Here is a 72,089-nt window from a genome sequence, read left to right as displayed (position 1 = left end):
AAATTTAGGAATGTTGCCAATTTGAAAGATCGAATAATGGACGTTTGGTGCACGTTACAAGAGTTATTCATACTGGCTAACTATAGAACAAAAATAAGCATATCATTGGCTTTTGGGGAGAATTTGCTATTAAAATGAGGTGTCACATACTATTAACATATGCCAACTTATTGGACCGAAATCCCAGTGTCGACATACACAATTTTATCCACACATAGCTTATGTAATAATAACCATATTAGCATGGGGGCAATTTAAAGTGCATTCTCATAACAAACTTAACCATTTAATTTTGGGTAGAGCGATTATTTGTTAAGATGGATAGTTATGATTGCAGAAATAAAAATAGAGATATCAGATCAGGTAATTACCCAAACTGGTGCTGTGGCCTTACGTCAAAATCAATAACAACTGCCATATTGAATTTAGGAGTTAGGTTATGAGTTAAATGAATTTGGTAATGAAGTCGAATAATAGAAGTATGTTATCCATTTGTGACCAGCATGTACTCACCCAGATTTTGATCAGTGAAGATTTTGATTACTAAAGATTTTGAGAGGTTGATCCTTCTTGTCTGATGGTCACTTCAAAACTCTCTCGAGTTCACTTCTCTTTTTGTCCATCTACCTTTTCTTCCTAGTTTTTGGTAGCGTCATTTCTTCCGCTTACAATTACATTTTTAGAATTACCTCATAACTTGAAGTACGAAGTGTTTGTTATTGCCTTGACACATTGCTACATGACATAACACTAGGAGCATCATAATCATGCTTATACTAGAAGCATCAAAGGGGTCATTTTGACCCCTACTTAAAAATATACACATTAAAGAGTACTACTCTTTACTTTTTGTATACTTTTGGTTTTATTGTTGGGTTCTTATTAATTATAAATTCAAATTTCATTATTTTCGTTCTTTATTTTACATTTTGTATTGTTCTTAGTGAATAATTTTTATATTATATATTTCTTAATATATAAAGTTATTTAAATTGAAGTTACATAATATAGCAAATATAATTAACACTACTTATTGTTACTGTACATTTTCGTAGTTTTCTTTCAAACATCATACACAATAGGAATTAAAATATAACAGCAAATGAATTACAACACGAACTTCTTTACAAGTAGGCATCTTTTATAACGTTAACATCTACATGCCTATTCATCACATTTTGAACAAAGAACGGACCTTTTGGTGATCTTTGTACAGGATTCACAGACGTGCCTCTTACAGTGGAAACATTCATTTTGTGTCTTTTTTCCATTGTACTCAGCAACTTGACATTTCATCCGCTTGGTTGTTTGAACCAATCCAGGCACACACTCTTCGATACGATTAAAGTCCTCATTTAGTGTCTTCACTTCCGAACGCAGTTCCTCTCCTAATGCCAAAATAAATTGATGGCAAGTGATCTTTTTTCCTCAATACCAGCTTGTACAGGACGCAAGCATTTATAGCTGCCAAATCAAGGATGTTGTAGAAAATCTACACTGGCCATTTTCTACTCGCAGCTTTCACGGAGTACCTTCGTGCCATCTGGTCGATTATATCCAACTTTTTTTTTATTGTAAAATAAAATTGTTTCAGACCTTTCCTTCTTTGGTTGATATCGATGTCAACACGAGAGTGAAGGCTACTCAAAAGAAGGAGTTCTTACAATTTTGTTCTTACAATGATATGCCGTAAGCGTGATATCTTTAGTTTTCAGCACAGGTGTATTGTATAGGTCCTTTCCCCCGACTTTTTAAAAACTGAATCTGGAACTTCTCTCCTGTTCTTACGGATAGTTCCTACCAAACTGATACCGTATTTTTCTTGAGATCACGAGGAGGCATAGGAATGTGAAAAAGTCACATGTGACGTTCAATCCGGACTCTGCGAAAGGTCTCACAAGCTTCTATACAACAAATTCACCAAGCTGTGTGTTTGCTGGTCGTTCACCATCCTTTCCTAAATATGGGAAGCCATTTATTATGTATTTGTGCTCCACTTCCACAAGCATCCAGAATTTTACGCCATATTTTTCTGGTTTATTGCCCATGAACTGTGTGAATTTGCACCACCTCTTCATTGGAAACAGTTGTTCATCAACCGCACAATAAGGTTCTGGATTGTAGCACTTTGGAGAGTTTTCAATAAAAGCTTTCCAAACCGTGGAAATCATACAAAACTTGTCAGATTGATACCTTTCCATCCTAGTACTTTTCATATCAAATCTCACAAACCGCGTGATTTCTCTAAATCTTCTTTTTGACACTGTATCACTGAAAACTCGCGGTCCCTATTTCTTTGACCAAAAACTCTTCATGCTAATCCCCTTCATTCCTAAAGCGCCGCGAAGATATAACAATCCTATGAAGGCATCTAACTCTTGAAGTGAAACTGACCAAGTTGGGTCCTTCAAAACTCTTTGAGCTTCGACTTCCGTACAGTTCTTTATATGTCGCATAACAGTTTCATCTATTATTAGTTTGAAAGAACTAGAAACTGTGTCGTTGACATGCCGAAGAGCATATGGGGTTGGACCTGGAGTTTTACGTAACACGTTATGATGTTTAACCCTTCCGCGAACACTTGCACAGGTTTGTTCAACCCAAACTGTCTGATATCTGTATAATTCAAACTTTTCAGCATCCGTCTCATTTCCCATGTTCCCACTGTCACTAAATTCTTCATTACTCGCAGAAACACTTTCATCATCTGATAATTCATCAATGCTGATATCACCAATGTATTCATCGCCACTTTTATCCTTAAAGTCAGCACCCGAGTTGATTCCATCAATAGTCTATAGTTCTTGTAGTATTTCTTCCGATGAAAGTTTTTTTTCTCAGCACTCATCATGCACCACACTAACAGCAACCAGTTAGAACACACATATAGTGAATTATATCAGCCACAAATGTAATACTAATTAGTATGGTAAAAATATGTGAGCACCATAATCTTTGCTATTGTCGAAAATCAGCGTTGTAGGCATGAGGGTCAAAATGACCCCTTTGAGGCTTCTAGGTAAAATGTAAAATATGCGACGTATATAAATATTCTTAAGTGTCAAAATGTGATGAAGTTAGAGTATTGGTAGAGTGATAAAAAGTTGAGAAATCTAGTTGCCACATTTTCATAACTTTATAAATTATAACAAATTAATTGTCCAGACGGGTCAAAATGACCCCTGTGATGCTTCTAGTGATAAGTTATATTTCCTATTAAAATAATGTTTTATCTAGACATAGTTTTGAATTATTACGAGACTTCCTTAATTTCTTTACACGTGTGAACGACCTAACAGAACCAGATTGGGAATTGAGTTTTATTTGCATTTAAAATATGAAAGTTTACAAAATATTAATGTCAAAATTAATAAAATATTATTTGCCCTTTACCAAATTTCTTCAGTCATACACTATGGTTTTCATTTTTCAAACTTCACTTTAATTCAAAATTGCGGATTTCCAAGATGGCTGCCTTCAAGGATAGTATCGTATAACTTCCCTCTAGGTATAATATGTATTACCGAAACCTTCATCCACTTATTATCAATAATACGCGGGTTAGAAGCGTAGGTAAGGGACTTACGCATATACTAAGTATAAACAATTAATATGCCTGTTACTTTTACCCAAATGGGCGTATCTTAAAACTAACTTCACCATTGTCTTCATGATTAAATTCTAGCTCGAAATTATGTATCATATTACCCTATCCCTTTTTTTAAAAAACTTGACCTTAATTCAAAATGGCGGATTTCAAGATGGCTGCGGTCAAGGTCATACCTACCATACGACTTTCCCTCGAGGCCTTATATGTACCTACATTGTTGTTTTTTCATTAACACTCCGTTTACAAAGGGTAGTAAGGGACTTCTGCAGTAATCTCTATTAACTACATCACAACCTTTAAAAATTATTTTTTAAAAAAATAAAAAACATGCTCCATGACAAAAAATTCTGTCATTACAAGTAATGAATACATGTCCTCTATCAGCAAAAAAAAAAAAAAAAAAAAAAAAAAAAACATTGAAATCGGAGCTGGACAATTGGATGATGTCCCTTGTCAGTGTATTTGTGGGATCCAAAAGTCGACTGACTATCTGTGAAATTGAAAGGAAATTAAAAACTTCTATCAGCTCATGATACCCTAGGGATATAACGTGTATCGGTATAATTCTTACACAGGATTAGATGGACACCCATATCACCATCTGCTAGAACTGGAAAAAGAAGGCGTAAAAATTCAACATTCTGATCAGTATCATTATAGAAAATAATTAATGGGTTTAATTAAGGATATCACTCTGAAATCAACGTAATGTCGTCCCAATGAAAGTCACCTGGACCTCCGATACCCCAAAACGCCACACAACTCCGGTCCCGGGTGAAAGTTTTTTTTCTTTTTCTTTTTAAATACATATTCGGAATCATGCATCACAAATTTGTTATATGCGGTCAAATGGACAATATGGAGGTCTATAGAGATATGTTACAACAACTATGCGATTTTCTTTGTCGTAAACACCTGATATGTGGTCATCTGAACAGTTGCATTTGTATCATGACAATACTCAGTTTCATACCTGAGTAATTGTGTCCGAATTCTTGGTCAAAATTATTCCAGTCATACACTATCCTTCCTTACTCGCCAGCAGTGTTTCTTTCAGAAAAAATATTCCGGGGGGCACACTTAATATTCGGTGGGGCACTGCTGGTACTATTCTATTTATTATAATATTATAAACGTATTATTTTGGTCTTGTCTGGGGGGGGGGGGTAGGTTCTGCCCTCAAATACATGCCTGGAAGAAACACTGCTCGCCAGATGTAGATTTGTGTGACACGTTTCTGTCCCATAAATTAAAATCTGTTTAAATGTAAACGATTTCACACCATACAGAGCAACACGACGAAGGAACTCCGACACCATCCACCCCAAGTGTTCAAGGGCTGCTTCCAGCGACTGCGACAACATTGTATTGGAGTGTAGATGCACTAGGAAAATATTTTTGAAGGTGACATGAACGAACAGGTGGTAAGACGTATCCATGCATTTTACAGCATTAGTCCAGAAGTTAAAAGAACAACCCTTAAACATATCAAGTTAAATAGTTTTGAGGTCATTTGATGCTTGGTTCGTGGAACGCCATTTTAGTGCTTTTCGGCCTTTCATCGTTATATTGTTGTCTTAGAGAATAAGGTTAAAATTGTTCCAGAAAAAGAGCTGATTCCCAAATTAATAAATGAAAGGAAATTTTATTTTAATACTCATATTCCACACTTATGTCTAGGGATGGCCACGAGAGAGTTCGAGAGAGTTTTCTTTGAAACTCGACTCGACTCGAAACAGACATCTTTTAGCTCGACTCGAGAACTCGGCTCGAAAAATTTCCTTCAACTCGACTCGATTTTTGCTCGAGTTTCGAGTCAAGTCGAGTCAAAACGAGCCAATCGAGCTAAATCCTGTATGTAGTTTAAAGTACTCTCTTGAATTATTCCACATAGACAATATAATTATTATCAATGTTAATACTTCTCCTACAAATTATTATTATTATTATTATTATTATTATTATTATTATTATTATTATTATTATTATTATTATTATTATACCGTGTATAAGCATGAAAGATAGGCGGTTTGTATCTGAATACTAAGAACTAATTGATTGCGACCTAAGTAGTCGTGAAGTCTAGGAGGCAAGAACGTTGTTCATGAGATTGGAATTTGAATTCCGGAGGAGCAAGTATTCGGGCTCGAGCCAAAATTTGTTAAAAGTTATAGGGCGCCGACCAAACATATTCAAAACTACTCGGCTCGGGTTTATGGTTGTCAACGGCTGGAGCGGCTTGGCTCACAGCTCATTCTCTATGGAGTAGAACCACGAAGTAGGGATGCGCACGAGTCGAAACATGTCTCGAATTTCGACTCGAATTCGAGTCGATACGATCTTCTTTCTCGACTCGAATTTCTCGACTGAAATAGGTTAACGATTGGGGATTAATTCAAAATTCAACTCCGATACTTTCACTTAAATGGCATAATTAACATTTAATACTAATTCCTAATGTTTTTTTCAGTCGTTTATATATAAAACCTCGAACAGCGTTTTCTCGAGACGAGTCGAAACAATCTTAAATCTTGACTCGTCTCGTGCACATCCGTACCGAGAAGTGAGCCGAGAATCGCAATCGCAATCAAGCCGGCTTAAGCGGATGGCTCATCCCAATTGAGGCGGCTTGAGCCGATGGTTCACCTGAGCGGAACCGAACCAAGTTGATGGCTTACCCTAACCAAGCCCACTGGAGCCAAATGTTCAGTTGAGCCGAGTCGAGCCGAGCCGATGGACTCGTTTCAGCCGAGCCTTCTCGAGCCGAAGGCTCACATCAGCAGAGTAAACCTGGGTCGGTGGCTCATCTCAATCAAGCCGGCTCGAGCTATCTGCTTACTTGAGTCAAGTCGATGGCTCATCGAAAGCGAACCAGCTCAAGCCGTCGGCTAAATTGAGCCGAGTCGATGTCTTATCTCAACCGAGCCGGCTCGAGCTGTTCACTCAATTGAACCAAGTTGAGCCGGTTAACATCACTTCCCGGGATGGGGTTCTACTTGGGCTAAAAACTTCGACCGTCTGAGCCTTGATGGTAAGAACTACACTATTGACTTATATTGATGCTCACCATATTTGAAGCTGTCTCGTTATAAAAATCTATTGTCGTCTCGTTATCGAGTCGAGACGAGATGCAAGCAATGTCCTCTCTCGTGAGCAACACTAAAAGTATTCCGCATTAGTGCTTACATCTCATAGATTTCGCTTTCCAGTCTAATCACTCAATCAGGCCATTATTTCAAAACGAGCTAAAACGAACTGAACGAGCGAGCCATTTATCAAACTCGACTCGACTCGAAACTCGACCTCAAAACAGCGACTCGGCTCGAAACTCGACTCGAGAAAATTACCTTTGGCTCGACTCGTGCCCATCCCTACTTATGTCATTTGGTATTACGAAAACGAAGAAATCAATGATTAAGTAGTTTAAGAAGAAAGGAATGAAAAAGTAACAGAATCATACTGTGAGACGAAACAGAGAAATCTGACGAAACCAACGAACAAGATGTAGTTCTAGTCAAGGCGTGGGTCAAGGGAGCCGATTTCTCTATAAATTTGGTGCGGGGAGGCATTCAGGTGCAGAAGGTATATATAAGAGACTAATTGCATTCAAATTATTACAAATATTGTATATTCATAAATACAATAGGGGGGCCCACGTGAGTTTTGGGGTGGCCGGGCCCCCCGGCCCCCCAGGATCGACGCCCTTGCCTGGGATCGACCTAAAGGCTCTCCTAGCATAGATGAATGCTCTTCCATTGAATCGCCATATTCGTGCTAAATTAGTTAAGATGTTGATTCAAAGCCATTAAGTCCAACTCCCAACTCACCTGTATGAAGTAGAATCTAATTCAGTGAGTGTGAGAACTAAAACTACTCATAGTTGAAGGTGAAGATGTTCATGATATTAAATTCTTCTCCATTTTGTACTTCAGCAATACTTCTATTGTTCTCAGCAATGCTCTTACTACTTTCTTTATTTTTTAAATTGTATGATGCATTTACAATTTAGCTTGAGTGTCCTTAAATTCCACTCTAAAGAACGAAGAGTAAAAACAACCGCGTATAGTGCTTGATTTCTGTTTTCTTTTCTCATCTAAATAATTTAAACTCCAATAGAATTCAGATCATATATTAATACCATTTTTAAAGTTACAAGGAGCTATTCTGTCTGATCTAGGACAATCGCTGTATTACTATGAACGTACACTCTAGCAACGGCGCCGACTTTCCAAAATTTATGTGGGTGTATATGAGTGGCAGGACATGTTAGCCTATATGTTTTCAGGGAAGTCTCGATACTTGATTATTTTTAGTTAAAAATTTTTATGAACAATATCATAAAGGGCTGTGCTGTGATAAAGTAAATATACCGGTACTATAAGAATAAGTTGGGGCTGCCCTAGCTCAGACAGCCGGTGGGTGTAGCCGAGCGGTCTGAGGCGTTAGGCTGATGATCGTGAAGTGAAGCCCATTGGGGGTTCGAGTCCCTCTGAAGAGCAAGGGTGGAATTTTAACTGTCCTCGATGTTTCTGTGTTCGTGTCCTTGTCGTGTCTAGAAGTCCTGAGAAGTGGTTAAAATAGAAAAAAATAGTCAGGAAGTTTTATTTTTTTTTAAAAAAAGTCGGTAATACAGCTGACTTAAACGCAAGAGAAACGGGTTGAAACCCGGGTGCAAACTGAAAATCTTGTGGGTGCCGGAGCCCTGGAGCACCCACGTTGGCGGTGCGCATGCACTCTAGTGATTAATTTATGCTCCCTTCCGTCTGTATGCTTTTCGTACGCACCTTTGGAGCGGTAAAACCGGATTTATCTTTCTATGATTACTTGTTTGGTTCGGATCTCATGGTTAGTTCAGTGGCGTAACTATGTTTTATGGGTCCTCTCGCAAGAGAATATTCAGGGTCTCCCCGCCTTAACAAGATTTTTTTGTGGAATGATAGATAACATAATAAATAACCATTCTTCTGTGTATCTGTGAATAATAGGTAAATGTATACAACTACTAGGCCTAAATATTCATAAATGGAAACCAATTTGTTATACATATAATTTATTCAATAAGCTTTAGAATGAAAGATGGAATTTCCTCTTTACACTCAGGACACCAATCGCCATGAGTAGATGGAATTAACTGAATGGTTGCCTTCTTGCTTTCCTGTTGGCAAAATCCTTTACTAACTCCCGTACATCCATTTTTTCAGCTTTTCTCGCATTTATTGAGAGCAGTGCTAGATTACTTAAGCTATTTTGGCCCATTGTGTTTGTCACAGTTTTTTTTATTATTAATTTCAATTTTGGGAACGACTTCTCTGCAGAACTGACACACAGAGAGCGTCAAAAACTACAAATACGCGGTAATAAGTTCTGAAAAGCTAGACGCCAATGACCTATATTTCACAATTAAAAGCCTTGTAGGTCAAACACATATTTCTGAATACTTATTTCAGATTTCAGCTGTTTCACAAAGCAAATTACGTCCATCTCAAACGAAGAACCAATATCGTAACTGTAAGTTGTTTGAAGTATCTGTGTCCTTCTTAGAATTTCATCATTAGTGAGATGAATTATATCGGCAGGAAACGAAAAGGAAAATTTGGATATTGTAACACACAAAGATATAAAACGACAATGTAATTGTGTATTTAGTATGTCAAATAGTTTAATATAGATGTTAATCTAGAGTTTGATTCACTATCCCCCGAGGTCTTCAAGTATTCGTTGTTGTGAAGCTTATACCCATAATTCCAAGATAACTTGTGCCATAGCTGAGCACAGTATATCCATCTTGCTCACTAAGTCGCTTAATTCATGCTTCTAAAACAGGTACCCAAGAAAGTTGGTGCTGCTGTGGGAAAAAAGAGAAATTCAAAGGGCAGGGGTTCACAGGGATGAAGTCTAATGTTAACGTTCCCGTCAACTGTAAGCTACTACAAAGTTGTGAGGCGTGTTGGACATGTCTAAAGCAGCTCTGTATGAATTACAACTATCAAGTGAACTATCAATTCAAAGTTTTCTATTTTAAAGAAGGTGTTTGCTGTATGAGTTCAAATTGGGTAGCAAAAATGTAGAAACTCTTCAAGAAATATGCTCTGCCTTTGAAGAGGTGTCAGACAGTGAATGAGTGCACAGGTCGAAAGTGGCTGAGCCAATTTGCATCGGGAGATGAGAGCCACCAGGACATAACCTACCCTCGTACTGACCTGGAGGTCCATCCATTATCGATGGAGCCCTACTTAAGGAGACCATAGAAGGTAATCCACGTAGAACGTGCAAGGAGTTTGCACCTTGTACAAGAGTTTGGACTATCGGGAGAAACCATGTTATTGCATCTGCAATCTTGGACAAGCATAGAAGCTCAATAGTGTGTTCTTCACGTTTTCACTGAGGAAAGCAAATTCCAGCGGTTAACCACTTTCTCTTAATTGCTGTCGCGGTACAAATTGACATATGACGAGAAATGGATTATGTACTAACCGCAAAAGAAAACATCATTTGTAGTCCCCTGGTTCTGTGGCATTTGCCTCCAAACAAAATAAATATTCATCAACAAAAGGTACAGTTCTGTGTTTGGTTGACCAGTGCTGGTATTGTGCATTTGAATTGTTAGAAAGTGGCAAAGCAATCACATCTGAGGTGTACTCGTTTCAGTTGCAAGGAACTGCAGCCACACTGCGTCAGAAGAAATCAGCAATAGTGAACAGGAAAGTAGTGATCCTTCATGACAACAACAGACCACATACGGTTAAAGCAATCAAGGAGCAGGTATTCACATTTGAATGGGAACGTTTTATCTTATCCTCTTACTCCTCAAAGGTTGTTCCATCGGAGTATCACAAATTTTTGGCTATGAATAACTATTTCAGTGAACAACAGTTCTGAAACTACACAATGTCACGCAAGCAATAGTACAACTTTCCTACTCTATGGACATGAACTTTTACGAACGCGGATTTATAAGCTTGTAACTCGTTGGAAACTTATAACTAAAGCTGCAGAAGATCATTTTGCTGAATACGATGCATTTGAACAAAATTCCTTGGTCGTTATTTTTCTCTGCAAAAATGGCACTTTTTCAGATATCGAATAGCTTAGCCCATAGCATCCCAAATATTTTCGCGTAATGTATTTTTCCACCTTTGTGGATCATACATCATAACCTAGGTAGTATATATTTTTAGCTATATCATAAGTATATTAGGGCTCGAAATCACAACAGTCAAAGTAGGGAAGGGGGCGGGGCGAGACAGAAATGTTGCAAAAAAATCTTCACAGTAGAATGTTTCGATATTGAGAATTAACGTATCTCAACAATTCATCACTAGTTCACCCATAGTTCACGTGAAATATGCGATAATTATATGTTAGGAACATATGAACTATTGTCATTAATTTGCAAACTTCTGACAATAGTATCACTTTATTCACACCCAAGTAAATTTTTAGAGCGGGAAATTCCTTCAAAAAATGTTAAGTGAGGAGGAACTTCCCCATTCTCCAGGATTTTAACCTGAATAATACAAATGTACCATTCACACACACGCAAAAATTGGTTTAGTGTGCTCCTTCCACAGCTCCATTAAACATACTGGAGCATATATCCAGCCTGGCCAACACATTAATTGGGATATCAGACATCACAATTTATTTTTATTACTTTTAGGGACTAACGTGCCAAACGTCTTTAAATATATAATGTCAGCAGCGAATTTAGGGATCATGCTGCGCTATGCAATTTATGATTTTATGACCTGAGGCCCCTCGCAACACACACACACACACACACACACACACACACATATATATATATATATATATATATAGGCCTATATATATATATATATATATATATATATATATATATATATATATATATATATATATATTCAGTTGGCAACTCCACCAAAAACTTCGGGAGTTGATTCCTCACATCAAAACAAGAAAAACGTTCATATGAACCTGGGGCCAAAGATGCTTCGCTAAAAACAGGATAAAAGAACTTTAGACCGCTATAGCGCCACGAGCGTGAGTGATAGAGCTAAGGCGGCATGGTCCTCTCAAAGAAACAAAACCTGCTCTATGCAAAAATGCTCATGTCACAATCGTGAAATCCATGTGAAACGGACTCCCCACCGGTGCGTAGGGATTCCCGGAGAATATGTCAAGAAGCGAGACGTCAAAATAGGTGTGACTGGATAAGTTTCCCACCTGACAACCATAAATCGTATGTGCCATGTCGAAATCTCAAACAGATACGAAATGGCGGACACCCTCATTTTCGCTATGCGTGGTTGCATAACCACCAGGTGACGAACAATGAAGTGGTGGATATGACGTGGAGGGAAGACACGTCGGAAGATGATTCCACAACTAAAAACAAGGAAATAAGCCCAAATGAACATAGGTAGACAAAGGAGGTACCGGCGTAAAGACGCCGCACACCGTCGGCGAAGTCGAATATGTCCCGAAAGAAGAGAAACATTGACCTCGGTTCAAAACAAAAGAATGAACATCAGATCCAAGGGAAGCGATGGTGCAAGACAAATTTCGCCGACGGAAACTGCGCCAGGGGACTCCACACAGAAAGACGGTGAGTCACCAAAGCAGACATGGTGGGAGCAGTGCAAAGTGACACAGATGTATATATAATGACATGTGACATAGGGCTTACGCACAAACGGTAGGGTGAGAGCTGGAAAATTATGATTTCCCACTGTAGCATCGGAGAACAAGGCAAAGGAACACCGCCGGATATGGTGTATTGGTTCTACAGTATCGCAACAAGCAGGATAGGCGATATTCTTGTTACCGCGGCGATGTGCAACGTGAGCGAGATCTCCCTCAGAGAGTGTTTTCGGTTCCGAAGCGGACGTTGGAACAAAAAGAGGCGAGTCGAGCGAGGAGAGTATTAAGGTGCGTTAAAGATGTCATGACCTGTTCGACATTTTCGGGGGAAGAGCGCACAAGATGACTATTTTAGGACGACAAACAAACATTCCTAGCAGGTTCCTACAGCTGGCTTGGGATTAACTGCGATGCACAAGGAGTCAGTACTGAAGAGATACTGAGTGCACAACCAACAAACAAGACATCGCCGAGAGCAGACCTACCTTGTGTCTCGACGTTCATCCGTGCAGTTGAAGTGTGTATGTGGAAGTGTATGGAAACAGTTTGCAGGCAGCACGGTTATAGAAGAACGATCTCGGAATAGACAACATCGGCATCATACAACGTTTGCAGCGTTGTTTCCTCGTTTGCATGCGACGGGAATATTTCCCCCTCCATGCATGACAAAGAAAGACCACATGGGATCCCAGGCTGCATGCGAAGAACGAATTTTATGGCATGTGAGCAATGACCCAAGTGTAAGTTGCAGGGAGCTTGCCTGTTGGCATAATGTCAGCTCTGAGAGGGTGTTGTTGATCCTGCCTAATTTTTATCTCTACCACTTGCAACGGGCACAGGGTCTATCGCCAGGGAATTTCCGTTCCAGGCTGGACTTTTGTACTCAGATTCTCCATTTGGTGGCAAGAACTGTCGGGTTTCTCTCCTCCACTTCATTCACCGATGAAGTTCAATTTGGATGGGATGGTATCCATAAATACCATAATAGTCATCTGTGGTCTGTGGATAATCCACGTGGAATGATAAAGGCCCTCCACCAACACCAGTTTCGTATCCACGGGTGGGCAGGGCTTTTGGGTGACCATCTCATCCGACCAGTAGCTTTTCCCAAATGATTCACCGGGCCTATCTATCTGGACTTCTTGCGCGAGATACTTCCCACTTTTCTGTAGGATGTGCTGTTGGTCTTACGACTATTTGAACAGGGTATTTCCGGGCAAGTGGATCGGCCGTGGTAGTTTTATTTCATGGCCTGCCCGGTCACCAGACTTAAACTCTCTGGATTTTTGCTTATGGGAGCATCTGAAAACTGTTTTTATGCTACTCCGGTACCTGATGTCCATACGTTGGAACAACGTGTCCGAGACACTTGTGACGCTTTGCGTGCAGAGCCAGAAACGTTTTGACGTGTGCGTCAGTCTGTCCGACGACGTATGAACGACTGTGTTCAGAATAGTTTAAGTCATTTTAAGCATCTGCTTTAATGTTGCTACAGGTACGCCTGTTGTATGACTTCGGTAACCTTTAGTATCATTCATGTGATAGATATTCATCACGGATATAAGTCCGACCTGTAGTGTACCATCTTTGCAAATACAGTCGATGTTCACCTGTATTTATGTGTACTTTTGTCCATGTCCTCCACGTCTCGGTTGCCCACTCGGTTGAGACTATAGCGATTCTCGCCCTGCAATGTCTGCATACTCTGCTTGTTGCGGTACCATTGCACCAACACACCATGTCCGGCGGTGTCCCTTTGCCTTGCTCCTAGACGCTGAAACGGGCAATCCCCATTTTCCAACTCTCATCCCACCGTTCGTACGTAAGTCCTACGTCACACGTCATCGTATATACGTCTGTGTCCCTTTGCGCTACCCTACCATGTCTGCTTTGGTGTATCCCCGTCTTTGTGTGTGGACTCCCGTGGCGCAGTTCCCTCTGCGCCATTCGGTTTGTATTATTGCTTCCCTTGGGTCTGATTTTCATTCTTTTGTTTTGGACCCACATCAATATCTCTTTTCTTTCGGGAGGTATTCTACTTAGCTGACGGTGTGCGATGTTCTTTCGCCCGGTTTCTGTAGTACCACGCCGCCTTTGTCGAGCTATGTTCATATGGGCTTGTTTCCTTGTTTTTAGTTGTAGAATCATCTTCCGACGTGTCTTCCCTCCACGTCATATCCACCACTTCATTGTTCGTCACCTGGTAGTTATGCAACCACACGTAGCGAAAATGAGGGTGTCTGCCATTTCGTATCTGTTTGAGATTTCGACATGGCACACACGATTTATGGTTGGTTGTCAGGTGGGAAACTTATCCATTCACTCCTATTTCGACATCTCTCATCTTGACATATTCTCCGGGAATCCCTACCCACCCTGTGGGGAGTCCGTTTCGCATGGATTTCACGATTGTGACATAAGCATTTTTGCATAGAGCAGGTTTTGTTTCTTTGAAAGGACCATGCCGCCTTAGCTCTATCACTCACGCTCGGGGTGCTATAGCGGTCTAAAGTTCTATAACTCCGGAACTAAGCACTTTTGACCGCAGGTTCATATGAAAGTTTTTCTTATTTTGATGTGAGGAATCACCACCCGAAGTGTTTCGGTGGAGTTCCCAACCACCCTATATATATATATATATATCACCCTATATATATATATATATATATATATATATATATATATATATATATATATAGAGAGAGAGAGAGAGAGAGAGAGAGAGAGAGAGAAAGAGAGTTAATCAAGTTAAAAGATGCTAGTTAAAAGCGCCCTCTTCTCTCGTATCCGTTTGTAAACATCTTCGTTTGTTACTCTCTCTGTCCATTTCATCTTCTTCATCTTCCACGAACACCACACTTGGAAGCTCCCTAAATATTTATTCTCAAACTTCCGTAATGTCCATACAATCTAATACTCCACATATAACCCTTAACAAACTTCTTCCTTAGTCCAATTTTAAGCCTGCTAGTTACGTAAATAAGTAGGCCTATCAATTTCTTCCAGCAAAACGAACAATGTAAATTGTTAATGGCAACCAACGACATACTTCTCAGCGTCGCAAAAGTTCTTTTTTCTTTTCTTTTTTTTTTTTTTAAACTAGCACAGAATTTACTCACAAAATTGTTACTTTGTTTAACTCAATGTAATCTGTCACTTAATATATGTCTTACATTTCAACAATATATTTTTTTCTTTTTAGTTAAGCAGAAGTCATTTCAGAGTTAATTACAATTTTAAGCATGACACTACTAGTCATTAACCACGCTGTAACTGTCATTTTGGTAGTCATAATGAAGATTTTACTGTGGAAATATTATTATTCTGTGACAGGGGGAGTTGGACAGGGATGCTGTCTCGCCTACATTATTTAATATCTATCTAGAAAAAATGGTGAATAAGAGCCTACAAAAGGAAGACGGCCTTTCTGTGGGATGTAGAATCATTACGTGTATACGGTTCGCGAATGATATGGCGCCTGTTGCAGAATCTGAAGAGAAAATCAGTAAGATGTGAGAAAACTTGAGGAAGGGCTATGAAGAATATGGGATGAAAATAAATGTTAGAAAGACAAAGGCTATGGTGACTGGAACGAAGAGGTCGGTATCAAATATAGAAGTAGGAGGTAAGAAAATAGAACAAGTGACTAGTTTTCGAGACCTGGATAGTATTATTAGTAATGATACAAAGTGTGAACATGAAATAGAAAGCAAGATGGGAATGACAAAAGAAGGTTTTAAGATTAAGAAAACTAGTATTCTTTGGGACCTTGAACAAGCAGTTGAGAAAAAGACTCATAATGTGCTTAATGTTGTGTTGTATGGGTTGGAAACATGGACATTACGAAAGTGATGAAAAACGATTGGAAGCTTTGGAAATATGGGTATGGAGAAAAATGGAGAGAATTGGTTGGGTCGAGAGGAAAACTAATGAGAGGGTGTTAAAATGATGGGGACGAAAAGAATCATTTTAAATATTATTAAGAAGATAAAAGAAAAAAAATAGTTGGGACATTGGCTAAGCGGGAACGGTATATGAGAGACGTTTGAGAGGGTATTGTTGCAGGAAAGAGATGGAGAGGGCGAAAAAGACTACAATTAATGGATGATCACCAAGAAATCATACGTGAAGACGAAACTTCTTAGTTGCAGCAAGTATCCTTGCCAATCAATAATGACAGAATATCTATGATAATAATAATGATGATGATGTGACAGGAGCATGGTGGCTGAATAGTAAAACGTTCAGCTCCGGTGCGTGGGATCCCTGGTTCGATCCCAGCTCAAGCCAAATGGATTTTGTAATGGGACAAACAGCATGTTCGTAGGTTTTCTCGGGGTTCTCTCGTTTACTCCCACCTCATTGATTCCACCATTCCATTCATTTTCCATCATCACTTTTAGCCTACCCGGCATAACTTGGGACGTAAAACTCAGAGATTTTTATTCTGTGAAGAATATTAAATACTGGAGTGTCAGATGAGAATCCAACTCTTGATTGTCGGTTCTGCGTCTATCTAAATCTTAGTTTGATTTCTCACAAAATATTACAAGAGATAGATACAAACATGAATTGAAAATAATGGAAAACTGACAATTGAGTGACAAAGATGTTTTGATTTCATTACTTGGTTTCGTAATATGTATCAAGGCTGTCGAAACAAGCAAGGAATCTGGACCTTTCAGAAAAGGTTAATATGTAAAGACACTTACTTTGTGTTCCTCGTGGTGATGGAAGTAAAGCTCGAAGGTTCCGCCTCTTCTTGACTTGTGTATCTTGTAGACGAACGAAAAATTTAAAGCTAAAATGTAGAGTTGAAGTGTGTGAAAAAATAAAGTAGATGGTTCCTTTTACATAAAACAGCGGAATGCTATCCTCATGCCTTTCATAATTCATTGTCTGAAAATTCCAAGTGTATGTTTCATAGAATAAAATAAGTTTTTGGTTTATTTCAATAAATCGAATTAATTAGATTTTGGAAACAACCCTGACTTGATCCATTCAATTCGAACAGTTTTTATTTTGTACTCCAGCCAGCCATAAATTGTTTACATAAATTTTACAAACACTTACTTATTTACAATAATTTCGGGGTTTTAAATTTGGTACACTACAATATTTTAGTATCAGTTTTACCTCAGTAAATGGCACGTTTCTCGTATATTATTTACTTTATGTTCATAAATTAAGTAAATATATCTCCACTTTCTCAAAAATTACGAATGAACGCTTCGATTCACATATATAATTTTGTTGAGTTCAACAAGATTTATAATTGCAATAGTCTCGTTTTTGGATATTTATTTTTCCGTTAAACATTAACAATATTATAGAATTTATGAATAAATTAAATCCACATTAACATTAATTGAGATCGTTAAAATTGGATGGTGAGAAATTTAAAGATGCTGTTGAATACTTCCCTATTTCAAATGTTTTAATAGAACATAATACTAAAGAAATTAGGAATTATGTGAATAATAAAGTTTTATTATCATGTTATACTACTAACATCATATTTTTTTGCTTTAATTTTATAAGTTGAACTCACATTAGGCTCTAACAGAATATCTGAATTTCAGAATAAGTTATTTCCCGAACGAAAAACGAGGTGAAAAGGAAATTTTGTACCAAAACAAAAATGTTTTTGCATCTTTCTCTTGTTTTGTGGTACTTTCTTCTTGCCAGCCAATTTCAATTTAGGCAACCAGTAAAATACACATAACAGAATATATAACTTTCAGGTAGTAGATTAGATGGTTAGCGAATCAACGTGACACTTGTGATATATAACTTGCATAACTTTCACTTGCTGGCAACATTACAATGCCAGTTTGAGATTCGATCAAGATAGCCAATCCTAGAACGAACATAGGATTCATAAGTATTTTATTTTCTTACTTCCTTATTTGAAAAAAAAAACCCTCCATCCTAAAAGAAAGTGAACTTTCTAGTATTTCTAATTGTAGGTGCATCTCTGTTCTCAATTCAAGCGTCCACAACTCCTACCTGTGAAGAAATGAAATTAATGAATCGCTTGAAGAATTCTTAATTAAGTAATATGTAATACATAATTAAATTATAAATATAATGAGAATCTATAATAAATTATATTGCAACTTGAATTTGAATTTGATAATTTCAGCTCACTGTTGTCCTATGAATAACAATCTAATAAACTTTATGGCCTATGAAACACGGAGGTTCAATACCACGTTCACAAAAGCTCTTTATTGACCTCTGTTTTTAGCTAACTGGACCCAGTTTCTATTTTCTATACTTATTTCTGCGAGATTCATCTTAATATTGTCCTGCTATCTGAGTCTAGATCTTCCTAATGGTCTTTTTCCAATTGGATTCTCAATTAAAACTTTGAAAGTGTTCCTACTTTCTTCCATTCTGGTTACATGGCCTGTCCACCTGTGTCTCCTAGACTTGATAACCCTAACAATGTTTTGTAAAAGTATAAATATTGCAACTCCTCGTTCTGAAGTTTCCTCTATTCCTCATTCGCTTTTCCCTTCGGTCCGAATATTTGTCTCAGGATGTTATTCTCAAATACTTTCAGTCTGCGTTCTTCACATTGAGTAAGCAACCACACAACACAACAGGCATGATTATTGTTTCATATATTTTAAGTTTCAAATTCTTCAAAAGAATTTCTAACTACTTTCGATCTACATTTAATTTCTTCGTGAATATTGTTTTAGTCTATTAATATTGAGCCTAGATATTTGAAGGTATCTACTTTGTTGGAAGTATTATTTGATATTTTGACGCATCCATAATTTGCAAGGTTACAATCTCGGCGAACTTCCATGTATTTAGTATTTTCTGTATTTGCTTCCAAACCGATGTCCCTGCAAGAGTTTAATAAAACCTCTACATTTCTTTCTGTTGTTCTCCTATCGTCTTCTATTATATTTGCTTCATCAGCATACGCTATTACTTGGTGAATACCATTCAGTTCTAGGTTTTTGTTTTTAATTTTCCTTATAGTGTACTCCAGAACAACGCTGAATAATCTGGCGACAACGCATCTCTTTGTTTCAGGCCATCCTTGACGTGAAAGCCTAGTAGGATTTACTAGAATTTTCCTAGTAGGAATTTACTTTGGTGTTCATTTAAACTTGTTATTTAACTAGCATTTTCGGTATTACAATTTCTGTAACGATGTAGTACAATGTTTCTCTTCTAACCGAGCCACCTTTCTAAAATCGATAAATAATTTATATACTGATGTATTCCCATTTCCTTTCGAATATTGGTCGAATGGTAAATATTTGGTCGATAGTTAATCGATTTCGTCTAAATTCGGATTGGCAATTTCCAGTAATTTCATCTGTGTATGGAAGCAATCTTCCTAATATGATATTTGAGAGGATTTTATAGGATGTAGAAAGAAGAGAAATACCTCGTCAATTATTACAATCTGTTTTATCACTTTTCTTGTGAATTGGAACAATGATTGATTATTTCCATTCCTGTGCAATTCCTCCTTGTTCGAGATAAAGAGAAAGAATTTGTGCATTTTATACGACAATTTTTTTCTTTCACGCTAAAATTAACTTATCCGATATTTCATCTACAGCCTGAGATTTTTGTTTCTTTAATTTCCTTACAGCGATTTTACTTCTGTTCGGTTATTCTCTGGAATATAAGGCTGTGCTGTGTGCGTTTCCCTTTCTCCACGAACGTTAGTTTTGGGCTATGTGTTCAGCGAATTGTCGAACAAATCTTTGCATCTATTCAAGATGCTATTTGTATCAGTAAGAATTGTTCCATCGGTTTTCTTTAATATACATAAGCTAGAGGTTGATAGCCTTTCTTAAAATCTTTGATGGCCTTACACATGCCCGGAATATTTTTCTTTTTTACTCTTATCTTCGAATTCATTAATTTTAGCTTTCAAAAATCAAGTTTCTTTCTTTTAAAAGTTTTGAAAGTTCCCCCCTGATGTCAACGAAATTTTGTATAGTTATATCGTTCGGATTTTGTATCGATTTAGCCTGTTTTATTCCCTCTGCTAGTTTAGTGCATACCTTGACGAAACCTTGGTTTGTTCTTATGTATTTCCACGTGGCCCAATTTTTCTTTTGCTGAAATTTTAATGGTAAGTTAATTTTAGCTGGGAGGGAAAAATTGTGGAATAAAATGCACAAACTCATTCTTCTTATCTGGAACAAGGAGGAATTGCCACAAGAGTGGAAAGAAACAATCATTATTTGAATTCACAAGAAAGGCGATAAAACGGATTGTAATAATTGTTGAGGCATTTTTAGACGAAATCGATTAACAATCTACCAGATATTTACCATTCGATAAATACTCGAAAACAAACGGAAATACAATACCCCGGTACATCAACTATTTATTGATTTTAGAAAAGCCTATGGCTCGGTTATGATTGAAACATTGTACAACATTCTTACAGAATTTGGAATGCCTACAAAAGCAGTTAGATTAATTAAGATGTGTTCAAATGAATCCCAAAGTAAAGTAGGAAAATTCTTGTCCACGAGCTTTAACGTCAAAAATGACGTGAAACAAAGAGATGCGTTGTTGCCATTATTATTCAACTGTGTTCTCGAGCACGATTAAAAAAAAAAAAAAAACAGACAGCAACCAGGGCCTAGATCTGAATGGTATCTCCCAGATTATGGCGTATGCTGATGATGGATAGTAAATAAAGTAGAGGATAATAGAAGAACAATGGAAAGAAATGCAGATGTCTTACTAAATGCTTGCAGCAACATTGGTTTCAACGTAAATGCAGAGAAAGGTAAATACATGGAAGTTCACCATGATCGTTATGGATGCGGCAAAATATCAAATAATATTTTCATCAAAGTTGATACTTTCAAATATCTAGGATTAGTATTAACAGATCAAATCACATCCACGAACAAATTAAATGTCGACTAAATGCAGGGAGTTAGTGTTATTATCCAGTTCAAAATCTTTTGTTATCGCGAATTGTTACAAGGAATTTGAAGCTTAAAACACATAATAAGATAATCATGCCTATTGTTTTGTGTGGTTGTGAAACATGGTTGCCTACTTTGAGGGAAGAACGTAGACTGAAAGTATGTGAGAACAAGATCATAAAGTGAATATTCGGACCCAAGAGGAACGGGAATGAGTAATGTCGGAAACTTCATAATGAGGAACTACATAATTTATACCGTTTGCCAAACATTGTTAGGGTTACCAGGTTTAGGAGGCTCAAGTGGGCAGAATCGATGAAAGTAGGAATCTTCAATGTTTTAACTGGAAATCCAATTCGAAAACGACCAACCTGGAGAATCTGGGAGGACAATATTAAAATGAATGTCACAGAAGTAGGAATACAAAATAAAACCTGGATCCAGTTGGCCAAGGAAAGAAGTCAATGGAGAGCTTTTGTGAACGCGGCATTGAACCTCAGGTTTTGATAGGACATGAAGTTAGTTAGCTGATCTAGCAAGTTCAATATTAACCTTAAAATTTAGAAAACTATGTGTGTACAGATAGGCCTTTCAGGCTTCCAAACTATGCTATGCATAAGTGTCAGATATATTTTAGAACGGATTTGTCCATCCATCTGTCGACAGGTATTAGAACGAAAACGGCACAAGATATCGAGATGCATTTTATTGAAACCGATTCAGCGTCCCAAGGATGGGTTCCATCTTGTTCGTTAGCTCCATTCAAACTGGAAGTGGTTCCAATTAGTCATTTCCAGTTTCAAAGTTTATCGCTATAGAACGAAAACGAGTAAAGATAGCAGAGAAGCAGTTTTAAGCCAAGTTCAGCTTCCAAAATAATGTACAGTCAGCGACTGTAAAAAGTGGAGGTTGGATACATAAGAAATGATAGCTTTTTCCAGTAGCAGAATAGTTTCACTGTATGTCTGATAGTTGGACAACCAACATGACAGCAAATACATGCCCGAAAACATAACATGCCAGGATATTCCTCCATTTGGAGGAAAAAGTATTACTATCTGAGAGCATCACTTAGAGAAACAATCACGAGATAAATCTGCAAAAATTCAATTCACTTTAAGATCAAAGAGATATGAATTAATGCAAAGGAAACGAAAAGAATAATACGCATCATGCAGAGACCGAAAAAGTATGTAAAGCTAAACAAAATGAGAAAAGAAGAAAAGAGGGAAAGGAAAGAGCAAAAGACATGGGAATAAATTAAATTTTAACACTTAAGGATAAACAGTCTCCGTCTTTCCCCCTGCCCCCTGTATTGTCTTGGTTTTTCTCCCTTCATAGGATAAATCTCTTTCAGTATCAAACGCGAACATCATTTATAATTTTTAATTCCTTAAAAAAAATGTAACTCAGTCTAGGCTCAGACTCGAACACAGAATCCTTAGAACGACAGTCACACACGGTACCCACTTATCTACACAGGCTCTATCAACTGTGTTTATAAATAACCCATTACGCGCGCCGTTATCAAATGTGTTAAATCAGCCATTGTCGGTGAGTTACTCCAGTTACACTTGAAGTTGGAATTTTATTTACGGCCTTTAGCCATCTACGGCAACAGGCCCCATGTTTTCATTAAAAACATTTGTTCTGTAGATTAAAATCAAGAATAAATTAATCTATTATGAATTAATCTCTTGGGTGCACCAACACACACACACATACATTGTATATATAATGTTATTGATTAAGGATTAAATGAGTTATTTCGTAAATTTACGAAACGGGTCTTGAAGGAGATCGTCGCAACAGTAATGACACCTCGTAGCATTGTTACGTAACACACGCAATATAAATAAATCTTCAAAAGCGGAAGTTACAAGTTCTGCCGTGGCTAACTCGGGAGGATGTCTGCTTCTTGAGTGAAGCAACGCGGGTTCAAATCTCGGCTGGTGCACTTTCAATTTTCTTTCTCTCAAAATACATTCCTGTATGTATGTATTTGTCACTAATATTTGCTTTATTGCATTTTTTGTAAATTAACTTAAATTATTGGAGGTTAAGTAAAGTCAGGAAGGTTAAGATAAATATATGACTGCTTTATACGTGTGTGCACTCCAGAGATGGAGTGAGTCAGTGAGTCAATTTGTCAAGATTTGTAAGTGGGTCGTGGGTCAATAGGATGTGATTCACTGCGACTCACTGTGACTCACTCTAAGCCAAAAACCCATTCTGACCCACGCTCACCCACTGATCCACTCTGACTCACCAACCCATTCTGCTCAGTGCATTGAAGATAGCTTCTTCTGAGCACTGGTGAATTTCTCTACCTTTTACTTTCAAGGCCTCCCTTTTTGTTGTTTTTTCATTTGTTTCTGTTTAAGAAAGAAGTTCAGGCACTCTTGCAGAACTTCAGGCAATTGACCATATTTGGATTTTTAATAATAGCAATAGGACTTACTTCTTGACTTTTCAAACACATCCTGTGAGCTTTTAGAGGAGCTAACTATTGGAAAAAATTGTGAATCACCTGTAATGTATGAATTATTATATAAAAAATTAAATATAACTATGTGTGTGTGATCATCATGATCATATTGCAAAGTCAACTGAAATGACATTTGGCGTATACATAGTTTGGCCCTGATCTCAATATCATTTTTTAAAACTCTTTTACTGGGGGGGGGGGCATTTTCTATATATAGGGTTGATTTCTAAAAATAATCGAAAACGATCGATATTAGTTCAGAAACAATTTAAAAAACAATTATTGAGAAATAAAAACTACAGTTTTACGCATTTTACATCTATTGGTTTTTATTATAACAACTGCTGAAACTTGTGTTTATATATGGAGCGTTCACAGCATAAGGGTATAACGTCATAAAGTTGTGTGGAAAATGGACATAAAATTTGTACTGTAAGCTTAATTACGTGAGAATTTTAAATTTGTACGGGATGCTTAATTATATGGCCAATTTTAGACTTCTCTTTACTTTGGTCTACTTTACCTTGATTTGAGACTTTCAAATTTCATCCTATTTTCCACTGAAAATGTCTGTAAGTCAACAAAGAAATAATTATATATGATAATTAAATTTAAATTCATCGCAATTTGGCCCATGACAAACACTTTATCATTGTATATCGTAAAGATCAAATCCACCGGTATTGTAACAGAGCGGTGCTTGAGCGTTGAACCGTAGAAATTCAAACTCCGATTATTGATAATTTCACAACCTTGTTTTATTACAATTGTAAATTTTATTTTGTTTTGAAGAGAGTGTGGATCATGGGTCAGAGTTTATGACGATGGGTTTTGGTGGGTCGGAGTTGGTCACAAAGGTTCAGAGTGGGTCATAGTGGGTGGTGGGTCACAGTGGATCACATACTGTTGAACCACTGACCCACTCCAACTCTGATTAACGCTTCGACATTTGAGGCTAACAAGTTCTGCCAGGGGACCTTTTTTCTTCCAAAATGTATTTTATATGCTCATATTTATTATTATTAATTACTTTCTTGCATTTTTTCCTACATTAGCCTATCTTAGATTAGTGACCGCGGTTTAGGATAGATTATATAAAGTCAAATACGGTTATGTATGTTTACACTTTCGTTTTTCTTTCAAAATACATTCCTATCTGTTCACGTAGTCCAAAAATAGGCATACACTTTTGTATTGATCAACTATAACATTCTAGTTTATGAGTTTATTTGCTTCGGCTCTTCTAAGCATAAGAAGTAAGTAAAAACATATTAAGAATAAATAATAAAGAAACTAAGTTTACCTGATGGATAAAAATAAGAAATTTTATAAAATGGAATGAGCTGATCAGTACGGTACTGTATACTTATTTTTGGGCCACCTTGTATATTACTAATAATTTATTTCTTGCATTTATTAATAACAAGCTGAAATACCCACTTTTCGCATGGGTCAGATAAAATATCTATGTAAACAAACTGAACAACGAAACGAGAAGATATCGGTCATTTTCTACTACTTTTACCTATCCCGGTAAATGCCCCCTGAGACCCCCTGGTTCGAAATTTAAAAGAACGCTTCTCGCCCGCAGGCGATTGGGCTGTATTTGGAAGTCAGCGCCTCTGGAAGAATCACCTTTCATCTCAGCTACCGTGAAAACTAAGGATTTACACTAAAATTGACCAAGGGCTCCTCCGTGGCTAAGCGGTTAGCGTAAGCGCCTTTGGCGTGGGAGGCCCGGGTTCAATTCCCAGCGGGAGCTCATGTGATTCGGATTCCACGTTAATCAGTAGGTCCACGTCTCATATAGCCTCGCTGCTGAAAAGGGACGTTAAACTCAAAATCAACTCAACTAATATTGGCCATTTTGAAACATTTTTATATATTTCGGTACCCCATCCCCGGGTGACACCGACCCGCATACAATGGTAGCCGATTTTCAAAGTCATCGCTAATACAAGTGTCACCATTGATCTCAGCGACCGCGATAACTATGAATTCAACACAAATATCGGTCATTTTCTAATATTTTTACATGTCCCGGTAAACGCTCCCTTCCCCTGAGAAACTGGTTCGAATTTAAAAAAAAACAAAAAAAAAACGCTTTGTCCTGGTCTGGAGCCTGGATAAAGGTATCCGTCACCAAAATTTAGTAACTTTCCGTCAACTCGTCTGATTCCCAGGCCGCACACAGACAGACACACAAACAAACTCGTATTTCATACACACAACTGACAGAACAACCCAGAGCATTTTTTTCTTTTCTTTTCTTTTTTTTTTTACACAGCACAGCGTTCTTTGCCGTAGAACGTTACTATGTTGCTTCCACCCAGTTAAGCCTTCAACTAAGTGCCTGAGGCGTTAGTCTTTTATACGTAAACACGTCTGTTGTATTTTCCTCTTCTATCGAAGTAATGGGTAAGCTATTTTGTTTATGTATTGACCTTGAAGAACCAACAAATTGATTTTCATGAAGTCACAAGTCGCTTTGGTCCGTGAAGTTGATATACAGTAGAAATGACCTATGCATTACTCACCCGTTGTGAAATAGAAAGATTATGTTGATTTTATTTGAACACCCACAAATCTGTTCTAGCAAGAGGCCTTTCCACAACTACTTCCAATCTGGATTAAATTTCACGGCTGACTTTTTGAATTATACACAAGAGTATCATTGATATGTTAGTGTTAATAATATTTATGGAACTAGTCAGGTTTTAAACTTCCAAACTATGCCGTGCATAATAGTCGGAAGTCTTATAGAGTGGTATCATCCGTGTGTGTGACAGATGCCAGAACAAAGAAAGTAAGTGATATCGAAAAGTGATTTTCTGCCATTGATTCTGCATCCAAAGAATAGGTTCCATCTCATCGGTTAACTCCATATTCAAGGCGGAAGTGGTTCAAATTACCTATTTCCAGGGGGCGCGGTGGCTCAGTGGTAGAGCGTTCACCTCTGGTGCTTGGGGTCCCGGGTTCGATCCCAGCCCCCGCCAAGTGAACTTTGTGGTGGACAAACACCGTGCTCGTGGGTTTTCTCGGGGTTCTCCCGTTTCCTCCCACTTTCTTCATTCCACCATTTCACTCATCTCTCATTATCACCGTCTCCTTTAGCCTAACCGGCATAACCGTGGGACGTAAAACTTAAAGATTTCATTTCATTTTTTTACCTATTTCCAGTGTTGCCACTAGACGAGACAAAACTCTTTAGGATGAGACGCGAGACGAGACAGTCTACTTGTGTCGTCTCGTTTTCGAGATGGGACACGAGAAGAGACGAGACGTCTCATGAAATGTCTCGTCTCGTCTCGTGTCTTGAAATTGCAAACACAGTTTTTGAATTTAAAACACACACAGTAAACGTAACATTTTCGATGTTACTCGGATGACACATTAAGATGTTAGAACATTGAAACCGTTGCGTTTGCTCTACGTTTTTTTCTTTTTTTAAAATAAAGTTAAGTGTAATAGCCTTGTTAGCTTGTTTTTATTAAATTATTTCTTCATGTTTAATTTTTCGGCTGTTTCTAGTATATACTACTTAATTTCCTACAGTAATTTGAGTCCGGCATTTATAATTGAAATTTAATTTTGGTTCCATTGCATTTTATTGTCAATAGTAAAGATGCCTTACAACACATTTAATTTTGACTGAGGAAATGAAATTTCTTCCCGTTTTTGTGAATTCAAACCCCTGCCCTGGATGACTTTTGTGTGTGTCCTTAACCTTACTGTTTACAACGCATGTCCTGCACAGTAAAAAATAGCTGTGTTGATTCAACACCATGGGCGGAGCTATGGGGGGCATTGTCCCCCAACTTTTTGACAAAAATGAGTTATTCATATTAATTCCACACTCTAGGAAGTATTCCACAGGTCCGAGACCGAGCAAAAGGTCTGCCTCCCAGCAGACAATTTCTAACTCCGCCTATGTTCAACATAATGCGATGACCCAGCATGACTATCACTTTTTGTTTTAAATCAACACAGCACACAGTGTTGATTTCGGTAGTGGGAGAAAAAGTTAGCTGCAGGGAGATTTGAACATGGATTATCCAGTTAGAAGTCGAGCAGCTTACCTACTTGGCTAACTCATCAGACAGAAAAAAAGAACACTTGAAACAGTGGAGATAAAAAAAATGTTGCTGAACAATAAACACAAAATTACTCTCACGACTTATACCATTATTTGATTACTTTTTCAATGGTCAACTAAGAAGCACATTTCCCTATCCCTTTCAGTACTCTTTCTGTAGTTTTATTTTTTAAACCCACTACACGACCTGGCGATGCGACGGCCAAAACATTTTCTTTCATCACGCTTTTGTTATTGTCTCTGGAGCCAATCATAGCATCGCTATTACTAGGTCGAATCATAATAGTAAATACGGTCGTAATTAAAAAATGCCAAGTTCAATTTTGTTCTACACTTTCCCTGTCGAAAACATTCTTAAAGGGCTATTTGGGAACGATTAGTGAAAGTTAGGAAAATCACGCCGTTATTTTAAATCTGTCTTAAGATCGTATTTACTATTATAATTGTCGTGTGCTATTAATAACTTTAGTATCGCAGTAGACATGCCTATCTGACTTGACTCGCGGTTTTAGAGAGTAAGGTAGGTTGTACGGAATACTATTAAAAAAAAAAGCCTTAGTGAGTCGGTATTGAAATCTTGAATACGTTCAAAAAGGCCTATTTCAATTCAGTTTGGGATTTTACTTCGTAGGAGCTTTTATTTTCAGTTGTTTGCCACTCTCTAAACGTGCCGCCTTACTCGCTCCGCACAACAGTCAGTACTCTCTGGGGCCAGTGCAGTCACATCGAACTTTCCTTGTCGCGTTAACATTACTTGACATTCGTTTTCGACGTACCTATGAGCAATTTGTATTCGTGTATTCGTGCTGGTATAACAAATTTCAATGTTTCAGAATGTAAAAAAAAAAAAAAAAAAGTTTAGGGTCGAGAAGCCTTACACCAGCGGCGCAAATCTGTCTTCACCATTGGAGGGGGGACGAATAAGACCGTTCCCGTATTTTTTAAAGAGATGTTCAAAATATTTTTCGTTGAAAAGCAACACTGTGGAGGATCAAGGAGCAGAATTGTCTTCAGGTGGGCAGATTTGAGGCTTATTCTGAAGGGAAGGAGATGAGACTCATATTACGGTAAATAAATTTGATTTCTGAGGTGAACCTGTTGTATATTATATGGTGATGTAACTGAAGTGGCAGTCGGACAAAAATCATCACATTTGTTTAAAAAAAAATTCAAATCGTTTTACTGACCTTCGTTTACTCCACATACCGTATCATCTGACATATCATTGCAGGTTAAAAGTAGGATCAATCGGCAAGAAGAACTGCAAGTTGTGGTCTTAGTCTGTTTTTGAGAAAAATGAAATGAAATCTTTAAGTTTTACGTCCCACGGTTATGCCGGTTAGGCTAAAGGAGACGGTGATGATGGGAAATGAGTGAAATGTTGGAACGAAGTGGGAGGAAACGGGAGAACCCCGAGAAAACCCACGAGCACGGTGTTTGTACACCACAAAATCCACACGGCGCGAACTGGAATCGAACCAGAGACCCCAAACACTAGAGGTGAACGCTCTACCACGGAGCCACCACACCCCCTTAGTCTGTTTTTGATGCTCTGGACTCTATCGCCTAGCACGCCCGTCTCCACCATGACTCATACGTCTATCATTCAGTGCAGGCACGTATGCAGGTTTTCTTTTCAGAAGGGGACCAACATGAATCCTCGTAAGCACATAATTCTAATGTTTCAAAATTATCTATAATAATAATAATAATAATAATAATAATAATAATAATAATAATAATAATAATAATAATAATAATAATAATAATAATGCAACAGTTCTGTATTTCTCTTAAACTTTTTCTTATTTTTCACTTATGAACCGATTTACTTCAAACAAACTGCATTGTAGTACAAACGAAATCAAAAAATATTTTTGAGACACATGTAAGGAAAACTGTCTGCTACGTATATCAAATGGCAAATGGCTATCATAACAAAAATAGCAAATGGCAATGAGTGTATCGTTCTAATACATTAATGTTATAAACAGACCGGAATCGAAATTGTAATCCCATTTAAAAGTGGAGGCGCGGTGGCTCAGTGGTAGAGCGTTCATCTCCGGTGCTTGGGGTCCCTGGTTCAATCCCAGCTCGCGCCGTGTGGACTTTGTGGTGAACAAACACCGTGCTTGTGGGTTTTCTCGGGGTTCTCCCACTTTCTTCATTCCACTATTTCACCCATCTCTCCTCATCACCGTCTTCTTTAACCTAATCGGCATAACCGTGGGACGTAAAACTTAGAGATTTCTTTTCCCATTTAAAAGTGTTCTTTAATTCCACCTAGTTACAATGGCATTACGGTATGTTCTTAGAATCATAACAACAATGTATTGCCCACAGTTTGGACACTGCCTCAAACTAATCTGATATAAAAGAACCTCAAAAGGGAAAAAGGTTCAACAAGTGCTTGAGTTTTGGAAGGGGACAGCTTCCAGGACCTCACGCTCGATACGTCCCTGATTCAATGCATTATATTTATTTCTTACAAAACATGATTATTAGATGCGCAATATGTAAAATTATATCATAGTTTGACTTTTAATAGGTCTTTTCTTAACACATCCACAAATTCCGGCGTTCTGCCTGCCTCCGGCGAAACTCTACTGTATTTCCCAAGATAGCTTATACACAGGGGCTAGAAGTCTGCACGGATCGGAATTTTTAGCTCGGACAGACCCGGTCCCTTGAATCTATCAGCATTAACGCATTAAGGGCGCAGTCAATGGATCCCAGGCTCCGAGACTCCAAACTCAGGGGGCCCCTTAAAATCCCTTTGTTTAATACTAAAATACAGCATTAAACTTATATTATAGACAGACCTATGCTAAATTTCTTTCGGCTCGTTACGCTCGCGGTATCGCTAGAATTAAGTCTATCCATCAGCAGTATTTAACTGTTTATAATGAATATAATTATTTAACTGTTAATAATTAATGTAACTAAACCAATTATTGTAAACTCGGAGCACATTAAAATATTACAGCATAGTTCTCGGTGGTTCGATAAGCCTATGAGGCAGTGGAAGGCAGCAAAGAAAATTTATGAGCTGAAACTATTCTTAACATAGGGTCCCCTTAAAATAGTCGGCTCCAGGTCCCCAAAAGCCTTAATCCGCCCCTGCCTATAAGCAATATTTCACGAAAAGCTGATATATTTTTAACAAATGTGTTCGTCATCAAGTTTTCATAAAGTAGTCCCTTTCTCCTTTAAATAATTTCAGATTCCGCAGTGTTTCAGTAGTAGAGAGTTCACCCCTGGTGCATGGAGTCCTTGGTTCGATCCCTGCTCGCGTCAAGTGAACCTTGTGCTGGACAAACACCGTGTGCGTGGGTTTTCTCGGGGTTCTTCCGTTTTCTCCCACTTTCCTCATTCGACCATTTCACTTATTTCTCATCATCACTGTTTCTTTTAACCTAGCCGGCATCAACGTGGGACGTGAAAACTTAAAGATTTCATTTCAAATAATTTCAATCAAAAAACAGTTGCAGGACATATTAATTTCGAATAAAACAAACTACTATATAAAATTCTGAGTATATTATTTTTTAAATGAAATTCTCGCGGACCTTATTTCTGAGTCGAAGGGTAAAAAGACTAAATTTACACTCTTATTATTATAGATCCCTTTCAATTGAAGCAGTTGAAGTAGTTCGGAAAAATTAAAAAGCTATACCCTATATTCCAGTGTGCCACAATCGGTATAACGCGGCACACTGGTGTGTCCAGCAAAGTGAACAGTGTGACGCAAACTTGTTCCTATTATTTGGAAGAATATTTGTCGAGTTTCTGTTATTTATTATTATTATTATTATTATTATTATTATTATTATTATTATTATTATTATTATTATTGCTGTTGTTGTTATCAACTATCCTTCCATGGATCAACTGTATGTATACAGTTAAGCAACCACAAGTATCATATTGAGGGAATGAGTATAATTGTTCACTTTAATAGTAACAGAAAAGTCTATTTGCTTGTATATTTTACCGGAAATAACTGCATCCGTCTAGAAAGTTAGGACTAACAACAAAGGGATCCGATATTCTGACCAGACACCACCCCAAAGTCGTGAGTCCCACAAGTTCTCTTCTACGCCTTGGCACAATAAGGGCTGTTGCGTTCAGGGAGAGAAGGAAACAACTTAATTCCATTGCAGTTATATGCTTTAATAAATGTATATGTCCATTGCAGTTATATGTGATCGTTTCGTTTTCTGTTTATATTATTATTATTATTATTATTATTATTATTATTATTATTATTATTATTATTATTATTATTATTATTATTATTATTATTATTATTATTATTTATACATTTTTCAACACGATAAACATGTGTATGGTATTCCATACACACGGCTCTCCCATGCAGCGCCGCGTGATGATTTTCTATACACAAATAATATATTCCAAGTTTGTTGTGTTCGTTCTATAGGTGTGTATGTAATTAGATACATATGGCGTAGAAATCAAAATTTAATGTCCACGCCACGTATATGCAAAACCACACACAAAGAAACTTATGAACAAAGACATTGAGTTTGAGTTTAACATCTCGTTCAGCAACGAAGCTATATGAGACGTCGACCTAATGATTAACGTGGACTCCGAACCACATGAGCTCTCTCCGAGACTCCCACGCCAAAGGCGCGTCCGCTAACCGCTTAGCCACGAAGAAGCTCATGAACAAAGACACTTATGGGCTAAAACAAATGCGAAAACAAAGATGTGTGATGTGATTTTGAGTTTATCATCTCTTTCAGCAGCGAGGCTATATGAGACGTGGACCTACTGATTAACGTGGAATCCGAACCACATGAGCTCCCGCCGCGCGGAAACAAAGAATTACTGGCTGATTGCTGTCCGTGATGCACAGGTGATAACGGTCAATAGTTTTAAATTTAAACAAATATAGTTTTAATTAAGCACGAATTTAACTTACAGTGTACAGTGGGGAAGGCACAGTCGTTTACAAGGATCGTTTTCTTTACAATATCAAACCCCGTCAAATACCCTGCAAACCTGTCAGCAAGCCCCGATCAATATTAAACAGGTATTGTGTTGCAATGTTCATTTCAATGTTAACCTATGTAGGCCTACGGACTTCAATACTCGCCCTCAAACGAAGGTGCAGACTATCCATGATTTGCAGTATTAAACTCTCTCTCGCCCTCTGTGTTCTTTTAACATGTCTCCTAGCGATTACAAAATTTTTGGTATCTCAATCACTTCTTCGTAGGATAGTGAGTGGCCATTGATTAACCTGGCATTGAATTTTTCACTTTTTTACCTTTGAAATTGACAATAATCGTTTGGACATTTCAATTGCACCTACCTAATATTATCAACGTTTCTTCGATAATTTCGTAACATTATATTATTTCTTTGTATTATTGATTAGCTTGGTCTGGCTTATTTAAACACTTTTTTGCTCTGCACCGACGTGTCACATCTCTTGGACAAAAATACACTAGCTCTCACTGGAAATCAAATCCAGAATCAATGCACTTGAACCATTTGACCACAACAAGGTACATTTAAAAGGAATTTTCGATTTTGTTCCAAAAATTGTGATTAGGAAACATTTAAAAATATATTCAAGAAATGGTACTGAGCAAACGCACTGTACTTTCTCGCTCGAATTTCTTACACTGACTCATGTTAGGCTGCAGCTATTATTGAAGCATTTATTTGGGAAAATGCCAATAAAATAATGTTTTGGAAAACTTGTTAGAAGAAACTTTAGGCATAAAAGTAAAGTACCCATTGGTCATATTTCCGTTAGAAATAACTTAAGCCATATATTACAATTATTAAGGATATAATTGTATGTAGACTATAAGTAAAAGCGTCTGAGTAATTTCTGAGAAAATCATGAAAAACGTCACCCCAAGAATAAATGTCCCTTGTGGATCTTTTCAGGACAAACGAGCTATGCTATATTGTTAGTGTTTTCATAAAACATTTATTTATGAAATACGAACACAATCGCCTGGGTCGTCCTTGAGAAAATCGCAGGGTAAAACTTAATGTCAAAAGTAATATACCACTTCTAGATTTTCAGGATGAGGGAGTTATACCATATAGCTAGGTTATTTATGTAACATTTATTTATGAAATATGAACAACAAACATCTCCTGAGTATTTTTTGGGAAGGTCATCGGGAAAAACTTGCCGTCAAAGGTAAACTTTTCTATCTGTAATTTTGATGATAAACGATTTATGCCATATTGTAAATTATTTATAATCTGCTCCAAGTATATCGAGTAATTTTTAAGCAAATCGTCAGGAAAAATTTCACTGTCAAAGTAAACTATCTCTTTTCGATTTTTCTTTTCGGGACAAATGAGTTATACCATATTGTGAGATTATTACAGAATATATTTTAACTGAAATTACAACAAATTTGTCTAAGTTATTACTGAGAAAATTGTAAAAAAAAGTCAATTCTTGAGAAAACGTCTCCTTCTGTATGTTATCGGGATAAATGATTTATGCTGTATGTTAGTTTATTAATGAAACATTTCTTTACGAAATATGAAACAATTGCCTGAGGCGTCAATGGTAAAATCATCAGGAGAAAGCTACTCCTTTTGAATGTTTACATGACGAACGAGTTGTCATATTGTTAGGTTATTAATGATATGTTTATTTATGAAATTTGGTTGAGAAAATTGTACAAACAGATCGCATACTACACAATAAATTACACCATATGTATTTTTTTTTCAGAAAAATGATTGATACTACGGTGGAGAGTTGCTAATAAAATAAATATAATCGTCACAGCTGCTTTTTTTTTGAGAAAACTGAACTATTTTAAATGTTCATCCTTCAGTAAACTATCCTTACTTTTAGGTGTCGAAGGATATAAAATTCGAAACGATAGTATGTTATTAAAACGTTATATCTAGAATTCGTTCCAGATACATTGAACAGTATGGCCTCTAATTCAGTGCATGTAAAACCGTGACGAACCGACAGACGAATAGATGGGCAGACATGGAAAACTAATTTTTTCGATATGTAGGGGCCATGTAACTTGAATCCATTGAAATCTCGTATTCGATTTTTATAACTATCACCACACTTTCTTCTTTCGTCGCTCGAATGTGAAAACGAATAGGCCTACACCGACACGCAAAGTGATAATTTGTAATCCCCAAAATTTAATTTGTTATGTTTAATGTGCTTTCACGCTAGAAAAAAAACTTATGCCTGTTACACCATTTTATTATCAGTTTTTCACGCTACTGTATAATTCAGAAGAACGTTATGATTATAGTTAATATCCATGGCATATTTTGGAAGCATTCGTGTTCCTCACAAATAGAGCTGTATAATTTAGTTTTGTTTAAAGAAAGCATTCTTTATTCCTTACACAAACTTATGATTGCATTTCTTGCACTTGTGGATATGAAAAAAAGGAGAGACAGAGAGAGTCACTACTCTAAAAAGAAACACACACACAAACACTAGAACAATAATTTAACATCAGCTTTTTATATGACAACGAGCTATTGTTCTTCTTTCGCTGTGACTGTCAGGCTGCAGGTCGGGTATTTTTTTCTGTTCCTGACTCGAAGTGAGTTGAAGTTTCTTCTGCTATGCAAAAACGGAGAAGGGAGGAACAGGTATACCATACCATAAACTGAAAACAATAGCTATTACTAATAGTATCCTAATTCTGAATAAATATGCCATTAGAGGAAACAAAGTTATTTCCTTATTATATTCTTTTTGTTCCTATTAACATAAAAATTATACACTTTCTATAATGTTTTGTAAAAAAAAATAAAATGGATGGCATGGGATGGGATTCGATCTGGTGTCAAAACAGTATAAGAACCAGTAGTCCGCCACTCTATCCACTTGACCACAGATACTACGTTTGTTGCCTGTCTTTTAACAAATAAATCTCATGGCTATAGAGCATGTCACTTCCAAATTTAAGAAAACAGTTTTCCTATCTGTTTCTATATTTCCGTTCAACATCTTGGTTACAGAAGCTACTTTATATTTGGTAGACAATTTACACTCTAGGTTTAAACCAATAAATGCAGCATTTTACTCCACTTTCTAGTTCCTTGATTCAACTTCTGGATACTACGATACTACCAATCGTGAAATTCGCTCTGCAGTCGTGCTCTGCTGCTGCAAAATTCTCTTGAAAGCATTATTGCCAGTATACACAAAACCGAACATAATTTTGTTTTTTGTTATATTTTTATTATTTTATTATCTTTTTTGGAAATATCTTCTTGGATGGATTGCTTTCTATTATCTCCACTTACTAATAACTGAATTTTACCCATAAACGTAAGGAAAATGGAATAATTGCGAAAAATCGTTTGTTACAGTATACGCGCATTTTTTTTCATGAGGGTACGTCTGTATTATACAAATGAAAAACACATTGTTTAACGTAAAGGAAATGGTTGAACCGTTCGGTGTGAAGTTTTTAACATAGTTAACACCTACCTCAAACTGGGTTGTTGTCACGTCATATTTATTAAAGTGCGTATCCTAATAGAGGAGAGAGGGTTAAAAATACATAACAAATAGAGTACTTCGCGTTAGTGAGATGAAACTTAGTACCGTAAGACTTTGTGTATTTTGCACAAGATTTAAGCCATTTTAAAGAAAATTGCATTTAACTTACAAACATAATGATTTAGAACACTGTATTTTAAACATATAATAGCTAGATATATAAGGAAAACATTAGTGCAAGTTCATTAGTAAACATTCAGTATAACCATAGCTATTGAAATATAAACTTTGGTGCAAAGTAACCCCATAGCTGGGGTTACTTTGCACAACGTTCAAAAAAGTATGTTCGACATACGAACATAACGTTTCCGTGCAATATTTTCCCTTCAACATTTATACATTTTACTTTCTACACAAAACTGCATGCAGTCTACAAATATTAATATTAGAATGATGCTACTGGTATTAGTACTTAGTTTGAATTATCGATATTTGTAAAGAAAATTATGTATTTTCTGCTACTGGCACAGGAACCGCATTCTAATAGTTTAGCATATGTCCCACAAAAATGCCAACTCAGGGACAGAAAAAAATCCCCGTGAACTGATTTTCCTTGGTTGTTCCTTATGTCCAAGAATATCACCCCAACCGTAATTAGTGGGACATTTACGGGATTTGGGACTTTCAGGATGAAAACTACCCAAATTGCATGATTTCCTTTTCAAAATCTAATGTTAGTCATTCCTATGCGTATAAGCTGAAGCCCCCCCCAAAAAAAGTCTAGTCATTTCTAAAAAAAAAAAGAAATATTTGTGGTTGAAGCCTCTCTCAAACTACTTTTCTGAATCCGCCACTGTTCATAATTTATTTATCAACAAGAAATTCATTCCAACATCTTCCTAAATAGGAAATTTACCTAAATTTAGAATGCAGTAGGTTCTAGTAGTAATTGTTTCCTATCTAAGCGGTATTTTTGGACCGGTGCAAAGGAACCCCGAGTAGAGACTGAAACTACCTTCTCCCAGTTTTACATTTTTATGACTTTAAAACGTTTCACATTTCAATTTCAACTATTGCATCCAGGGACGTACACAGAGGGTGGGTCCTGGGGGTCCGGACCCCCCGAAATCCGGACTTTTTGTAAATTTAGTCTAATTTTAGGGGCAATTTTACCATTTTTAATATAATTTAGCCTGAAATTGTGTTTGGACTTCCCCCGGAAAGGTTTGGACCCCTCCCGAAATAAATTCGTGCGTACATCCCTGATTGCATCGAAGTTCCATTATCCACAGTAGTATTCTACGAAACTGACTTAACTTTGACGGAAAATCTCGTACGTGATATCTTTCAAATTTTGGCGGCCTTTACAGTGAGTGCTTTCCATACCTCTACAACAATGAACCCTCTCGGTAATTAGAACTGATGTTAACCGCCAACATTATAGCCAAAATGCAGTTAGATGTTCTATCTTACGGTGCCAGTTGAAACTTCCTCTTTTCTGTTCATGGTTTTGCCGACAGAGGACTGTGAAACTCTTTTCATATTTTGTGCAAAGTAACCCCTGATGTGCAAAGTACGGTATATACATTCGGTACGGTACGGTTCAAACATTTTTTTTTATTCAGTAGTTAGCTCCTCTAAAAAGTCACAGGCTGCGTCTCAAAGCTATCTAATAAGTCCTATTGCTATTATTATAATTGCAAATATCAATATCTAAGATTGCCTGAAGTTCTTTTTTCAATAGAAACAAATGAAAAAAAAGAAGAAAAAGGATGCCTTGAGAGTAAAACGTAGACAAATTCACCAGTGTTCAGAAGCTGTCTACAATGCACTGAGCAGAATGGGTCGGTGGGCCTGAGTAGGTCCCGGTGGTTCGCCGTGGGGACGTTCTGTTGACCAGTGGCCCACTGACCCACTCCATCTCTGGACTGCATATACGGATAAAGCAATCATATATGTGTGTCTTAACCTTCCTGACTTTATTTAAACTCTTCTAATTTAAGATAATTTACAAAAAAATGCAAGAAACCAATTATTAATAACATATATAAAAATATAGAAATGTATTTTGAAAGAAAAAAGTTATCGGTGTATCGAGACTCGAACCCGCGCTGCCCACTCCAGAAGCGGACACCTTACCGAATTATCCACGCCACAACCTGTGACTTCTGCTTTTGAAGCTTTATTTATATTGCGTGTGTTACGTAACAATGCTACGAGATGTCATTACTGTTGCGACGACTTCCTTCAAGACCCGTTTCGAAAATTTACGAAATAACTCATTTAATCCTTAATCAATAATATATATATATATATATATAGTGGCGGCGATTGGACGTTAAAAGTGGGGGGCAAGACATGATCTGAATATTTGTATATCAATCTTAGTTTCCCTGGTTGTTTCTAACACTTTGACGAAAGGTTGTATAACTAATAGGATACTATATTTTTTTAGTTAAAGCACGATATATCGTATTTCATATTTTATTAAGTAAATTGACAAGGCTAGCGCAAATAGGTACTAGACCTTTGTACTCTTAAATAACGAAAGTGTAAGAAGAGATTTGATTCCTTGCTCATGAACATCTTAAAATTCTGTCTGGAAAATTGTGTAATCAGATTATTTAATAACAAATTTGCAAATCAAGTAAATAGAAAGGATATTATTAATCATAGTAATGAATAACGAGTCTTGTTTTGTAGATGTTATACTGAAACTGGCGGCAATTGAACAACTTAATTTTTAATTTCAGATATGCTATTAAACGTATGTTATTACTCTTAGAAAATGAAAGACAGTAAATACTACAACCATATGCTACGACATTTAAAGCAGTATTTGCTTTTGCAGCTTCCCGAAACATGTTCGTTGCCATTTGGTGCAGTTTCAACTTTCTTGGAACACATCAAAACACAATACTTAGAATCGCTCCACACTCCTGCTATACAAAATAATCCTAAAACCTAGAATTATGTTGAATTCACTAAAGTTAATTGTATATACACGTACACCCCTAAACACACACCACTTCACTCGTATATTACATTACAAAATAATGAAAAAGATAGTTGTTGTTTCTTATTACGCTCTTTTTAATCAATATTCCTTACTTTAGAAAGAAGAGAAGCTATTTTAGGAATTGTCAATTTTTGTTCAATTAAAGAATAACTTGTGAAATACTTTTGTTTTGGCGAAATGTTCTCTCAATTAGTTTCAAAGCGGCTGACTAACATATCGAGCCCTTATAAGAAGGGGATATAGAAGCAAAACCTGCTAAATCCAGTTTTGAATTTTGTCTGAGAACGAAGAAAAAGTGACGCCTCATGTTTTCAATTGTTGAGCAGCTTTTTTTTGTTTAGTGGTTGATTTCATTAATTTGTATTAAGTAGGGACCACTAAACTAGAAAATTGTTCAACAATTCTGAAACATAAGGGCATCACTTCTTCGTTTCCTGACAAAACTGAAAATGATTTTAACAGATTTGGCTTCTATATCTCTGGATTGAAAATATGCTCGAATTTTTGGATTGTTTTCCGTCGCACTTAAAACGAAATTCCTCTAGCTTTCTTAACTTCACGGGAAAACAACCAATACGTACTCATGCAACGGCAAATATTATATAGCACCATTTTTCTATGAAACAGTAATGCACACAAAAACTTTATATTTCCAAATAAAACTACGACATATACATTAATGGGTTGCTTCAAAAAAGTGGGGGCAACTGCCCCCCTTTGCACCCCCTAATCTCCATCCATGTATACATATAATGTAAGTATGTGTGTGTGTGTGTGTGTCTGTTGTGGGTTGTTTGTGTTTGTGTGTTTCGGTCTCTACATGATGCGTATTATTCTTTTCGTTTCCTTTGCATTAATTCCTATCTCTTTGAACTTAACGCGAATGGAATTTCTGCAGATTTATCTCGTGGTTGTTTCTCTAAGTGATGCTCTCAGATAGTAATACTTTTTCCTCCAAATGGAGGAATATCCTGGCATGTTATGTTTTCGGGCATGTATTTGCTGTCATGTTGGTTGTCCAACTATCAGGCATACAGTGAAACTATTCTGCTACTGGAAAAAGCTATCATTTCTTATGTATCCAACCTCCACTTTTTACTGTCGCTGACTGTACCATGACTATCCCGAACACTACCAAAACCGAAGTGGTTCAAATTTAATATTACTTCCGGTTTTAATACTGATTTTCACATCGCAAAATCGGTAAGTGATATCGAGATGCAGGTTTTCTGCAATCGATTACGCTTTTCAAGAGTAGGTTCTATGTTCTTCCTTAACCATCTATTAAAACATGAATTGCGTCAAATTGTCGATTTCTGGTTTCAACCTTTATCACCAGAAAACAAAACAGTAAAGTATAACAAGTTATGGCTTTGTGAAATGGATTCAACGTCCGAGGAACCTATTTTATCTTTGATCTTATTAATCGATTGCAACCAGTAGTTATAGATATATTACTTGAAGTTTGAGTATTGAATTGTCATAGTTTAGAAGTCTAGGGTATTTTCACATTTTACTCTAAGGATCTAAGAAGTGATTAAAAGATATTTTTTCTCTTTCTTAAATTTTTATGACACATCTTTTCTTTTTTCGCGTGTTATGAAAAACTTAAAACCTCCTTTCTTTAGTTTAATCATTGTATCTTACTCCAACAGATTTACATTTTCTACATTATTTGAAACCAATATATTAATATACCGTGGTAAAGTTAAACAGTTTAGCCTATGTACGTTCTGTAAGTTTGTCTTTAGTCTATGTACGTTCTATGTATTCTAGATTCTACTTTCGTAAATCCTTATAAAAACGTTAACTTACATTCCGGAAGATGAAACATCTTTTTGTCGCCAATTGGTTAATGCTGCCGGTGACCTTGATGATGGAATTTTGAATTTCCTTTCCGACTTTAAATTGCATTTTATTTGTTGTTTTGCTGCCGTTAGCTGCTTACTGTTTCCGTCCTTTCTAACTTTGGGAGTATGACTATATCTGACAGTATCTTGTTTCAACTTATCTCTCCAAATAATTGGCTTATCATTCTTTTCGACTTCAGGATATCGTTCTTCAATGAATCTCATCGTTTCATTTAGAAACTTGAGATCACAATTGCTAGAGCTATAGCTGGAATCCCTCAATGTGATCCTAATCTCATCGTAGATAACTTGCAACAGGTTGACGTTTTTGAAGTGATAAAGTTGGTAAACGCAACCAAAAGTCTGAAAATTATTTTCAGAGAAATTAATTCCTGATATGAACATAGAAATACTATGAAAATAATTTCTATACGAATATTGAATAATGTTACTGAGTTGGAGTTTATGATCTCCCTTTACAACTAAGAGACCACAATTAAAAATATCTTTATCTAGGAATATTATAGGCTATCAGCAAACGTTAGGTATGCCGAACTGCTCACCATTCACTCCTCCACCAAGACGAATACAACTCTTCTACACTTTCCATATCTTTCTCCAAAGTTTCTGATAAAGGACAACTTGACACGCTAAAGTTGCTCTTGGGATCAATGACTGTTTCTGTGTTCGTGGTTAATTTTTGTAGTTTATCTTTCAGGAACTCAAAGACAAAGGGGAGAGGGTTTACAACCGAAAACTCATTACAAATTACATACCGAAAACTCATTACACTTAAACCAACAGTTTACCTGAAAATCGAATACCGTTTCAAAGCATCGAGGCCCATTCCCTTTGGTCGATGATTCATCTCCGTAAACTTCCATGATATGTATTACCCAAATATGCATTATCTTTTTTTTTTTTTTTTTTTTTTTTTTAGTTACCTACTTAGTGATTTTCACCCCCAATACCTCGTTTGTTTAACTGCGTTCCAAAGTAAGAATTTCATTGAAATATGTTCTTATATAAATTATATAAATAGTTTCTCACATCACGTAACCTCGTCTCTTGTGGACGCTTTTGATTTCAAGAGTTTTTATTATGATACAAAGCAAAATTGCAGATAAGGAAAAAGGCCAAATAAGAGAGAAACATGTCACTGGTGTTTTAAGAAGAACGTAGGCCCTGACTTTGCCTTACTTTTATCATCAATTTTCTGATAATCGGCTAGTTACTTTCATCTCCACTCAAACGATGCACATTTGAGTTTCTCTCACTTTTAGTATTACTATACCTACATTTTATTTGCTGACAAAGAAAATTCCGGTACAACTCTGTAAATTCTGTAAAAATAAAATAAAATAAATAAAAATAAAAAAATAAATCATGTGATCCAAGAAAGAACACCATATGGCCATTCATTGTCTCCATCCGCGTGGTGTAATACCCATCGATATTTGTCAAGGAAGATACATGGTTAAGATGTAAGATATATGGAAAATGTCCCTTTGTGGCTCAAGAACTTCAAAGATGATCGAACATCATGTGATAAGTAATCCAAACAACTTCGACCACAGATAAGTTGGACCGACAACATGTTACTGGAAGAAGTTGTTATGGATGACCGCCGATTGTGTATGACTAAATTTAACATTTTCATGGGATCTGTTGAGATTATTCTGCACAAAGATATGAAAATGCAATAGTTTCTTCAAAATGTGTTCTCCGAATGCTGTCTGTTAATCATAAAGCTGTGTTTGTGACAATGTGTCAATTAATGTTAACATGTGATATTGCCATGAATGGTGCCTTATTTTCATCTATTGGGACAATGGATTAGGAACGGTTATCACTTTTCAATCCTGAAACGAAATAGCAGTCGTCACAATGGAAGAACACACACTCTATGCCACACTGTTTTGATTTAGTGAAGGCGTAATGCTTATTGTTATTGTTATTGTTATTCATAGAGCACTATAATGTCTACTGCAACTCACGAACTTGTTTTAAAGCAAACTTCACTCTAGCATTGCAAGAAAAACGACCCAAGAAGCTTATTGATGTGCTTTTCCATCAAAACAATGCTTCTGTTCATCGGGCACTCCTCACTCTTTCTAGCAACAACTTTAATATATAAAATGTTCTCTATTCACTAGATCTTCCTTCTAGCGATTAATGATAGTTTCCTACAATGAAGAATACTCCATGGACGTCTATTTTCCAGTCGGACCGCACTAACATACGCGATTTTCCAGTGGTCAAAACACAACCCTAAAGACAGTTCTTGGTAGCCATATTATCATGGCGTGGACGTTGAGAAAAATGTGTGTGTCTAAAGAAAATTACGTTGAGAAGTGACACAAACTTCAACTTCCTAAGGTAAGTAATTTCTGAAATATAAAACAAGGAAACCCTAACACTTAAACACATCTCGTTTTGTTTTTACTGCATTAATTATAGTTAATTGTTTGCAGTTGTGGTTAGTATTAATTGGAAATCTCATATATCTAACTGCTCAAAATAATGCAATAGTTATTAAAACAAATAGTGAAGTGGAAACATATATTAGTAAATAAAATTTATTATTTGTTCTATTTACGGTCTTTTAGGCCTACCCATAGGTAAAATCATATCGAACAATTTTGAATACTTGCATATATATGGTTGAAATATCATTTGCATTATCATTAATAAAAAACTTTCAAAAACTTTCAAACTTTCAAACTTTCAAGTGGTTTATCATAATTTGACAAATCTCACTCAAGAAAGCTTCATATAACAAATCCTGTCCTAACTATGGCATCCAACTTCGTAATGCCCTGTATCCTTTACATGTCCTTTTGTATGAATGAACAAGCAAGCATTCCAATGAAATTTTGACCGCAACTTGAAACTTGACCGCAAATAATTTGATTAAAAAAACAAATTTAAAACTTGCCTCCTTTAAGATTTATCTCTCATGGTAAAATCAAAATTTTTACTTAGGTGTATCTAACTAAATCCTAAATCAAAGTAAAAATATGTACTACCTCATTTGAATAGCAAGTTGTCTTTCCTTCGGTATAAAATTAGTGTGGATATTTCCAAAAGTAGGGAAATAACAGAGATTTGTTTTTGAAAATTTCCTAACAAAATTGTTCTCATTTCCTGACTTTATTTGCTTATAACTTGGCAATGCTGCCATAGAAACAAACAAAAAAGGGTTTAGGCATACCTCATTGTTCAAAATAATTGTTTAATTACGGTATTCTATTTATTACTTCAATAGTACCAGAGAAAAAGTATAGTACGTTCCCACTTGTAATGAAAAAATAGAAAATTGAACGTAGCAAGGTGGAAGATCACGTTAATTCATACATGTTCTAATTGAAGTGAGTGTAAGTACAATTTACATCTCATCTAAATTGCAGTAATGTGAGCTATCTTTTAATATATGCTATTCTTGTGCAGGGCCACATCCAGGATTTTCGGACGGGGGTGCACCAATAACTACCAGTACATTTGAATTGAATTTGATTTTTTAAAAATGTCTTTAGGCATCTGTGGTGCGAATGAGGAATTGTCCTGGAAATTTTAAGTGTAGGTTCCCGGTTAATCTTTTCCCTTCAACCTACAGAAATTGACTGAAACTATTACTTTTGCAAGCTTTCACTTTCTTTTACGTCTCAAACGGAAACATAACAGCAAAACGTTTCGGAAAGTGTTGCTATTTTCACCGCCAACTTCTCACTTTAGATAGTGTATTTTTACAGCGAAGGGAGGGTGCACGTTCACTGATGCACCTCCCCGAAATCATTCTCTGTTCTTGGGCACAATATATGAAAAGGAAGTAATAGAATAATATTTTGAAAATTTCCTTTAAAAAACGCTATCATGTTTATACAGTATACAGTAATATGCGTTATGATGATATTACTAATAAAATTTTACCTACATACTGTAAAACACAATCACTGTATCAATATGAGATGAATTAAAGTTAATTTGTTATTAGATTTATAAAATAACATTTACGAATGTTCAGGTCTTTAATAAATCGTGATTAAGTCCTAAAATATTAATTATCTACTATCAGTTTTACCTTAATGTAAGATAAATCCGTGACGACACCCATAGTTGTCTTTATTTCTTCAATGGTGCGTTCCAAACTATTTCTGGACATGTAGAAGTGAAATGTTAAATAACAATGTAAGTATAGCCGTTCATGAGGATATTTGGAAATCAAATTTTTTATAGCCATTTCGGGATCATATTCTGGATTCATTTCCCATATTAGTTCGATATAATTTAGTTCAGCTTCGAATACATTACCCTCCATAGCAATTTCATAGTGTCCTAATGCTTGCTGGCAAAGTTTCATTATATCATCATGGGATATACTATCTGATTGATTTGCAAGTAACTCAAGGTACATGCCAGCAGTATGGTTAACCATCCCATTACTTGGATCCAGTTCCAGTGCCTTCCTGATACAAAAGTCTGCTTTCTGCAAATTTTTAACTCTTTTATTCATGAAAATTCTGGTACATCGAGCGTAATTTGTAGCAGAGTATGAACTTTTTCGCAAGATGTGTTCTTTGTACTCTTCTATGTTTCGAATAAATAATAGATATTCTTTTCTATTTCTTTCCCTATAGTGGAAATGAGATGCATCTATATATACGATGATTAGATCAATAAGGTATACTCCGTTAGTATCATCTAAGTTATAAGCCTTTTCAAGGTATCGAATTTCATCTTCCGAAGGAAGTGCCAAGCGATTTTCTCGGCATCGAATTCTACTTAGACACTTTCCTGCCAGATAATACCATTCAGCTTCATTTTTATCCTTTACTATTGCCATTTCGGCAAAATAAAGAGCTTTGTGTCTGTTGGTATAATGGTACTCTAAAAACACAGCAGCTTTTAATCCATAAAAAGTTGCCTGACTTTCATTATTCAAATATTCGTGAGAATCGGGTAAAAATGAATATTCTGTAATCTCTCCGATCAATTGTAACAGTAATCTTTTAATAGATGTATCGACCACGTATTTAACACCCTGAATAAATGATTCTCTGAATACCTTTTCCGATTCATTGATAACTTTTTCACAATTTTCTAATTCCGTTAATGCTTTATGTAAGTCCCTCTCTCTGTAGTGTTCGATACTAAGTATGATCTTGAACACAATATGAGCTCGTATTCCATTACTATCAGCTGTTATGTTTTTACATTTCTTACGAATATGAGATGTAATATCCAGATTAGGATAGGAAATTTCATTCATCCACTTGAAAATGCAACCTTCAACAGTCATGATGAACTCTAAAATACCAACAGCTCTGCAAAACGAAAAGTATAAGATGGTAATTCAATATAGGCATAGAATCAATAAAGTGTCAAAATATGTTTTCTAAGTTGAAGAAGTAGATAATAACATGCAAATATAAATATATTATACATAATGTACAAATGTTACTAATTCTGTTTTGTCATTAGAAGAAAACCATTTGTTTAATCAATTTGGACTTGAACAGAGTAGGAAATGTATTTATTTATTTTCTACTATGATAAGAAATGCTAGATAAAATATCGTCGCTGCGCTTCGAAGAACCGCTATGTGTTAAAACCACAACTTTTAAGAAGAAGCAAAAACATTCCGAACTCTTAAAATTTTGCCAAATACACGGAAACACTTGAAAAATATTATAAAATTGGTTCTGCGTATATTGTGCACTGGACATTGTTGTAGCTTGCTTCAACAGTATTATATTACTATATTTGTGTTTACGTAGCACTCTTTGTGCCTTTATAACCACATAGAGGATTTGTATACATTAGTCAATGCATACGTGATGAGAACCAGAAGAATTTAATTTCAATCTATAATTTTTCATTGTTGTGGCGAAACAATTGAATATTTAACTTATGGCATTATAAGAGACGTTGCCTGACAGCTTTCTGATTTATTTGCAAGACATCTCATTTTCGTCAAAAATGTCACATAGCGGTTCTTAGAGGCGCAGCGACAACTAAAAAAAAAAAACTTTTGGCGCAAGAGCCCTTAGAACTACCAGGAACTACCAGGCGGTTAATGATGTGTGGTCCGCACATGAGCACCCCTTGTCGTTAACACTGGTTTTCTAAACCGAAGTTTGATACCTTTTTCTATCAAGTAGATTCTAAATTATCCTAATGCTGCAATCCTAATACTATCTTGTGAGTATGAACGCGATCGTACATCTTTACTCGGACTGAACCTGGAGTTGTTTGACTTCGCTTATCCCACGAGAAGCGGTATTCCACTGCGGCTAGGCAAGTAATTATATATTCTTGAACTATTGAATACATTTGCAGGAATAACTCCCAATCTCTATCACTTCTGAGTTCCCTTTATTGTTTCAACCTTTTAAAAGAAATGACTTATTCCATATTGTACCAGCTGTTAGTGAAATTTTTATTTATGAAATATGATAAAAATTACCTGAGCCACTTTTGAGAAAATTATCTTTAAAAACTTACTCTATGGAGAAACTACCTTTTGTGCATATTTGAAGAGAAATGACTTATCCTATGTTGTAGGAGTGTTAGTTAACCCTCCAGTGGTCACCCGCGGACTCTCACTCCGCAGTGAACAATGAATATAGTAATTTACTACCACGCAAATCACTCTTCCCAATTCCCATTTTTCATACCTTACAACAATCGGCTTCTGCTTATCAGAGTAGAGTTGCATTTCGAAACCTGCACTAGTGTTGGAAATAGATATTTATTTTTACAATTGAATTTATTTTTATGTATTAGAATAACCTGTACTTATTTGCATGCGAAGTGTCAGTCTGCAACGACTACTTATGGAAAATAATAGAGCGCGACTGCGGCAGCGTTAAATAGTTGCTTACGAAACAGGAACAAAATTGCCTGGTCATTTTTGAAAAAAAAAAAAAAATCTTCGAGAACAGTCACCACAAGAATAAACAAGTGTCTGTGGATTTTTAAAGGGAAAGTACTTATTGCTATTATTCTGTCGTTAATTCAGATTTGTTTAGAAAATATGAACAAAATCAGCGGATTAATTCTTGACGGTTGGATTTGATTTTTTTAAATGATTTTGAGATTAGGGTCTCTTTCAGCAGCAAGGCTATATGAGAAGTGGACCTACAGCTTAACGTGGAATCTAAATCACATGAGCTCCCGTCGAAAATCAAATCGGATCTCCCAAGCCAAAAGGTACGTGCGCTAATCGCTTAGCCACGAGAGAGCTATTCATTCATGACGAAATTAACCTCATTAACTATCCTTCATCTATTGTTCAATAAAACTAACTTATTCTATATTATAGCTCGTAGGATTCATCACCAATCATCATAAATCTTCTACCATTAGATATGTTTCAGTGCACCACGGCCTTCAGCTAACGTCTTCGACTTCCAGTATTATTTATATATCTTAATAACGCCTATTAGATGTAGCCTCTTTCACTCATCTCTCTTTTTCCTGTCACCATACCTTCTAACACGTCCTTCATAATACAGCTTCTTCTTAGCTAATGTTCCAACCAGATTCTGCTTCTCTTTTCAATTGCATCTATAAATTGTTTCCCCCCTATTATTTTCAACACTTTGTCATTTATCATTCGTTTAATCCAGCGAATTCTTTCAATTCTTCTTCACATCTACATTTGGGAGAGTTACCCGTCTTTCTTCATCGCTTTTGTGTAATGTCCATGTTTCATCCCCATAGGGTACAACACTTCACACGTTTTTCTTAACTCTTTATTTATTCAAGAACCCATAAATTAGACTCTTCTTCTTCCTAAATGCTTTTTCATTTTTTTCTGTTTTTTCTTTCATCCAATTTTGTTCCACCGGAAGATCATCACCTGAACTCGGATCGCTCGACTACACTAGACCTGTGTAAGAAAAAGGAACTCTGATTTACTCTTCTTTCGCCACTTTTACACTTTTCACGGGTGCCAAAGTCGACTACTTAGAAATATGGAAATGAAAAGGAAATCTTTCAGTTTAACGTCCCATGATTATGCTTGTTAGGCTAAGGGGGAGGGATATTCCACGTACGAGAAGTAAGCGCTTTATCACTGAGCCACCGTGACCATACTTAGAAACACTGAGGACAGTTAAAAACGTTCTGCTCTTTGAGTATTGCTTCAGGATCGTCAGCGTAACATCTCATGCCGCTCAACTACACCACACTGACACCATATAATTACTGTCATTGAGTTTATAAATTAATAGTTCATTAACAATCCTAAAAGATTGCTTAATTCATTTTTCTCACGAAATTCAGAGGAGAATAGTTTACTGTTGTTGGTGTATTTTGTTTCGACGATTTTTACAAAACGGTTCTATTGATTCTTTTGACATATGTGAGTAAGTAGCTATTCTATGAGGAAGGTTCGGAAAGTAATTTTACAATGACTAGTACTGTATTAATTCAAATTGTTTGTATTTGAAAAAAAAAATGTGTACTACAAATTATTTAATGACACAGGGATTATTTGCGAGGTAATTGCTGCTATTGTCCAAACACTTGTTAAGTCGGAGTACTAACCTCTGTATCCCATCGCTATGGAATTCTAACGCTTTCTGCTGAGGCCACATATCAACCGCGTTCTGTACTTATTAATGGTCCTGGAAGTGTCCAGCAAGGTGTTTCCATAAACGGGAACAAGTGCTTTGTAAACATCCACTAAGCGCTTTCCATGTACGTACTTAAAAAAAAAAAAAGTCTGATGAAATATGGCACAACCATTGCAACGTGTATTACTCACACTGGGCTTTATGTAGTAATGAGGAACAATCGCAAGAGGGAAGCAGAAATCCGATAGTAAAAGGCAGTATATCCAATATATGGTCGAAAGTTACTTATCAGCCTATAAAGGTTTTAACCTTACTTTACGGATATGACTTGCATTATGAAGTCTGAAATTTGGCATAATCTGCTTATCTCTGAAGGATCCAAAAAGGGTGTTCTACTGGTAGAGTAACTTTTCTTCTTATTTCTGTAATTCTACCAATTGACTTCTTTCTCCGTTTCGCATCTGAATGGCATTCTGACCATTGAACTTACAGGAAAATAGTGCAGCATATCGTGAGAATGATAGCCTAGCATATCATTCTCCCATATAGCAAAATATGAAAATAGGTTTAAGAAAAACATACTTTATGTAAAAACAATATGCTAATTTATGTAGTCAAGATGCACTTCTTATTTTAATATCTTATCTTAACTATTATATAATAAAACTACATGAGCTGGCATAAATTAAAGGGGTACTTCAAGTTGACGTGGGAAGTTGACATTTGGCATGATTGTAGCTTTCCGAGACCAACCAACAGGAAAGTTGCCAAAAGTGAATATTTTTAATTTTTAGGGAGTCTAAAGGAGGGATGAATAATTTCCCCATGTTATTTAAATGAGTATTTTTTTTAGGACCCGTGATCTCATGTTTTAGGTACTTGGAATTGGAATAAAAACTTGAAATTCGGTACGCTTGTACGATTTCATTAGCGTTAACTAAGTAAGTAAGTAAAAGTAAAAATTTCCAACTGTAGAGTGGTTTTATGGGGACTGAAAAATATTTCCCCTGTTATTTATATGGGACATCTTTTACACCCCCAAATTATTGGATACTTCTTACAGGGCTACAATGATTAAATTTGACATGATTTGGGACTAACCGACAGAAAAATTGCCAAAAGTGAATATTTTTAATTTTGGGGGGATCTAAAGGAGAGATGAAGAAATTCTCCATGTTATTTAAATGGGCCTTTTTTTGGACATATAATCTCATATTTTAGATACTTGAAATTGGAATAAGAACTTGAAATTCTGTATGATTATACTTTTCCGTTTACGTTAACTAAGTAAATCGCTAAAAATAAAAAATTCCAACTGAAGATTAGTTTTATGAGGAACTGAAAAATCTTTCCCATGTTATTTATATGCGACATCTACACCCCAAAATGTTTAGGCACTTTCGGTAGGACTAGAATGATGTAATTTTGCATGATTGTAGCCTTCCGGGACTAACCTACAGGAAAATTGCCAAAAGTGAATATTTTTTGTTTCTAATGAGTCTAAAGGGGGGATGAAGAAATGCCCATGTTATTTAAAAGGGCGTGGAAAAAACTTGACATTTGGTAGAATTGTGGATTTAAGAGATGCTAGGCCGTAGGGCTAACACCCTCACACCATCTGACTTTCACCTAGTAATGCGACCGTCTTGCTGCTAACGAAAAAGAAATATGCCAAAATATTTCCTCTCGACGTTTCTCTCATTGTGCGCTTGTTTCAATGGAGGCACAACCAACCCCTGTTTCCATGTCAAATTTTGCAGATGACCCCCGTTGGAGATATTCAAGATACGCCACTGGTGTCGCTACTATTTTTATTGCATTCTACACATACGATTTGGTAGTTCAATTGTTTGTTTGACGGCTCTATGTGCATTATTAGCTGAGATAAAGGCCTGCTCCGGGTAGTCAGATACAAGTTGCAACAACGCCTCTAGCGGCTAAATAGGAAAGAATATGACAAAGTTTGTCCTCTAAAAGTTGCATGACATTTAATGTCCTTTCGAACGATTCCAACAGTTATACCACTTTCCATGGCAAATTTTGAAGTTGCCCCCCGTTGGAGGTATTCATAAGACGCCACTGGTCTCGCTACTATTTTTATTACATTCTACACGTACGATTTGGTAATGTAATTTTTTGTTTGAAGGCTCTACGTACAGTATTAGCTGCAAAATAGGCCTGTTACGTTCTTATTGAATATACGAAAAATGGGTCACCTTCAGACTTTCAAATATTTCTCCCGTACTTAGTTTTCAAGATACAAGATTGAAATTTTGTACACGTATTATGAACATAACAATGTATTTTGTAAAAGAAAAAAATAAATAAATCAGATTCCTACGTGAAAAAAATCCCGGGCAGGAGGGGCGCAAAAATTTCGAAAAATCTTCCAGTTTTCTCCGATTTTCCCCGTGTATAATATGCACAAGCGAGTGGTACAGTTGGCAAGTATGCTCTATCCAAAAAAAAAAAAAAAAAAAAAAAAAGGTATAAACCATGATCCTACGATAAATAGTAAGGAAGCAAGTGGAAATTCTACAGAAGTAAAAGGGTTAAACGTTTCATGATATCTACGTGCGAATGATAACCCTTTTCTCGTAAATATCCGTTCATCTGATCGTCTTTAGTCCGTTCTTATACGCAAAGACATATAGGTCACACCTTTCAATGTATCTCATTTGTAATATCTAATATACAGATCAGAAATCAAATTTTAGCTTTTGGTTTCTATGAGTTCCCTCATGTGTTTCGAATATCCCGTACATCAAAGATGAATTCATCAAGGATGAATTAATGGTGAGTCAAGGCTAAATTTGCTATTTCCTCGAAAATATTCTAATAATTCTGTTGATATATCATATTTGATATTAAATATATACTGTTAATAACTCTATTTTGTGAATATTCGTTCCTAATCCACACTGAGAAAAATCTGTTCTCCGGACAGTGGTATATTGAACAACTATATTGATTCCTCTTGCTTACTACAGAAATCAGTACGGAGCATAATTTATCCGTATGCTACATAGGCACTGCCTTTAGATGTTACATCATGCCGTTGCAGGATGTCTGATATCTAACAGTCTTCCTTATATTACATACATATATGTATGTTACCTTCGTCAGCTATATGTTATATACGTCCATTTGTATGTGAGATGATGACTGCTTATATTGTTTCATACGAAACGTATATACAGATGGAACACTTATGAGAAAGTATTATAAAACGTGCATTTTCAGTTCTTCGTATGCTGTACGTTAAGTCCAAAAACTACAGGATTTACAAATGTAACATAGATTTTACGTACGCCACATACAATTACTTTTTCTCAGTGCAGAAGCCAAAAAAGAGTATTTGATTGGTGTCTCTTTACAAGACGAGGGGGGCGCGGTGGCTCAGTGGTAGAGCGTTCACCTCTGGTGCTTGGGGTCCCGGGTTCGATCCCAGCCCCCGCCAAGTGAACCTTGTGGTGGACATACACCGTGCTCGTGGGTCTCCCGTTTCCTCCCACTTTCTTCATTCCACCATTTCACTCATCTCTCATCATCATCGTCTCCTTTAGCCTAGCCGGCATAATCGTGGGACGTAAACCTCAAAGATTTCATTTCATTTCTTTACAAGACGATATTCCCGAGAAAGCTTAGGCAATCTTGTTAATGTTTCAGGGGAAACAATCCTTAATTCTAAAGAAAGAAAATCCTGAAAAGAAGAATAAATTCTTTCCTGACAATTTTCTCAGAAATGACTGTAGCGAATTTGTTCATATTTCATAAATAATATTAGCAACGTTACAGTGTAATAAAGACATCAATGACAGATTTCTAGTAAGCGTTAACTTAATCGTACGAATGTTTTGAAAAAGGATTCAAATGATTCCTTTCATGTATACATATCATAAATAAATATTTCATTAATAACCCAAGTAGTATATGGCATAATTAATTTTTCTTACTAAATTCCAGGAAGACAGTCTAATCTTGGTGAAATTTTGTTTGTACTGTTTTTTTGAAAGCTCTTCTTATCCTCTTTTTATAATTAAACATTTCATTATCGACCATAGCCGTATCTAGAGATTTCGGTGGCCGGGGCGAAGTAGAATTAGGTGCCTCCTACAGTCACTTACCAAGCTTTCCTTTTACTTAAAAGAGAAACAGATTTTGTTGTTATGCTATCCTGAATTTTTATTAAGGTGCTTGGAAAGATCATTGTTTATGTAACAACCAAAAGCGATCATTTTGTATTCTTTTAGAAATAAGAGACGTTTTCAAGAGGCGTATTCTGGAATTTTTGTTAACCTTGACAAAACTCCCTTTGGTTGTATACAAATTCACTTGGAGAATAGTTATGTAAATTTACGTTTTACACTATCGATAAGAAATGAAATTTCAATGCATTAGAAACTATGAGCTTTTGAAATGTTCCAAATGGGTGACAGCATTAATTTTCAGTAATTATTGCAAACTTTTGTAATTTTATTCTGCATGTGACCAGACAAATAGCATTTTAATTTCAACTCTTTTATAGTAAAAAATATTTTGTGAAATATAACAAAATTCAGAAAGAGCCTTTGCGAATTTCTCAATATTGATCGATAGAGCTGAATAATATATTTAATGTTTGTATTTAAAATCCAAAATACAGTTTGACTATAGCATATGTTTTAAATAATAGTAATTACTTAATCTGTTAATCAATGAAAGTTCTGAATTTAATTTCATTTACTATTAATTAATATATTCAAAATATACTATCTAACATACACATATATAATATTATATGTGTGTATATGTTTTGTATGTATGTAGATAGATAAAAATATCACAAAAATAGACACGTATGCACAAAAAATATCCTGGATATCCTGGAGATACAAGTAGTTGATCGAGAAATGATTCCTATATATTCCATGAAATTGGAAGCATTTCATATGTAAATGTAATAAAAAAAATCAGTGGTACTAATCAGTCTTTCAAAAAGATGAAATTCATTGGGTTAAATTTTTACCCCTTAAGCTCCTATTCTACAACTGCTTCAAATTCGAAAATGTTATATTCCCCTTGTTTTACGTTATATATAACGTATATATAATATTATATATGTGTATATGTTTTGATGTATGTAGATAGATAAAAATATCACAAAACTACTTACGTTTGCACAAAAAAAATATCCTGGCGATGCAAGTAGTTGATCGAGAAATGATTCCAATATATTTCTTGAAATTGGGAGCATTTCATAGGTAAATGTAATCAAAATTTCACTTGTACTGATCAGTCTTTCAAAAAGACGAAATTCATTGGGTTAAACTTTTTACCCCTTAAGCTCCTATTCTACAACTGCTTCAAGTTCGAAAATGTTATATTCCCCTTGTTACCTTCATTTTTAATATTCCCGCACAAACAGCAGCGTGTTTCTCTTAACTCCTTTAATTTTCATACCTTTATTCTCACCGTCGTTATTAATCCGATCGGGTGGAAAAGCGCAATTAACTGAGCAAACTCATCACCATCAAAACGCCGAACACGTATTTGAGACTTTCAGCATTTTTGATTTTGAAAAAGCTTTTATATACATTATAAATCATTATTTGGTACCTTATATTTCACATCGACATTAACAAATCATATATAATAACTTTCTTTAAGTAATAAGTAAAAGCTTGTTGCGAGTCTTATTGAAATGTTTGGATTGCGAACTGAGCGAGCAAGAAAATTTTACCAAATCTATTGCTTTGCAAAGCGACAATAATATTAATTTAATAGGACATCAATAGTTCTTCAGGGCGACTCATCGTTTACTCATTTCCAACACTTTTCCTATTTCCTTTCCTCTCTCTCGCTGTCAGCGCCCGGGACAACCGCCCCGCTCATTCCCTCTAGGTACGGCTATGTTAATGACCTTGCAAATGGATATAATTGATTTCTCTACAAGTAATTTGGAAAGCTTTGCTTACTGATGACAATGAGGTTTCTTAGTATAATTTTCTTAATAGCTCTAAAAAACTTGTTCGTGTTTCATAATTAGATACTTATTATCAAGCCTATAATATTGCATAATTACATTTATTTATTTATTTTACAAAATTCCAGTAAGGGTAGTTTACTTGTGGGACTGAGTTTGTTGCGACAATTTTCTAGAAAATAGCTCTGATGGGTTTCTTCACATATCATAAATATCTCGTTAACAATCCTATTATCTGGTAAGTTATATGTCTCGAATAAAACAGAAAGAAGAGTTTGCTGCTGGGGAGCTAGTCTTTTTGTACAGTCCGCGGCATAAAATTTGTTACAAAAATTCTAAGTCCAAATGAATAACAAACTCTTGCCCAGTTTTCTTATGCATTCCCGCAATACATGTATCAATCGATTAGTTGCTTCTAGTATTTATTCCAACTCCTCCCCGTCCTCCACCTCTCCTTGTCTAAAGTAGTGTGTGTGACGTAGTACACTCTTTCCATTCAGCTGAAAAAGAAACAGGAATCAACTTTACAACGTTATAGCTTTAAAACAGTCTTTTCCATTCGTTTGTTCTGAAATATTTTTAAGAGCCTAAATTAAAGGAAAGTCACACAATCTTCCCAGAGCTTCATAAATATCTTTAGTTTCATTCTTTTCTTTCTTTAAAGAGTGCAAGCTAGTAAGATGCTCCCTAAGAAATCTATGGAAATTGCCAAGAGCTCTAAAATATCTACGGACTGAAACGAGTTTTATTCAATGATTCATTGAATTTCTTTTCAGTAAGTGCAAGCAAATGTTTCAGGAGCGTCATTTGGGCAGGACAGGAGGGTGTAATTCCCCCTCTCTTGAGCTTCATAAATACGTATTTTTTGATCAAATGTATAGTAATACACTAATAAAAAGTGAAAATCTTATGTCGCCGGAGAATCTCTTCCTTCCCCTCCCCCCCGAATAAAGTCTAAAAGACACTGGTTTTAACAACAAACCTATAGAGTTACGATAGCACATTGCTAAAGAGCTTACATTTGATTTCAAGAGTCGAAGGTTTGATCTCAAGCCATATGACTTCCTAGGTGACATTGAGAGAGAGAGAGAGAGAGAGAGAGACATAGAGAGAGGGATTCAAGTATGGAGACAGAGAGGGATGATTTGTATACACAGATTTAGAATTGGGGAAAAATGATCGGACAGCATTCGTATTATGACGAAAATTCTGATTTTGTGAAAGATAAGAAGGGAAGTTTTGGAACTGCGAGGATCACATTAGGCAGTTGTCGAATTAATGTGGAGAACTCTTTTTAGAGCATCAGATGATTACGAAAGGAGAGAAAGATCTTCAGAACTAAGGAATTAAGATTTAAAAAATCTGATTTCGGCGACGGGTTTCGAACCACGAACCTTGTGGTTATCGAACAATGACTTTATCCATTCTGCTACGGAGAATTCTATTACTGGTTCACATACGTTTCCCTTAGCTGCGTTGAAAGCTACCTTAAGGGGATATTCCAAAAGTTGACTCGGTGGATGCGCCGCTCAGATAGGACGTAAACCTCTTGTAACTTAGTTACAATGTGCAAAATGAACTTCCTCTTCTTCAGGACACTTTTTAAAGCTTTAAAATTTGTTACTATTGTTTTAATTAAGTTACATTTGATAGAACCATCTGATAAAGTAGTGCCAAGCCCTGTGCGTCATTGTCTGTTAGGTGAATGGTTAATGTAAGTTACTCCTACGTGGATGGTCCGAGCTTCCAATCAAGACCATTCTTATTCATTATTATTTTTGAGCTACGCTCATACTGTATATTCCACAAGTCCAATTTTGAAGTAATGTAGTCACAGCTAGTTTAATTCGAAATAATTTTCCAATATTATATTTGTTACGAAATTTACATGGCACTCCTCACTTGTTTGTAGTCCTGCATAAATGCAAAATTGTTTTAAAAGTATATTTTACTTTCAAGTATTATTGATTTTTTTAAAATTGTCTTTCAACTTTATTTTATAATTATTTTCTATTTCTTAATTATAACATATTTTCTATTCATATTGTATTCTATGTTACACGTTTATTATTTATATTTTATGTCTTACCTTTGAAGAGGAGCTTTTGACAATTCAGAGCAGCAGGGACATACACAAGATGCAGCCCTTTGCAATCAAGAGCTTTTGCCCCTACGAAATCACTACTTTTTTTTTTTTTTTTTTTTTTTGTAAATTATATCTAATTTTATAAATGATGAAAGCAGGAGCGGATTCAGGGGAGTGCGTTCGGGCGATCACATTCCCCAGAATAGGGAACTTTTTATACTTTTTATTTTAAAAATAAAACATATCCTAAGTATTTTTCATCTTTGTATTATAAACGTAAATTAAAACCTAAAGTAGATAGGCCTTACTTTCTTAAGAAAGTTAATTCTACAGAAGAGCTCTTTCTCATTTTCTATTTTTTTCTTTTCTTTCTTTTCTTTTCTTTCTTTCTTTCCTTTTTTTTCAATCCGCTCTTACCTTGATTTGACTTCGAACGACCGCCCCTCCCAAACAATCATCCTGGATCCGCCCCTGGATGATAGACATTTTAGTAAAATATGCCCTCAATCGCTGAAATAAATTCCTGTCAAGCTTTCGATCGCTGAAATAAATTTCTGTCTACGGCCCTGCAAAACAGTGACGATTTTAGGGAGTGATCAGTTAGTAGTGCCTCCCTGGAGCAACGACACTTCTCCAGAAGTCATATCTCCGATAATTCAGAATGTGATTTGTGCATTATCACTTTTCACTCTCAGTGTCTTGAAACGCACCAAAAAGGAACTGTTCTGAAGTATTTACTGGTTCTCCCTATGACCCCATTTCAATATGGCCAACCTTGGACATATACACATCTGAAATATCACCTTTTATGTCAGTGATCCCGAAAACTATCCATTCGACACAAATATAGGATATTTTCGATTCTTTATTCCTGTCACCCTCCCATTGTCAACTCAAAGCTAACCAAGGCTTATTTTGGACTTACGCAGCATCCACCGTGTCACTTTTCATCTTTGCATATGAATTCGACACTAATTTCGTTCGTATTTGACTACTTTTACATGTCACCTTCACCTCTTGGTAGGGATTTTTTCAGTATCTCGCCCCCACAACTATGGAGAAATTTCAACCAACTAAGTATAATTATAAATTATCATCTGAAACAACAGTACGGGTGATCTTTTTCGCAGAGGAATTCGTTAACTACTGTTTCAATATCAATGTATTGGCTTTTTTTGCTCTGCATGCTGGAGATTGCCAAAGAGCTAAACTTCATTCTGTACTATTGTGCTATGGATATAGTGGTTTAATTCACTGAATACTCGCTTAGATGATGCTCTCGTCACAGGAAAAGTGAGATGCAGCTATAAAAGAAAAACGAAACCAAATATTTAAGTTTTACGTCCCACGTTATGCCGACTACGCTAATGGAGACAGTGATGGTGAGAAACGAATGAAATCGTTTAATGAAGAAAGTGGAAGGAAACGGGAGAAACCCGAGAAAACTCATGCACACGGTGTTTGTCCATAATAAAGTTCATTCAGCGCGAGCTGGGATCTAAACAACAACATGCACCATAGGTAAAGTTATAAAAGAATAGGCGTCTAAACAAATGCGGAACACTACTATCAATGAGAGTTGTATAAGATTAGATTTTTATTTATTTCATTCTAAGTTGAAATTTCAATCAATCTTGATCTTCATTACTGTTCGAAATCCGGACCAACCAGTATTCCCTACTAGGGTAAAGATTAATTGATCGCCAACAGAAATCCAAAATCCTCTGTATAACCCCACGTTCCATTATTCCATATACACAATTAAGAGTCCAGCGTAAACTTCCAGTTAATAAGTTTTCTTCTTCTTATTAGTATTATTCTTTTTAACACCTCAAAAATATAGGCTCATAATTGAACCACTGATTGGAAAAAGGGAATAAGTACATAAAAATATTTTTTCCACTTTTAAGCTTTTCTCACCAATTGCAGTGCTACAATACAAGATTCTTCTTCTTGTCTTAGAATGTGTCAGTTCTTTTGCTACAATTAATCAGTTATACACATGTTGAAACAAATACAAATACGCCTCGGGAAGGTTTTTTAGCGTTTCTGAAAACTTAGGTCTGATGTACTTATTCCCTTTTGCTGGAAATAGTTGCTGCAAATAGTTGCTGCAAGGACGTGATAAATCTTTTCGGTAGACTTCACAGTTCATAGCTCCTTCACAACTTCCTTTTCATCTAAGGCTAAGTAGTTACATTTTAGACATTGAGGAAAAAGTGTGAAATTAATTAAAATCCTTCAAAGTGGAGTTACGAATCTTCAATGGACCCCATTTTGCTGTTGGCCTCGCTCAACGCACTCCCGCCACTGTTCAGGGTGCACGATGGAGTTTCTCCCTTTTAGGAATACTTTCTAAGACAGTACTAGTTTTTTTTTCAGCTGTTTCAATTGAGTTGTATTTGCTAGAACTGTCGGTTAAATTTAAACAAACGATCCTATACTCAAATACAAATCATCTCTCTAGAAGCTCTAATGGAAAACGAAACGAATCGTCGTAAACACGTTACGTTTTTGAAGAGGAAAACAGCAAAACATTGATTGCACAATCGTATAATGGTATCATTTGCTTGCAAATTTAAAACTTATAGAAGTTGATGGCTTGTTAGGTGAGGGGTTAGTGAACAGGAGTTTTGTACTGGTGGTCCAGGGCTCGAATCTCTTCCGTTCTTCTTACGTTTTGTTTCTTTAAGCTACACTGAGTTTGTTCATTCCAATTCTTTAAGCTTGAATTAAATCTAATACCAGTTAGTGAATTAAAAGTAGCTAACATTATTTTCAATTACGAGACGTTATTCCATGCTTGTCACTAGCTCACAATACTCAACTTTGATATAAACTCTTGCAGCCTTCATTTAACTCATTTGTTGACGTGTTTTGTTACAAAACTCATGAATCGTGGCGAACAAAATTGCTTTACCAAATAATGGTGACTGCTTTGAAACCAAATGGCAAGTATGAGAATTAAGCGTATCATATCTGTAGTTTGGTGTGGAGAAGAAACCAAATAGCGAACGAAAGGTTTAAGAATAACCACGTTATTAATATAAACTATGCCAAAGATTATTGACTTATATGATTTAAAAAAATCGAAAGAAATTTTGAAAGAACGAAAAATACTAACTTAGAATTTTGTAACTGGAAGCAATTAAATCTAATTGAAACATACTAAAACATACCATTTAGCGCATATAGAGCGTGGATCTGTGCTCAAGGCGCCAGCTAATAATCTGGAGGATCTCAAGTCGGAACCATGTGTGAATATTTTGTTTAAATTTAGAATTTTTGGTGATCATTAGTCGGCGATGACACACGTTTAATTGTCTTAAGGTATTTGAATATTTTCATCTTTCAATATTTGAATGATCAAATCTTCAATAATAATAATAATAATACTAAAAAAAAATAATAATAATAATACTTATTATTATTATTATTATTATTATTATTATTATTATTATTATTATTATTATTATTATTAGCAAAGTAATTCAATAACACGTTAACATCTTTAATTATTTGTCGATAACTGCTCGAACTTAAGACATCCTCGAATCTAAGTCGCACCCCGATTTCGCTGGGCTAAATTAAAGAAAAATAGTAATATGTTATGGTTTTACTATTACTAAAGCACTCTTTGATATTGATCATTTTCGATGATTTTATGTATCCCTCTCCCCTCTCCATGTTGGGGGCACGGTATGACAAAAATTATCCCAGGCCCGAATGTCATGTACGTTGAAAATTTGATCGAAATCTGTTGGATGGTTCAAGAGTTGTTCTATTTATTTTTATATATTAATCTCCCCTTCTCTTATCCTCTCCTATGTTCTACCGTCAAAGTGAAAATATTAAAACAAAAGTTTCTAGGCCCGAACGTCGTCTATGTTGAAACTTAGATCGAGATCGGTCAGGTGGTTCAAGAGTTGTTAAGTTTTATTCATTTTTATAGATATCTCCCCTCCCTTCCTCCTACCCTACGTTCTACCATCAAAGGGATATGATAAAAACCACCCCAGGTCCGAACCTCATCTATGTTGATAATTTGATTAAGATCAGTTCGGTGGTTTAAGCGTGATGAAGTCACCAATACAGCATTTTTATTTTTATTTTTTTTACATAGTCCCCCTTCCCCTTCCCTACATTGTGCCGTCAAGGCAAAAAATGAAAACATCCCAGGTCCGAACTTTCTCTATATTGAATGTTTGATTGATTGGGATCAGTCGGATTGTTCAAGAGTTATTAAGTTTTATTCATTTTCATATATTTACCCTCCCCTCCTCTTCCGCAAGTTCTAATATCAAAATAAAAATAACAAAAAGCTTCCCAGGTTCGAATTTCATCTATGTTCACAATGTGATTGAGAACGATCGGGTAGTTGAAGAGTTATTCACCACCGAACATTGTCACTTTTATTTTTATATTTATAGCTGTTATGTATCTTCCCCCTCCTCTCCATCCTCTACATTATTCCGTCAAAGTGAAATGGTAAAATCCATCCCTCGCGTTAATCGAGACGGGGACATATAGCCTCATTGCTGACATCCCCATTAATCCCCCTATTCATATCCTTTAGTGTGTTTAAGTTAGTTTTTTTTCTTCAGTTGCAAATTTTTAAGTTATTTTTCTTTGTTTCAAAATTCTCGCATTTCTTGTATGATAATACAAGTTAATAATCTTTGACTTGTTTTATATTAATAATCTGAGTTGTTCTTAAACCTTTGGTTTCCAATTTTCTTTTGTCTCTACACTAAGTTATAAATTTGTATCCAAGAAACACCATTAAGCGTATGTGCAACTACTGCTTTGCTCTTTTTCTCTTCAAAAGCGTAACATGTTTAGGATGATTCGTTTCGTTTTCCATTAGAGTTTCGAAAGAGATTATTTGTGTTTGAGTGTAGGATCTTTAGTTTCCTTTAACCGACACTTCTAGCAAATACAACTTAATTCACACAGCAGTTAAAAAAAAAAACTCGTACTGCCTTAGAAAGTATTCCTAAAAGCAGAAGCTGCATCAAGCATCCTGAACAGTAACGTAACTAACGGCAGTGCGTTGAGGGAGCCCAGAGTAAAACGGGGCCCATTGGAAATTCGTAATTCCACTACTTTTCCTCGATGTCTAAAATGAGACTACTTTAGCCTTACATGAAAAAGAAGCTGTGGAGGGGACTGCGAAGTCTACTGAAAAGATTTATCACGTCCTTGCAGCAACAACTTTAAGTTTTCGAACAGTAATGAAGAACAAGATTGATTGAAGTTTTAACTTAGAATGAAATAACTAAAAATCTAATCTTATATAACTCTCATTGATAGTAGTGTTCCGTATTTGTTTAGACGCCTATTCTTTTATAACTTTACCTATGGTATATGGGGTCCTTGTTTCGACCCCAGCTCACGCCGAATGAACTTTATTATGGACAAACACCGTGTACATGAGTGTCCTCGGGTTTCTCCCGTTTCCTCCCACTTTTTTCATTAAACAATTTCATTTATTTCTCCCCATTACTCTCTCCATTAGCATGGTCGGCATAATCGTGGGACGTAAAAATTAGATATTTCATTTCATTTTTCTTTTATAACTGTATATCACTTTTTCTGTGACGAGAGCAACATCTAAGCAAGTATTCAGTAAATTAAACCACTAAAACCTATATTCATTGCACAATAGTGCAGATGATGTTTAGCCCTTTGGCAATCTTCAGCATGCAGAGCAAAAAAAGCCAATACATTGATATTGAAACAGTAGTTAACGAATTCCTCTGCGAAAAAGATCACCCGTACTGTTGTGTTTCAGATGATAATTTATAATTATACTTAGTTGGTTGAAATTTCTCCATAGTTGTGGGGGCGAGATACTGAAAAAATCCCTACCAAGAGGTGAAGGTGACATGTAAAAGTAGTCAAATACGAACGAAATTAGTGTCGAATTCATATGCAAAGATGAAAAGTGATACGGTGGATGCTGCGTAAGTCCAAAATAAGCCTTGGTTAACTTCGAGTTGACAATGGGAGGGTGGCAGGAATAAAGAATCGAAAATATCCTATATTTGTGTCGAATGGATAGTTTTCGGGATCACTGACATAAAAGGTGATATTTCAGATGTGTATATGTCCAAGGTTGGCCATATTGAAATGGGGTCATAGGGAGAACCAGTAAATACTTCAGAACAGTTCCTTTTTGGTGCGTTTCAAGACACTGAGAGTGAAAAGTGATAATGCACAAATCACATTCTGAATTATCGGAGATATGACTTCTGGGGAAGTGTCGTTGCTCCAGGGAGGCATTACTAACTGATCACTCCCTAAAATCGTCACTGTTTTGCAGGGCCGTAGACAGAAATTTATTTCAGCGATCGAAAGCTTGACAGGAATTTATTTCAGCGATTGAGGGCATATTTTACTAAAATGTCTATCATCCAGGGGCGGATCCAGGATGATTGTTTGGGAGGGGCGGTCGTTCGGAGTCAAATCAAGGTAAGTGCGGATTGCAAAAAAAGAAAAGAAAAAAGAAAGAAAGAAAGAAAAGAAAAGAAAGAAAAGAAAAAAAATAGAAAATGAGAAAGAGCTCTTCTGTAGAATTAACTTTCTTAAGAAAGTAAGGCCTATCTACTTTAGGTTTTAATTTACGTTTATAATACAAAGATGAAAAATACTTAGGATATGTTTTATTTTTAAAATAAAAAGTATAAAAAGTTCCCTGTTCTGGGGGATGTGATGACCCCAAACTCCCTCCCCTGAATCCGCCCCTGCTATCACCATCTATAAAATTAGATATATATACAAACAAAAAAAGTAGTGATTTCGTGGGGGCAAAAGCTCTTGATTGCAAAGGGCTGCATCTTGTGTATGTCCCTGCTGCTCTGAATTGTCAAAAGCTCCTCTTCAAAGGTAAGACATAAAATGTAAATAATAAACGTGTAACATAGAATACAATATGAATAGAAAATATGTTATAATTAAGAAATAGAAAATAATTATAAAATAAATTTGAAGGACAATTTTTAAAAAATCAATAATACTTGAAAGTAAAATATACTTTTAAAACAATTTTGCATTTATGCAGGACTACAAACAAGTGAGGAGTGCCATGTAAATTTCGTAACAAATATAATATTGGAAAATTATTTCGAATTAAACTAGCTGTGACTACATTACTTCAAAATTGGACTTGTGGAATATACAGTATGAGCGTAGCTCAAAAATAATAATGAATAAGAATGGTCTTGATTGGAAGCTCGGACCATCCACGTAGGAGTAACTTACATTAACCATTCACCTAACAGACAATGACGCACAGGGCTTGGCACTACTTTATCAGATGGTTCTATCAAATGTAACTTAATTAAAACAATAGTAACAAATTTTAAAGCTTTAAAAAGTGTCCTGAAGAAGAGGAAGTTCATTTTGCACATTGTAACTAAGTTACAAGAGGTTTACGTCCTATCCGAGCGGCGCATCCACCGAGTCAACTTTTGGAATATCCCCTTAAGGTAGCTTTCAACGCAGCTAAGGGAAACGTATGTGAACCAGTAATAGAATTCTCCGTAGCAGAATGGATAAAGTCATTGTTCGATAACCACAAGGTTCGTGGTTCGAAACCCGTCGCCGAAATCAGATTTTTTAAAATCTTAATTCCTCAGTTCTGAAGATCTTTCCTTTCGTAATCATCTGATGCTCTAAAAAGAGTTCTCCACATTAATTCGACAACTGCCTAATGTGATACTCGCAGTTCCAAAACTTCCCTTCTTATCTTTCACAAAATCAGAATTTTCGTCATAATACGAATGCTGTCCGATCATTTTTTCCCCAATTCTAAATCTGTGTATACAAATCATCCCTCTCTGTCTCCATACTTGAATCCCTCTCTCTATGTCTCTCTCTCTCTCTCTCTCTCTCAATGTCACCTAGGAAGTCATATGGCTTGAGATCAAACCTTCGACACTTGAAACCAAATGTAAGCTCTTTAGCAATGTTCTATCGTAACTCTATAGGTTTGTTGTTAAAACCAGTGTCTTTTAGACTTTATTCGGGGGGGAGGGGAAGGAAGAGATTCTCCGGCGACATAAGATTTTCACTTTTTATTAGTGTATTGCTATACATTTGATCAAAAAATACGTATTTATGAAGCTCAAGAGAGGGGGAATTACACCCTCCTGTCCTGCCCAAATGACGCTCCTGAAACATTTGCTTGCACTTACTGAAAAGAAATTCAATGAATCATTGAATAAAACTCGTTTCAGTCCGTAGATATTTTAGAGCTCTTGGCAATTTCCATAGATTTCTTAGGGAGCATCTTACTAGCTTGCACTCTTTAAAGAAAGAAAAGAATGAAACTAAAGATATTTATGAAGCTCTGGGAAGATTGTGTGACTTTCCTTTAATTTAGGCTCTTAAAAATATTTCAGAACAAACGAATGGAAAAGACTGTTTTAAAGCTATAACGTTGTAAAGTTGATTCCTGTTTCTTTTTCAGCTGAATGGAAAGAGTGTACTACGTCACACACACTGCTTTAGACAAGGAGAGGTGGAGGACGGGGAGGAGTTGGAATAAATACTAGAAGCAACTAATCGATTGATACATGTATTGCGGGAATGCATAAGAAAACTGGGCAAGAGTTTGTTATTCATTTGGACTTAGAATTTTTGTAACAAATTTTATGCCGCGGACTGTACCATTTTTTAAATAATGGTAAAAATGTTTTTTTCATATACCATAAATACACGAACCATCATAAAGTATATATATATAAATAAATAAATAAATATATATATATATATATATATATATATATATATATATATATATATATATATATATATATATATATATATATATACTTTATGATGGTTCGTGTACTATTCAAATTATTAGACTCACGATCAAAAAATGCAAAATTGATGTAGGAGTCCTAATTTCAGAGTTCTAGAACATTTAATTTAATAGTTAAGCCACCAATATAGGATCCTTCAGGGAACCTATATTGGTGGATTAACTATTAATATTAATATTTGTTTATTGTACAGTTGAAGTGGAGATATTCCCGTTGAACATCAGATAGTATTAGTGAGGAGGAAGGAATTCTGAAAGTGGTGCTTCAATTGTAGATAGCTATTGTGGTGGCTATCGACAAGTTACAGTCTGAAGTGTTGTGTTGCTGGCGTAAGAAGTTAACGACTTTCAAAGCGTTCAACATTTCGAATGGGCCAGTTTAAAATGATCGTGATGTATTTCGTATCAATTCTTTATTCTGTGTAGTTCTGTAATTGCAGAATAATGGGAAAAGCAAAAGACCTTTTTCCGCGTATTCTATAGAATGGAAGTTAAGAAAATACTTTTGGTGGAAATAAGATATACATGGCAATACATTGCTAGTCGAGTTGGGATAGAACAAAAATCTGTGAGTAGAATCTCTGTTGAGATGAACGAGAGCCAAAATAGGGTTGGGAAGTGTGGACGAAAACCAAACTTATCGCTAAGAAGTATCAGAAAACTAAAAAGATTGGCTATGGGAAACAGAAGTGCAATTCCTAATAGACTTATGCATAAAAATGGCTGAGTAGGGCACCAGACATATGGCCTGAAAGTGTTCGAAGGGTTCTTTGTACTGAGGAAATAAAAACTCTCTGTCAAGAAAGAAAACAAGAAATAGAGTCTACTCCAATCATGGCAAAGAAGCTCCTCGAATGAGTACGAGACCTAGAATATTGGACTGCTGACGATTGGAGAATAGTGTGTTTCAGTGATGAATCATGTACTGTATCTTTGTGTCTGATGAATGTTCGTAATATGTGCGACGTTGACCTGGGAGGAATTCAGTTGGAACGTCTTTAATAAACCGCGAAGCATCCCAATTCAGTCATGGTCTGGGGTGTAATATCTGTCTTCGGGCCTGGAGAACTATATATAGTAGAGAGGACAATGAAGCACGACCACTACCTACAAGTTCTTCAAGAAGAACTGCTTACTCACTCTGCACTCTGGTTTGACATACAATTCACCTTTATGCATGATGAAGCCCGATGCCACCGGGACAAAGCTGTGACAAAATTCTTTGAGGACAACGAAATTAGTGTTCTTCCGTGGCCAGGCACTAGTCCTGATATGAACCCGATTGAAAACTTTTGGAGCTTCATGAAAGAAAAGCTAGAGAAGAAGCACATTAGAACCAAACTTCAATTCATCAAGGAGATCAACAATTTGTGGTATCATGACGCTGAATTGAAAGCAAAATGTGCTAAACTCGTACATAGGATGTCACAAAGAATAAAAGACAATAAAGAATAAGGGATTTGATAAGAAATATTAATCTTTGTGTGAGAGAATTTTCTTGTAAGTATTCCATTTCAATTTTTGTTTCCAATTTGGATATACAAAAATTATAGTAATTATATTTGAATGTTACGTACGAATTTGTTTTATTGATATTGAAAAGCATATGCCAAAGCAACTAGAAATTAGGACAGAGTTACAAAGTAGTAATTTGGACTAAGTTTGAACGTATTTTCTCGCGTAATATTATAGGAATACTAAAATATTCAGAAAAATTCAGAAACTGAATGTTGAGTCTAATAGTTTGAACACACACACACACACACACACGCATACACACACACACACACACACACACACACACACATATATATATATATATATATATATATATATATATATATATATATATATATATATATATAGTAATATGTCATTTGGGTAGTCCCGCTTGCAACACTGCTGGCTTTCAACGCTTCAAGACCGGCACTTGTCATTAGTGTAGTGTGATTTGCATGAGTGTGTTGCTGTTTGCAATGTGAGTTCCTGACATTTACGTCCGTTTATAAGGGAAGCAAAATTTGAAGAAGCAGGTAAGATGTCTGTGAATTTTCTGAATATATTCCCTGATGTAAGATTTATGTTTCAGCAGCTGATCTGTACCATAAATCTAAAAACGAGTAGATGGGAAAACCATGGCCTGGAATCTTCTATGCGTCAGAATCAGTGTTGCTAATTGCAAATAAAAATGTATGTTAATATTAACAGCATTTGGGGCAATCCCGGCACATGATTTGGGGCAGCTCCGTCACTTGGTGATATCAGAGTGTTATAGTTAGTGCTGCTAAAATTAATGTGTACACGTGAAGCTGAATTCTAAATAAAAAACATTTTCTCACTCCAGGAAAAAATGCCTAGGAATTACATTCGTACGACAAACAAATGTAGTTGGCCCCTCGAAAATATGAAAGCAGCCGTTGAACCTGTAATGCAAGGGATGCCAGTTGCAGCTACGCCAGAGCGTACGATATTCCACAAATGATCCTAAGTGATCGACTGAAGCGATCTAACATGAATAAAAAAATTGGTTGCATTTCAACCTTTTCGAAAGTCCAAGAAGACGAACTGGATTAAAGGATTCTGAAATTAGATTCTGTAGGATTTGGACTCACAGTTACAGACTTGTGTCGATTAGCATTTTCTTTCATTTAATGAAAGAAACATTAAAGACCGCTTCAATAAAAAAAAAAAAAAACAAAGATGGCTGGTTATGATTGGGTTTATGGGTTTTTAAAGAGACATAGATTTTTTAGTGTGCGGAAAGCTGAAAACCTCTCATTCGCTCGGGCTAGAGGTCTTACAAAAGATACAGTTGAAGCGTTTTACAAAATTCTCGAAGATTGCTATGATACATACGATTTGTGGGATAAACCTGGACCTGTGTTTAATTGTGGTGAAACAGGGTTACAATTAATATCGAAACCAGGAAAAGTGTTGTCCAAAAGAGGGAAGAAAGACGTGTAAACTCAATCTAATGCAGAAAGAGGGGAGACTGTGACCGTAATGGCTTGTGCAAATGCCTCTGGAAATTTTATTTCTCCTTTTGTAGTAATGAAGGGCCAAAGAAAAAATAACGTACTCAGTAATAGAATGCCTCCAGCAACAGTGGTCGAAATGTTTGATTCTGGGTTATATGACAACTACTGTTTTCGCAAAGTTCTTGGAACATCTTGCAAAGTACAAACCTCAAGGTGAAATTCTTTTGATTCTTGATGGACACGGGTCACATTCTAAGGATTTCAATGTGCTGGAAAGAGCCTGCGAATTGAATATCAACCTTCTGTGCTTACCTACTCATGGAACACATAAGCTGCAACCTCTACATGTCTCTTTTTTCAAACCTCTAAAGCAATTTTACAATGAAGAATACCGTATGTGGTTGCGTACAAACGCAGGATTAAACTTATCCATCACAAAATGTGTTTTCGGAACTCTTCTTAGGAAAGCATGGGTAAGGGCTGCTATACTTGCTAATGCCGTTAATGGGTTTGAAGCGTGTGGAATATTTCCCGTAGATCCCCACAAAATTCCAGACAGTGTGCGTTCCAGCCATCGAAAACTCATTACAACGCCACTATAAATACTCCTGTTATTGGCGAAGAACCCCAGACTGCATCATGTAGCGCAAACTTGGATTTACCTGACCATCATGCTACAGTCTCCAGCTCTGGTTCAACATCACAACATAAGAACAGCAGTACAATATTATGCCTACCACATGACAACAATAGGTCTACATCACCAAACAAGAAGAGGTCGCTTCCAAGTTCTGCTGATCAAGACTCTGGCACATCTGTTCAAGCATTAGCTCCAACACAAGAAACGTGTTCGAACTTCCAGAATGCATCGAGGAATCGCAGCAGGAGCAAGAGTCTTTAACATCTCCCCAATATATTCAAGAGTTGCGACAAAAGTCAGCACCTCGCCAGAAAGCATGTGGGTCTAAGAAGACAGTTGTTATTCGTAGTGGCTGTAAAGGAAAGTTAAATCTTTCGGAATCTCTGACAAAATCCACTGAGGAAGAGAAGGATTATTCTGGAGAGTATCATCAATGGTACTTACTATTCCAGCTTTCGAGAAGGGCAATGGGTGCAGTGCACGAAATGTTATTACTGGTTTCATGAGAAATGTGTGATAGATGGTTGTAATCCACAGTTCGTCTGCCACAATTGTCAGTAAGCTAGCAAGCCTGTCTATAGACTCATGTTAGAAACTGCTATTAGTTCCATTTGTTATTGCTATTTTCATTCTATCCTAAAATTATGCAACAATGGTTGCTGTTGCATATCATATGCCTTGGTTTGTATTCATTACACTTGTATAATCACTTTATGCAATACATATGTTTAGTTTCTTTTACACCTTCAAGTAATGTCGTTATTATTGTTGGTGCCGGAATTCCCCATAGTGCGTGACGGAATTGTCAAACAAGTTTGGGGAAACACGGCAGGGTGTAGAGTTGTATTTATGTCTCTCTTACATCTATGGAAACTATATTAACGGTATAGAACTACTATTAAAATATAAAGGAATGTTCAACGTATCATATATCTTAACAACAACATGATCGCGTCTTAAACATATTTTGCAGTAATGAATATATGCTTAACGTGCCGCGACTGCCACAAATTACTTATATATGTGTAGCTAGCTAGCTAGATAGATAGATATAAGAAAATTAACTTTTTAATGGCATGAGTTTTGTTAGATTAATGTTTCAAAAATATCTAAAGATAGACCCTATTTAATTCATGTTTCATAAATATTCCATTAAAATGCTTACAACATATATTTTCATTCAAACTTGGACCACTATTTTCAAAAACACCTACAATAATTTTATTTTACTTTTTTTTATATTTTTATAAATAAACTAGCCTTTGTCTAGCTGGGAGCTCCGACCCTAGACACCCGCTTTTGCTCGGCCTACGGCCCCACATCTCTTATGTATCAGCTTTTGCATCAACAATGAATTTCGTGAATTTGCTCTTCATATTTCCTGAATTTGTCCAGTTGGATGATTTTCCCCCACAGACCCCGCCTTTGCTCGGCGTACGGCCTCGCACCTCTTATACGCACAATTCTACCGAAAATCAATTTCAACTATCTAAACGATAAGATTTTGTATCCCAATAAAACGACTATTTAAATAACATGGGAATTTATTCATCCCCCTTTAGACTCCTTAAAAATTAAAAATATCGACTTTGGGCAATATTTCTGACGATTTGTGCCGGAAGGCTACAATTATGACAAATTTCATCATGCTAATCCTACAGGAAGTGACTAGACATTTTGGGGTGTAGAAGACGTCCCATATAAATAATATGGGAAAGATTTTACAGTTCCCCACAAAAGCACTCTGAAGCTAGATTTTTTTTATATTTTTTCTGATTTACTTAGGTAACGCTATCGAAAACGTACAAGCATACCGAATTTCAAGTTTTTATTCTAATTCCAAGTATCCAAAATATGAGATTATATGTCCAAAAAAGGCCCGTTTAAATAACA

The 72,089-nt window shown here is 36.0% G+C and overlaps 1 long non-coding RNA gene across 1 annotated transcript; it reads right to left on the bottom strand.

Annotated features, from left to right (window-relative positions):
• Positions 1 to 17,778: 17,778 nt before the first annotated feature.
• LOC145663690 (uncharacterized) lies at positions 17,779 to 41,474 on the bottom strand. Its single transcript, XR_014127229.1, has 2 exons — positions 41,081 to 41,474; positions 17,779 to 18,241 (listed from the first exon to the last, which is right to left on the bottom strand). It is a non-coding gene; the product is annotated as an uncharacterized LOC145663690 (long non-coding RNA).
• Positions 41,475 to 72,089: the final 30,615 nt, after the last annotated feature.

This window comes from Thermobia domestica, chromosome 11, assembly GCF_964235325.1.
Source record: "Thermobia domestica chromosome 11, izTheDome1.hap1.1, whole genome shotgun sequence".
NCBI lineage: Eukaryota > Metazoa > Arthropoda > Insecta > Zygentoma > Lepismatidae > Thermobia > Thermobia domestica.
This window is presented reverse-complemented; position numbering and strand designations above follow the sequence as displayed.